Source organism: Cynocephalus volans, chromosome X, assembly GCF_027409185.1.
Source record: "Cynocephalus volans isolate mCynVol1 chromosome X, mCynVol1.pri, whole genome shotgun sequence".
NCBI classification, from domain to species: domain Eukaryota; kingdom Metazoa; phylum Chordata; class Mammalia; order Dermoptera; family Cynocephalidae; genus Cynocephalus; species Cynocephalus volans.
Window position 1 is genome coordinate 96,790,832 of NC_084478.1, and position 72,089 is coordinate 96,862,920.

Here is a 72,089-nt window from a genome sequence, read left to right on the forward strand (position 1 = left end):
CTTTTGTGCAGGAGAACCAGATATTCTCTCTGTAAAATATTTTATACAACTTTGAGTTTTAGAGGTATTATATTTGGTATGATGATAGGACATTTTTTGAGCCAAACTGTGACCTAAGAACACGGTTAATATGTTCTATTGACTCAAATGCACATGTCCACCTCTGAAAACATCTAATTGTCAGCAGGGGATTATTTGATGGTTGCACACAACACACACACACATTTATGTATATATGTGTGTGCGTGTGTGTGTGTGTGTGTGTGTGTATACACACACACACGTACATATACATATACATATACACACACAAGAGAAATTAGAAACTTGTGACTTTGAGCAAAAAGTGTAAAATGTTCTTGTCAATTTCTTTTAAATGTTTAGAATTGGCATCATAAAACACTATTAAATAAATGCAGTACATCATTTCATTTCCATATATTATAATGGCTTAAGAGAGCCAACATAAGAACACAAAAGAGAAGTAAAGAGAAATTATCAGCACGGTCTTTTTTTCTTTTTATCAGGGTTCAAATATTGTCAGCACATTGTAGATAAGAAATGCCTAACCCAGGCTGCTCCAGCTACAGGACAATGTTTAGTGTTGTTAACTGGACAGTGCTATAACAGCCTTTTCTTTTGTACTCCTGTTTAACCATAATATGCAAGTTATTCTTCCTTAAAAGAAGAGGTGGGGTATGTAAGCAGCTTCTGATTAAGTAGCTACTCAGACCACAGGAACAGCAGTTGGAGAGTCAGGAAATATAACTTTGTATCAAATACAGAAAGAATTCATTCTTGGGTAATAGAGAACAGGATACTCAAGATACTAGAGGAAAATAGCACTCTTTTGATACAGTTGCTGAGACCTGTGTGAACTTGGAGCTATTGCTACTAGATACAGTATTTTCTTCAATTGTGCATAAGGACCCAGCAAAATTATGTGGCATAAATGCAACTTGAAAGTCTTAATAAGGAGTCTACAGAATTTAGACGACTAAAATGGAATTTGCACCAGACTGGAGATGATTACCTCAGCTAGATCAGTATTTACATTCTACCAATTTATAGAGAGGACAAATTAGCAACTTAAAGTTAGAACATTGGTATATGTTAACAATTTATTGCCTAATATTACTTACGTAATTTTTAACTATTTTACTTTCTATCTTTTCTCTCTCACCACATATGTGTGTGTACAAGAGTACTTCAAAAAGTTCGTGGAAAGATTTGTATTATCTTTTAATTCTATCTTTCCACAAACTTTTTGAAGTACCCTTGTATTTCTATATTTATTTTCAGAGAACAAAGAGTCTCTCTCTCTCTGTCTCTTTCTCTGTTGCACACATGCACACACAGCAGTCTAGCACAGCAATTAAACGAGAAAATTCTGGCAAAAGACTTCCTGAAGAGTTAATCTTGTCTTTATCACTTATTGCTGGTAACCATGGGCAATGTATTAAAGTTCCTTTTCCCTAATTTTTCTCCTGTTTTTATTTATGAAACAGGAATAGTTAAGTAACCACTTCATAAGGTTGTTCTGAAGATTTAATGGAATAATTCCAATAAACCCTGAAATAAAGGCCTGCCTCACAGTCAGCAATTAAAAATGATGTATGGTACTATTGTTACATAGCTTTTATCCTTTTCTTAATTCATCTGTTTTATTGTATATATAAAGTACTAAATTAAATAAGAACCATTTTATGTATTGAAAGAAGAAAGGGAGAGAGAGAGAGAGAGACAGAGGGTGAGAGAGTGAGAGAGAGGGAGAGAGACAAGCAGTGTAGTCACACAGGTCCCCATGGTCAGAAAGTTCCCAGAACTCAGAGTTTATTGCTTTGCAATGACTCTCTTCAACGTCTTAATAATTCGGCCTTTGAATTTGTGTTTTGTAAGTAAAGTTTGATGGGACAGTTCAGCATACCAAGGAGTTTGGAGCTTGAGCTTACACAGGGTGCCATCTTTGGCCTCCTCCCCACCTCTAAGAGATGGGTCCTTATCTGCCCACTCCCCATCTCCTGGAGTTCCATCCAGAGTCTCCCTCCCTGTCCCGACCCCTTGAATGCTGCTGCCTCATCACCTTAATGTTGAAAGTCCATAGCGAAGAGGCCTCGTGGGGAGTGTGGCACGGAGAGTGGAAGTTTGAGGTCAGACAGATATTATATGTGTAGTTAGTGAGGTAAGGGGGTGGCCATCCCCAACCCAGACTGGCAGCAGTGTAGCACTTTCTACAGGAAACTTAGCAGGGATCGCTTTCCCACCCTTGATCCAAGTACTGAGAACATTCCAATTCAGAGGTGCAATCCCTTGGGAGTCACCTGTTGGCCACGGGTTGGGGTCAGGGAGGTCCATGGGGAGGGAAGATTCCCAGTTCCCAGCATTTCCTTTTGCACTGGGCTCTGCATATTATATAGCTGGAACTACCCTCAGAGTTCTGCACTCTGCTAGATAAAGAAATATGTTAATTAAATTAGTTAGATTACATAGAAATCAGTGAGTGCACTTTATTCATGGTGTAGTGGAAATAGAACTGATCGGGACTCAGGAGAAGTTAGTTTGAGAGCTAGCTCTGCAAAAAAGAATTCTCAACTTATTTTTTCTCAGTTTTCTAATTTTTTTATATTATGGGAGGTGTGCTAAATGACTTTTAATGTCATTCAGTTCACATATTCTGTTTCTGATATGTACCTCCTTTTATATAACAGATGTTTTGATATAGCAAATTCTTACGCCTCAAGAAACACACCAAGAAACAAATTTTATGATGGAATAATGGTAAATTAAAGTCATGTTGGCAAGCCAGCCCTACTGAAATACAAGACGAATGCATAAATATTAATAATATAATTTCATAATATCATACATCTACAATTTTGATACCATTGCTTTTTTTTTTTTTTTTTTTCTGTGACCAGTAAGGGGATCGTAACCCTTGGCTTGGTGACACCATTGCTATTAATAAAAGACATTATATAAAAGTAAAAGAATACTATACATAAACTATTCATATTGATCGAAGTTGCCTCTCATTGTAAAAAAAATTAAATATGAAAAAATAGGACCTTAGAATCAAGAAAAGATGGTAATTATTGGTTAGAACAAATGAGCTATTATAAATACCCCATACGCCATGATGACAGGAAGTCTAGGACATAGTAATGAATAATGAAAACTGATAGTGAGAAATTGGGTTCTAAGGTGTACCCTGAGATGAAGTGATTGTACGGTTTTAAGCAGAAGACTATATAAAAAATAGGTGATAAAGAGAATTTAGAACAATGACACTTGTCTACTTGTATACTTATTTTTTATTTTAACCCAATTTTTATTTTCAGAAATGTAAATGTTTTTATTGCTATTTAAACAAAACTATCTCAGAAATCAGCTCATACACCTACAGCCATCTGATCTTTGACAAATGTACCAAGTCTACTTACTGGGGAAGAGACTGCCTCTTCAACAAATGGTGCTGGGAAAACTGGATATTCATATGTAGAAAGAATGAAACTAGACCCGTACCTCTCATCATATACCAAAATCAACTCAAAATGGATTAAAGAGTTAAATATACATCCTGAAACAATAAAACTCCTTAAAGAAAACATAGGGAAACACTCCAGGAAGTAGGAGTGGGTACAGACTTCATGAGTATGACCCCAAAAGCATAGGCAAGGAAAAATAAACAAATGGAATTATATCAAACTAAAAAGTTTCTGCACAGCAAAAGAAACAATCAACAGAGTGAAAAAACAACAAGCAGAGTGGGAGAAACTATTTGCAAAATATACATCTGACAAAGGATTAATATCCAGAATATTCAAGGAACTCAAACAACTTCACAGCAAAAAAACAAATAACCCAATTAAAAAATGGGCAAAGGAGCTGAATAGGCATTTCTCAAAAGTTGATTTTATTAGGAAACAAATCTCTGTGAATTCCATGCTATGACATTTTTGGACCTAAGTTAATAGGGGACATGTAGGGATGATCTGAGACATATAATATAAAATTGCTACTATTGTTTTTAATTTCACAATAGTTATTTGCTTTGGCATAATTTGAGATAATATTTTTGTAAGTTCTCTTAATAATAATTTTGGATATGGTTTTGGGGTTGTGAGTGGAGCCCCATAGTTGGAAGTTTGGAACTCCATTTATTAGTACAGTGGTACTCAAATGGAGTTGAGGAAAGAGGTTTTACAGAATGTGAAAATATTTAAAGGCACTTTACAAAATCATTAAAAAAGTCTTTAGAAATAAAAATGAGAAGTGGTGTAGTTTGAATTGGGTTCCTAAAATGCATGTGATGAAATAATAACACCCAGTACCTCGGAATGTGACTTGATTTGGAAATAAAGTCATCAAAAATGTAATCAGTTAACATTAGCTAATACTGGAGTAGGGTGGTCACTTATCCAATATGACTGGTGTCCTATAAGAGAGGAAAATGCTATGAAAAGACAATGAAACAGGGTGAACACTATGTGATAGTGTTCATGTGTGATAGAAGCAGACATTGAAGTTGACACAAACCAAGGAACGTCAGGGGCTAACAGGAGCTAAAAGAGGTAAGAAAGGATCCTCTTTTAGAGGCTTCCGAGGGATCATATCCCTGACAATGCTTGATTTCAGACTTTTAGCCTCCAGAACTGTAAGAAAATATTACTGTATTGTTTTAAGCCACCCAGTTTGTGATGCTTTATTATGGCAGCCCTATAAAGTTAATACAAAAACCAATATTTGATATCTTATGCACCTTTTGTCAGGAAGTCACTGGAGAAAATGCTTTATTGGAAGAATTAGCAATGTGAAAATGTCCATGCTACCCAAAGTGATCTACAGATTCAGTGCAATCCCCATCAAAATACCAATGGCATTCTTCACAGAAATAGAAAAAAAAAAAAAAAAAAAAAACAATCCTAGCATTCATATGGAACAAGAAAAGACCACAAATAGCCAAAGCAATCCTGAGCAAATAAATAAGTAAATAAATAAATAAATGAATAAAATAAAGCCAGAGGCATAACACTACCTGACTTCAAATTATACTGCAAAGCTATAGTAATCAAAGCAGCATGGTAGAGATATAAAAACAGTTACCAATGGAACAGAATAGAGAATCTGGAAATCAGCTCACATACTTACAACCAACTGACCTTTGACAAACACAATAAGAACATGAATTGGTGAAAAGACTGCCTCTTCAGTAAACCATGCTGGAAAAATTGGACATCCATATGGAGAAGAGTGAAACTAGACCTGTACTTATTGCCATATACCAAAATCAACTCAAAATGGGTTAAAGACTTAAGTATAAGATGAGAAATCATAAAACTACTAAAAGAAAACATAGGGTAAATACTTAAGGAAGTGGAACTGGGCAAAGACTTTATGAATAAGACCCCCAAAGTGCAAGCAACAAAAGAAGAGAAAATTAAATCAAACTAGAAAGATTCTGCACAGCAAAGGAAACAATAGATTGGAAAAATAACCTACAGAATGGGAGAAGATATTTGCAAACTATGCATCCAACAAGGGATTAATGTTGAGAATATACAAGGAACTCAAACACTTTAACAGTAAAAAACAAAACAAAACAAATAATCTAATTAAAAAATTGGCAAAGAGCTGAATAGACATTTTTCAAAAGAAGACATACAAATGGTCAACAGGTACATGAAAAAATGCTCAGCATCACTAATCATCAGGGAAATGCAAATCAAAACCATATTGAGATATCATCTCACCCTGGTTAGACTGGCCATTATTAAAAAGACAGAGAATAACAAATGCTGGTGAAGATGTAGAGAAAGGAGAATTCTTCTACACTGTCAGTGGAGCTGTGAAATAGTACAGCTATTATGGAAAACAGTATGGAGGTTTCTGAAACAACTACAGATAGAACTACCATATAATTAAGCAATCCCACTTCTGTGTATATACCCAAAGGAATGGAAATCATCATGTTGCAGGGATACCTGCACTCTTGTGTTCATCATAGCTTTAGTTACAATAGCTAAGATATGAAACCCACCTAAATGTCCATCGACAGATGACTAGATAAGGAAAGTGTGGTATATATATACCATGAAATACTATGCTGCCATAAAAAATGTAATTCTGCCTTTTGCAGCAACATGTGTGAACTTAGAGAAAATTATGTTAAGTGAAATGAGCCAGGTACAGAAAGAGAAATACCACATGTCCTCACTCATAAGTGGGAGCTAAAAAAGAAAGGAAGGAAGGAAGGAAGAAAGAAAAGAAAGAAAAGAAAGACCATGATAATACATTGAACTTTCAGAAGGAGAGATCAAATCTATGGTTACTAGAAGTAGAAAAGGGGGGAGGAGAGGGGGTTATGGAGAAACTGGGTAAGGAGCACAAAGAATAATTATGATTTGTAGTAATGAATGTGCTAATAATATTTGGACATTACATATTGTACACAAATAATGGTAGTCAACACCATACCCCCAAATAATTATGATTCAATTAAAAACCAAGTAAAAGGAAGACAAAAGTGTCAACACAGCAGAGATGCAAAGGAAATCTGTAAGTTATGGTGAATGGAAATCCCAGTGTGACCACTGTGAAGCAATAAAAAAGACAACCAGTCCAAAACAAAAAGAGCCAAATAAGAGAAAAGAAGCAAGATCCAGGAAAGTGTCTTTGATTTGAGAGAAAGGCTGAAAGCAAAAATCAGTTCTTAGTAAGATGTACTTGCCCTGAGAGCACCAAGCACCATGCATGTTCCTGGGAGGGACTTCTCTGAAATAGATATTGAAACTGATAGATACTTAATGTAGTTTACTTTATGAAAAATTACACTGAGAAGATAATGTAAAGTGTGCTAAAACTTATCAGCAGATACAAAGAAAACTAAGCAAATTAAAAATAAGGTAATGCTCTAGTGTTCACTCCCTGTACCAGCCAGGCAAAAAACCAAAACAAGACAAAAAACAAGGTAATAGTAAACTCAGAAAAAAAATAGAAAGGTGAAGATCAGAATGTGCCATCCCCAAATAATGCCACTTTGGCATATAGATTATTTTGAGTTGAAGGCAATTGAGAAAACTTATACACAGGATGAGCTCTTGCCCCCTGCATATCTGCCTAAAGGCAGGGCATAAATTCCCCTTGTGAAAGTGTTCCCCACTCTCCTGTATCAGGAAGAAGAAAGCAACACTTATTAGTAGAGATGGAAACAACACTGAGATGAGTCTGCATAAACAAACCTTGTTAAATACCCTGATCTACCATTAGTCTCCCCTATATGTTTATCTCCAATCAATTACCTACCCTTAGAACCCCCAATCCCCCTTTCCATTGACTAGTCATTTCTCTACAATGTGTCACTCTTTGCTAAGATAGTATATAAGTCCCTGAGTCTAACTGATTCTTTGGGTTTCCACTTCTTTTTTGTGAAGTTCCTGTGCTTATGAAAATATTAACATCAAATAAAATTTGTATGCTGTCTTTTGTCAGTTTGATTTGCAGACCCGAGTTACTAAACCTAACAGTGCAGAAGAAAAATATTTCCTACAAAGGAAATATAACCATGATGTACTACAATGCTCAAATGGGAGTATTATTTGAATAGGCAATAAAAACATTGCGTCATGACAAGTCAAAAATAATAACTATGTAATGAAACTGGTAGATGGAAGATAGAGGGGCTACCAGTGTAAGAATGTTAAATACTTATTTACTGTAATAAAAATCTAGTAGCTAATACTCAAAATTGATAAACCATAGACATTTGTAAATGCCAGATGAAAGAAATAAAGTCTGGATAGTGGTTGGTTCTGGAAACTGGATGGAGGTAAGGAGAGATGGTGCAGGGGACCTCTTACATTGTCTAGAAACCAGGTCTCCTAATCACAGTTTTCTAACTGAGCTTCATTTAAGAACACTATGTTTCTTCAGCAACAAGTAGTTGGGAGTAGGGAAGAATCTTTAAAATGGGTTTTATGAATGTATTTTTCTTTCTCTTTCTGGCTTGTCTCAACCTGTGTCAAAAATGTGAGATATGTCTCCTCACCTTCTCATTTTCACAAGTTGGTCATTTGTTTAGAGTATTGATTTTAGATTTTGGAGCCACCCTGTTTAATTTCAAGTACTGGTTCTACCACTATCTGGCTATTTGACCTTGGACAAGGTACTTAACTTCTTTGTACCCCTATTTTTGTGGGGCTTTTTTTATGTGCAAAATAATAATTAAAAAATTACAGCTTATAGGGTTGTTAAGAGACTAAAATAAATAAATATATGTAAAATTCTTAAAACTATGCCTGGCATATAATAAACACACCATAAATATTAGCTACAATTCATGTAGCTAATATTTAACTTGCTCAATTGGTTAGTGGCATATAATGTAATTATATAGTCTTTTATTTCTTATTTTTGCTACCGAGCTTTTTTGGAACCACAGTCTTATAGATTAATTTTCTCCTTAATAAGGTAATTGCTGATGTCAATCTAAGGTTAAAGCAAGCTAAAGACATAACAGACAGTGGAAATGAGAAACATGAAAGAGCAGGACAAGGAATGTAAGTTTAAAATGCAGAAATTATTGGAGGTAGTGATGAGTTTGAAGTTTTCTCAGACCATCTAGTCTTTTCACTATCATGATAAGCCTGTAATTAATACAGTTGGGTAGGTTTAGACAGAACAAAAAAAAGTCTCTTATGTCAAACATTCACTAAGAAATGATTTTCTGGGGAGCCATGTACATATTTTCAAAATAGGGGTAATTCAATAGAAAAGATTTAATAACTGAATAGGCATCTGCATCTTTTAATCATTCAAATAGTTATCTGAAAATATTTTTACACATTTTTCACATTAAAGACAGGTGTGCCTGGAATAGTGAGCAAAATGTATGATAGAACAAAATAGGAAAACACATGAATCATTTGAGAGAAAAACAACAGAAGCTCTAGCTTTTGATTCATTCAGATTAATTCTATGCATCTAAATTTTCTATGTAATGGCTTTTTTGCATTGGATATTCTACTGCTTTAAAACGGTATAATTAAAAAATATACCTAAAATATAGTCAAAAAAATAACAAAACCTAAGATCAAAATATAACCTACAAGAAGGAAAAACATTCTTCATAAAATCTTTCAAATTGCTGTTAAAATTGTATCTTTTCTTCTGTGCAGATAAACCAAGAAAGCTTTAGCGGTTACTTAATTGCACTCCTAGGCTATTTCTTATAAAGCCATTAATAATATTTTATGTAGTTTTTCCTGGATAAATTTATAGACTGTTGTTCTTAGTCCTATGAATGTCTAAAAGCACTAAACAGTACATAGGTATTAAATATTCATAGTTTGTGAATAGCCTATAGCCACTTTAATATATGTCTTTTAAATATCCTAGTTGGCCCAACTGACCTTTATGTAGAAAGCAGATAGTTTTCTTTATTAGATCTATTCTAAGTGCCTAGAATATCTTTGTATAGGTATCATTAGTGAGTACTTTATAAATTGGGTAAGGTTAAATTAAAGGTAAAAATAAATGCAAGGCCGTTAAAATAATCAAGCTCTCTAAATTGCCTAAGAGTCTTTAAATGGCCTCATTAGAAATTGCATGAAGTTTCAGCTTTCCCCTATTAGGAAACATAAATGGACCACCAACTTGTCAAACTTATTCTCATAGAAATAGAGGCTATTTTTGTATGCACTTGCTGACTTTCATCAAAAACACATGGCATATCCCTGAAATATTAGCCTGGGCATTCTGTAAAACTCCATTTTCCTGGTGAAATTTTAATACAAAGCGGAAGATGTATTCTTTCAGGAAAAAAAAAATGGTTTTGGAAATTATTCAAATTATACTGAAGTATAGAACAAACCTTTTTGACAACACATGCTTTAAAGAAAAAAAAATGATGCTCTTATGAAAAAATATTAACACTCAAATTAAGGCACAATATAAAAATATAGCCACTAAAAATCCTGGAAATTGTGACAAAGCTACCTGAATGATGGTATAATGATATATGGAGATGATATATTTAAATACCTTCAAAAATTTGCTAAATTTTCATACACTTCAAATCACCCTAACACTTTTGTTTTTACCTATAAGTAAATTGTTCTATGTTCTATTTAATGATTTCCAGGCAATTATAGACCCAGCAGTATGTCTTCTGAGAAGAGACCAGAAGTAAAATGAAAAGCCTTTACTTAGCCTATTGTCTTCAAAAACCTCTATATTCTGTATACTTTTTCCAATTTTTATTCTGTTCATTTTAGCCCTAACAACAGGCCCTTTGAGAAGAGACCAGAAGTAAACTGAAGAGACTTTAATAAGCCTGTTGTCTGCAAATACCACTGTAAGTGCTTCACTTATTCTGTTAACTTGTTTCCATATTATTCTAATAAATAAATACATGGGTAGTCTTTTATGAATAAGGATGGCATTATTGAACCACAATGTGTGAAATATTAGACTCTTCCCTAGTAGGGATACTTAAAATATTCAGCCATATTCTTATATGTTGTCCTTGTTAACTGAGAATAGGAGTGCTGATGGTTATTGCTATGGAATTGTTAAAATCACACTACCCTTCATGAAATATAATCTGTTTCCAGAAAAATATTGTCAACATATTTCAGATGTGTTAAACCTGGTTACTTTCGTACAGCTTACATTATTCAGTATATAACTTTTAACTTAATATGAAGTTTGTGAAAGTATATTCCTATTATGTATCTATTTGGGACCAAGCCTTGTGATAGAATGTGGATACTCAAGAACGAACAAGACAGACAGAGTCTTTGTCCTAATGGAACTTACATTACAGTGGGAAACATAGATCTACATCAAATAATTATACAAATATTTGCTTAGTGATATCTGTGATAAGTGCCTCAAATAAAAGGTAAAGTGAGCAATGTGAGTATATAATTGCAGGACATAACCTATATAGAACAGACTTTTCATTGATTGTTAAGATGTTCCTGTGAGATCCTTTAATTACATTTTTCCTTATTTATTACATATGGTTCTAGGAGGTATAAAAGCATTATTAAAATAATAATTATTATTAGCATAATAATTAATGATTCGATGAGATTACACCAAAGCTCTTTTTTCCTCTCCAGTTTATGCCAATTCTATCAAACAAACAAACAAAAAAGAGTATTCTACTTTGGTTCTCCCACTACAATAGTCCCTGCTTATCTGTTTTTTCACTTTCTGAAAACATTAAATGAAAAATTCTAGAGATAAACCATTCATGAGTTTTAAATTGCACGTCGATCTGAGTATTGTGATAAAATCTTGTGCCCTGCTGCTTTGTCCCGCCCAGGATGTGAATTTTCCCTTTGCCCATTGGATCTATGCTGTATACACTACCCACCTTTAGCCGCTTAGTAACCACTGTGGTTATCGGATCTATAGATCCCAAGAAGAAGGGTGAGTACAATATAATGAGATATTCTGAGAAAGGGAGAACACATTCACGTAACTTTTATTACAGTGTATTGTTATAATTGTTCTATTTTATTATTAGTTACTGTTGTTAATCTCTTTTTGAGCCTAATTTATAAATTAAACTTTATCATAGGTATGCATATTTAGGGAAAAAATAATATATACAGGATTTAGTACTATCCATGATTTCAGGCATACACCGGGGGTCTTGGAATGTATCCCCTGAAGATAAAAGGAACTACTCTAGTGAAGACATTTTATGGATGCCATAGAGTAGCTATTACCTACTTATTACTCTGATCCTTGATGTTCTGCTTAATGTACATCCACTCTGATAAAAGATGGAATGCTTATGTAAAAATAGTGAAAAACTGGCAACTTTTTGTCATTTCTTATAGTAGAATAGATAGATTGATTTACTGTAAAGAGAAATATTTAGGTCAGAAAGTTGAAATAAGGCTTCAAGCATAATGAACACATAACGAACACATTACTCTTATGGTGATTTGGGACACTGAGCTGGTTAGCAGGAATGGTACTGAGGACCAGCTAAGTGACAAGGGTAATACCGAATGAATTTTTAAATTTGTATTTGATAAACATAAAACAGTTGAAATAAGTGTTAATCTATGTGAGCACTTAAAATCATATTTCCCCATTTGTAGGACCAGAACATTGGAGCAGAAATATATATAGACAGCATGAGTAACTGAAATTTTAAACAAGAATTATCAAATGGCAATGATTTTGGATAAGGAAATATACCTCTACACCACATCCAGACAAGGAAAATTGATAGATCGTGATTGCTTTGGTTCTCTGTATCCATTTCAAGTGCACGGTAATTATTTTTATTCTTTTGGGTACTAGAGAGAGAAAAGGCCCTCTCAAGCTGTAACTTGCATTTCCACATCAATGGTGAGTGGAATGATGGTTGAGAAGATTGAAGAGGAGTCTTAGACCAGTAATCTCTGTAGAAAGGGGTGACTTTAACTAGTGAGGTCTGAGGAGGGAATCAGGCTTCTTCCCTCCCTGAAGTAGGGAGGTGTCTTCCTGAAGTAGGAAGTTATAGACATCATTTTGAAAATAGGCTACGTGGTTCTTTAACATTTCTTCTTCTTTTTTTATCTTCTTATTTTATTGGTTTTATTTCATGGTTGTATAGTTCAGGGGATCGAGTTAATATGCATGGTGCATTGCATATTTCATCTACCCCAAAATATAAAACATGAATTCATTGCTTCAATTTTATGGCAAAGGGTTGTCTGCTCATGGCTCACTAAATGGTAGTCCTGTTCTGCCTCCCTGTCTTTCAAGTGCTTGTCTTCTAAAAAGAGAACCAGCTTCTCTGCATCATTCTCATAGGGGATATACTAAAAGATTCACAAACACTTTTGCTTAATTCTTAGGGTTTGGTCTTCTATTTACTTTAGCAATTTTTTTTTTCTTTTTGTAATATATAATACTTTAATTTCAGGGTTTGTTTGTTTTTTTATTTTTACATATAATCCAACAGACTTGGATTAAAATCTTGGCTCTGCCACTTTACTAGCTATGTGTCCTTGAGAAAGCGCTTAACTTCCCTGAGCCTTATTTTTTTTAATCTGAAAAGTGATGATCAAAATGCACAATTTTTTGAAGGGTCTCTTTTAAGCATTAAATTAGATAATGTGTGTAAAATGCTTTGCACAATGTTTAGCAAATCCTAAGCACTCAGAAAATGTTGCCATTATAAAGCTATTACAGAATTTTGTCTACTTTTCCATATTTTAAGAGCTAAACAGGAAGTACCAGTTTAGGTAAGGCAAGCAGGTAAATGGCCTTTCCCACAACCAGAGCTATCTAAGTGCCTGTTACCACATTGAGGCTCTTAAAACACCTTACTATTCCTTGCCTTTAGTAGTCATTCAAAAGGAATTGGTAAATCTGCATATATAAGATTGATTTTTGCATATCAGAAGAGTCAATGTCTGTGGTTTTTCTGAATTATTCCTCTTTGTTTTGTTCAGGAGGTACATAAGGATAGACTAAAGATAGATCAATAGAGTAAACGAAATAGTATCACCAAATGTTTAGTCCTTCTATAGGTATATTTATAAATTAAAATCCATAGTTAACAATTTCTTTAATTTTTTTCATGTAAATCATTTCTTCCAATCAGCCCAAAGCTCTGTGATATTATAAGGAGGACATTCTAGATCTGAAGTTGGAAGATCACAGTTTAAATTCCACTTTTGCTGCTTAGCAGCTGGGTAACCTTGAGAAATGAGACTAGTCCTCTAACTTGTCTCCACTATAGCAGAGTTATTTAATCAACATCTATTCTCATTTTGCCCAGTTTAGATTTTTCATTATCTTCTATTATCACCAAGATAAAATTCATGCTCTTTAATGTGACATAATACCCACTTCAGAGTCTTACTTAGCTCTTTAATTGTCCAATTTCACTTTCTACCACATCTCCTAATGTGCCTTTTGTGAAAATCATACTAAAATAGTGCATTGCCCCAAATGTGTCATTCTTTTATTTCTCTTTATTTGTCAACATTTTCTTTTTCCTGGAATATCTTCCAATTCTTGAGTCACACTTCATCCAGATGTTTCCCCCTACGTGTTCTTCAAGACTAAATTGCCCAAGAAACTTTTCCCACCTTGGCCCAATATGGCTTTGTGTTCCTCCTCATTGCTCTTGCAACTCTCTATCATGCTTCTATCATGCTATTTATCACACTTGATTAAAGTGGTTACTTTGTATGCCTTTTCCACTAGGACATGAGCTCCTTTGGGTCAAGAACTTTGACTGATTCATCTTCGTATTCACAGAACCTCATATTTGAAACATAGTAGGGCTTGAACAATATATTCTAAATGAATAAGCTTCAAATCAGAATAATGATTCATAGCATAAGTTAAGCATATATGTAACAATGTTTTGCAAAATGTCATATAATAGGTGCTCTGTGTGTGTTTTTAAAGTATAAAATGAGTTTCATACTTAGCAAAGAGCCCTCAATGCAATCCTCACAATACATTGATTGTTGGACACATAAACATTTTACATACCATTTTTCTGAATAAATTTTTGTAAGTTAGCACTGTTGAGAATCTTCAGTTTAACCGTTAGAAATCTTTTTTGTTACTTTGTTTTCACAACAGTCATAAACAAATATACCTCCTACTGAGGTAAAATTTACATGAAGTTTTCCAAGTATAGTAATTTTCAATATGTATATTTTAATAAAACATTTATTTAAAGATAACTTCTTTCAAAACTGCATTTTAACTGCAAAGTACTAAATGAATTATTTCCATTTGATAACCTCATTTTTATTATAAAAGTAATATTTCATAAAAAGTGGATACAGAAGAAAATGGAGAAAATTTAAAATAATGAAAAAGTGATTATTACTATAGAATTCATGTTCACTTCACATGGAAAAAATAGTTGATTTTGAAACATGATGCATGTGAAATACTTGAGGGCATGAGGGCAGAGCCTGTGTCTTATTCATCTGTGTCTTCCATGAATATTGCACAGTGATTGCCACATAGTAGATGCTCAGTTAATGGTTATTTGTTGAATGAATATGTTCATGAATAAATCAGCTTTTCCACCTGGCCACCTAAGATATTCTCTTTGACTTGGCTTAGCAACTTCATGTGCAAACTGCCTCCAATCAATAAGCTGAGTTATAATCCTTCATCAGTCCTTACAACATTCCCGGATTTAACTCTGCCATAAGTATAGATAATATTGATTACTGCCTTGATTTCTGTGGTATCAACAGAACCTTCTCTGACTTTCTCTCTATATATTTTATTTATTTTTTGTATAATTCCTCTGTCTTTATGACACTAACTACTCCTATGAGATTAGCAATTGATATTCAGCACTGTTTGGCTTTCTATGACAAAATAGAAAACTCTCAAAAGCACACTGAGAGATCCTAAAACTCAAAGAGACAAAGAAAAAGTCATGGATTCTACTAGAAATAGTGTACAACCAGAAGAGATAGGAAATGTGATATATTTAAGGTAGTATCAGAAATATGTAAAGCTCTTGAATATTTATACCCCCATTAAGTTTTCTCATTTTAATAAACTGATTATATAAGAACAATAAGGTAATGCAGTCCCATTTCCAAATACTTGTGATGTAAGTAAACTACTACTGATGAACTAGAGCCACAAAGAATAGCACCAAGACTATTCTGAAAGGGCTTTTAGCTTATGGGTTAGGCTCAGAAGTTGTTAGAGCAGAACACCAGAAGAAGCCCTAGTCTTTAGATTGGTTGGTTTCTTTTTTAGACAGCTGTATTTAGATAAAATTTACATAGCATATATTCACACATTTGAAGTGTATTAATTCAGTGGATTTTTAGTACATATACATGTGTGCAAGCATAACCACAGTCAATTTTAAAATATTTTCATTACCACTAGAAGAAACCCAATGCCTATTAGTGGTTACTCCCCATTTATTCTCTGTGCCACCCTGCTCCTAGCCATAAGCAGCCATTAGCTTGCTTTGTGTATTCAGGGATTTGCCCATTCTGGACATTTTGTAAAATAGGAATTATATAATATGTGGTCCTTTGTGCCTGACTTCTTTCACTTAGCTTAATATTTTGAAGCTTCATCCATGTTGGAGCATGTGTCAGTACTATATTACTTTGTACTGACAAATAATATTTTATTGTATGGATATTTCATATGTTTATCCATTCATCTGTTCATGGGCGCTTGGGTGGATTTCACTTTTGGGCTCTTATGAATAAATTTTCTTGGCACTTTGGTTGAAAATCAAGTGACTGTAAATGTCATCATTTATTTCTGGACTTTTAATTCTATTCCTTTGATTTATGCATCTATCCTTGTGCCTGTACCATACTGTGAATACCATTGCTTTGTAGTAAGTTTTAAATTAAGGAAGTGCAAATCTTACAACTTTGTTATTTTTCAAGATTTTTGAGATTTTTGGGGGGTCGCTTGAATTTCCATGTAAATTTTAGCATCAGCTTGCTTGTCACTTTATATAAAGAAGACAGCTAGGGCTTTGACAGGTATTATATTGAATCTGTAGATCAATTTGGGTAGACTGCCATCTAAACAAAATTAAATCTTCTGATCTATGAAACAGAATGTCTTTCCATTTATTTAGGTCATTAATTTCAACAAAGTTTTGTAGTATTCAGAGTATAATTTTTCCAATTTTTTTTGTTAAATCTATTTGTAGGAATCTTTCTTGTGATTTCTTTTTGATCCATTGGTTATTTGGTAGTGTGCTTACTTCCCACGTATTTGTGAAGACAAATTTATTTTTCTCATTAATTTCAAATTCCACTCCATTGTGGTAAGAAAACATGCTTTGTATAATTTCAATCCTTTCTAATTTATTGAAGTTTGTCTTATATCTTAGCTTATGGTCTATTTTAGAAAATGATTTATATGCATTAGAGAAGAATGTGTATTCTATTGTTGTTTGGTGGAATATTCTATAGATATCTGTTAGGTCTAGTTGGTTTATAACATTAAAGGGTGAACAAAACCAATGTTATTTTGTGTACCACTTACCATGCCAAATTTTGCTTAATTTCATTCCTTTGTTTCACTGACCAGTTACACCTTAACTTTAGGGAAAACATAAAGGGAGCATAGGTTCCACAGTGAGTGATATATCACAGAAGGTGGCATCAGTGGTCTGAGCACAAGCATCACAAGACCCCTCTGCCTCATGGATCAAAAGACACCTGGTGGATGATGGTATTACCTTATTTTTCTTAAAATGTTTCCTTGAAGTTATTCTTAGTAACAGGGGCTTTTGCTATATACACATTGTCTAACCCACAGAGAGAGACAGAGCTCTCGACTGTTGATGTCTGATTCTTCACTGTGTTCAGCTTTCCTATCTGTAAGTTACCACAATTAATATATCTCTCTGATTACTGAATGGACCTGACTGCTTCCTTCTTTGATGTGAAACTACCATCTCCATTTGGAGGGCATTACACTTTAACTCCTTCCTCGTACAATAAAATTCGGTTTCCTCATTGATCTTTTGCCTTGTTCTATTTCCTCATGGATCTTTTGCCTAGTTTTTCTATAATTTGTCAAAAAGGGGGCATTGAAATCTTTGACTATTATTGTTGAATTGTCTGTTTCTTCTCTCAGTTCTGTCAATCTTTGCACATCACATATATTGGGGTTCTGATATATATGTTTATATATACATATTAACTATATAAAAAAGTGTGTGTGTGTGTATAAACTTCCTGGTGGATGACCCTTTTTAAGTTTACAATTTTCCTTTATATCTAGTAACTTTTTTAGTTTTGAAGTCTATCTCATCTAACAGTATAGCCACTTCGGCTTTCCTATGGTCTCAGTTTGCATGGTATATCTTTTTCTATCTTTTTACTTTTAATCTTTTGTATATTTGAAAGTAAAGTGAATCACTGGTATACAGCATATAATTGGACAATTTCAAAAATCAGTCAGAATATCTCTTCCCTAGATTTAACTAGTTAATTTATTACATTTAATGTCCTTATTGGTATAATTGGAATGATATCTGCTATTTTACTTTTTGTTTTCTATATGACTCATTTTTTTTCCCCTGTATTCCTCTTTTACTGGTCTTTTTGCATTAAGTGAATAATTTTAGCGTAAGATTTTAATTCTTTTAATAATTTTATTAAGTTACCCAAGTAAAGAAAGATCAAGTATATATTTATTTATGATTTCAGTATCTATTCATTTGACACTGTAGTTTGAATTACCATCTGTTCTCATTTCTTTACTATAACACAACTCTGCTTTTATCTATCTTCTTTGCACTGTTGTTGTCAAATATATTAAATTTCTATGCATTATAAACACAATACAATTATATACATAGTGTTTTATGCTATTACTTTTTAAGCCATTTCGAAGAAGAAAGCAAAAAAAAAAAATTCATTCATGTTATACTGTGTTTTATAGTTATATAAATAGCCATGACAGTTATTTTAGGTGTCAACTCAACTGGGTTAAGGCATACTCAGATAGTTACTAAAGCATTATTTCTGGGTATTTCTGTGAGAATGTTTCTAGAAGAGACTGGACTGGCATTTCAATCAGTGAACTGAGTAAAGAAGATCTGCCTTCACCCAATGTGGGCAGGCACCATCCAATTGGTTGAGGGCTTAGATAACACAAAAAGGAAGAGAAAGGCTAAATCACATTTTCTCCCTCTTCAGAAGCTAGGACACCAATCTTCTGCCCTTGGACATTGAAATTTATGGTTATCCAGTCTTCAAACTTCAGGATTTCACCAGTGGCCCTCTAGGTTCTCAGACTGTCAGCCTTAGACTGAGAGTTATACCATTGGTTCCCTTGGTTCTCAGGCCTTTGGACTTGGACTGAATAATACCACTGGCTTCCCTGGTTCTCCACCTTGCAGATGGCATATCATGGGACTTCTCAGCCTTCATAATCATGTGAATCAATTCCCATAATAAATTCCCTTTTATTTATCTATGTATTATCTATCTATCATTAATTATCTATTTATTATTCTATCACATATCCATCTACCTATCATTTATTATTTATTTATCTCTCCATCTTGTTGCTTTGCCCCCCCACAGATTTGTCACCCCTCTTCCCCTGGGAGATGGAACCTCAAAGGATTACTCAAAGCCCATCTCTTCTGAGCAGTGAGAAGTCCTGAAGTGGTTAATCTCCCAGAACCCTCAAGTGAGAAGCATCCCTTCCTTGGGAAATTAACCCTGAATTGGGGTTCTCTTCCTGCATTTATTCTACAGACCAAGAACTTACAGGAAGAGACATAGGTGGGTTTTTTGCTAAGTACCATCTAACAATTTTAACAATAGAAGCTGGTAACATTCAGCAAAAACAAGTCAGATGACATTCCCTTAGAAAATTAAGTGGTCCATCAACAAAAGCTTGATCTAGCAAACATTCCTTCTCCCTCCAGCAGATTCCCAGCAACTTAGATATCAATCAGTAACCAGCCTGTCTTTGAGCCAGCAACCTTGCTGTGTTACAAATCTTTATCTCACCCCAGAGACTTTATAACCTGAGGAAAATTTCTTGGCCTTTGCAAGGTCAATATTTGAAACTGCAAGGCTTTGGAAACCAGGCCCTGTGAAGTATATTTGCTTTGTGAATCCTCTGCACCATCTTATGGGTTCTGTTTCTCTGGAGAACCCTAATACAATACTTTACCAGGTCTCTTTGATTTTTTACATGGAGTTAAATTTTCATCTGGGTTTCCTTGCTTGCAGCCTAATAAACTCATTTAGTATTTATTTTAAGGTGAGTCTACTAGCAATTAATTTGTTTTTTGAGTTTTTATATATCTGGAAATGTCTATTTCACCTTTATTTTCAAAGATAGTTTTTCTGAGTATAAGATCCTTGGTTGACCTTTTATTTCCTTTCTTTCAGGCATATGAATATGTCATCCTAATACTTTCTAGCCTCCATTGTTTGCAATGAGAAGTTGGCTGTTTATCTTATTGAGGTTTCATTGAATGTTACAAGACATTTTTCTTTTGCTGATCTCAAAAGATTTTTTTGTTTTGGTTTTCATCATTTTTCGAATGATGTGTTCTGGCATGGATCTCTTTGCATTTACTTTGTATATAGTTTGTTGAGTGTCCTGTGTAGGTTAAAACTTTCCCACAGATTTGAAACAGTTTCATCCATCATTTCTTCAATATTTTTTTCTGGGTTTTTTTCTCTTTTCCCTATCATATTCTTTCTCTCTCTCTCTTCTCTCTCTCTCTCTCTTTCTCTCTCTCTCATGCTTAAAAGTGCCTTATATTTTTTGAAGATTTTTTTTCAATTAGTAGACATTACTTTTTGAGTGGTTTTAGATTCACAGCAAATTGAGTAGAAGGTACAGAGTTTCTATATATCCCCTTACTCCTCACCCCAGTTTCCCCTATTGTAAATGTCTTACATTAATGTAGCACATTGGTTTCAATTTATGAGCCAATATGCACAGATTATTATTAACTCAAGTACATAGTTTAAAGTAGGGTTCATGGATGGCATCAAGATAGCAGAATAGAAGGTCACCAGCACTCTCTTCCCCTTAATCAACACATTTACAACTATTATAAAGCAAAGACTGCAAGCCTAGGACTGCTGGAGCTTGGGGCAAGTGGAGTACAGACCTGTGGAGTTTGTTAAGGCAGGAGAAGCCATGGAAAGAGGAAGAAAACCTGCTCTGACCATTTCAAAGCCTGGCTGCTTCAGGTTCAGCCCTGTGAGAGGTAGGAAGAAGCAATAGCACATGGAACAGAAGCCAGCAAAAGCTGCAGCTGAGCCCTTTGTTGTGAAGTTTCCTGGAGTCTTCAGGGGAGAAGAGAGTCCAAAAGCATACTGTACCAGCCCCCAGGTCAGTGAGAACACTGGTAGGCCCGTATAGGAGTGAAAAGTTGCAGCCAAAGAAAGGAACTACTCAGAGGCTGGTGAGTAAATGTGAGGGACCAGTGCATGGCCCACCCCATGGGGAGTGCAGAGGAAGGCTGGCCCACTGGGAGAAGATTGAGATGCAGAGTGGGCAGCTAATCTGCTTTCCCATCAGCACAGGCCCAATCAACAGAGACTTTTCAGGGCGATAGAACAGCAGGGGGCACAATTAGCTGGAAAGACTCCATCCCTGGCCAGAATTTCCACACAGCCCAGGTGTCTCTGACCTCACAAGATCTGGAAGGGATTAGATGGTCCACACTTAAAATCCAGCCTTCAGAAAAAGTCTTCCCCAAAGAATCAGAAGCAAAGCAGCAATTTAGCACAACCACAGAGCTCAAGTGCTGGTCCCCACAGTAAGTTCCCCCAATTTTGGAATTAATCAAAACCACAAACCAGAGACAAAGTTCTGATATTAACCAGTAAATGCCTAACACCACCAAAGAACACCTACTTCAAGTGAGATAATCTCCGCATAATGGGCATACCCTAAGGAGAGAGCAAAGAAAGAGAAGTAGAAGGCATATTCAAGAAAATGATTGCTGAAAATTTCCCAAGTAGGGAGAAATATGACAGGAAGCTCAAAGGTCATGTACAGGAAGCACAAAGGTCACCAGTCAAATTCAATCCAAAGATAAACACCTCAAGTCACATCATAATCAAATTATGAAAAACCAAAGACAATGAAAGGATACTGAAAGCAGCAAGATTAAATAAACATAATATCCAAGGGACCCCCAATACATCTCTCAGTGGATTTCTCAGTAGAAACCCTATAAGCCAGAATAAAATGGGGTGATATATTTGGGATGCTGAAGGAAAAAGACTGTCAGACAATAATTTTTTATCCACCCAAGCCAACCTTCAAATATGAAGAAGAAATACAGTCTTTTCCAGACAATCAAAAGTTAAGGAAATTCATCAACACTAGTTCCATATTACAGGAAATGCTAAAGGGAGTTCTTTAATCTGAAAGAAGATGATGTTAAGGAGCAGCAAGAAAACATTTGAAGGTACATAACTCATTAGTATAGTAAATTCACAGACAACCTCAGAATACTCCAATGTTGTAAGGGTGGTCAATAAAACATTTACATCCTTAGAATGAAGACAAAAGGACAAACCTAACAAGACACCTAGATAAAAAAAAAAAATTAAGAGAAAGGCAATACTAAAAGATGTATCTTGAAACAACTAACTGTGAAAAAGTTTGTTGGGGGAATGATGCCATAGCATAGAGTTGGCTTTGTGTTTTTGTTTTTCTTTCTTTCTTTCTTAGTTATCAAAGTTAAGTTGTTATTAGCCTAAAATAATGTTATAAGTATAATATTTTTTGTAAGCCTCATGGTAACCATGACACAAAAACTTAAAAGAGACATGCTAAAAATAAATAGTGAGAAATCAAAATACACTGCTAAAAAAAACTACTCAGGGGCCGAGCCCGTGGCGCACTCGGTAGCGTGCTGCGCTGGCAGCGCGGCGACGCTCCCGCCGCGGGTTCGGATCCTATATAGGAATGGCCGGTGCACTCACTGGCTGAGTGCCGGTCACGAAAAAGACAAAAAAAAAAAAAAAAAAAAAAAAAAAAAGAAAAAAACTACTCAGTCACAAGAGAAGACAGGAAGATTGGGAAAAAGAAAAGAGGTTGAACAAAACAACCAGAAAAACATAGCCAAATGACAATAACAATTCTCTGTATATCAGTAATAACTCTAAATGTAAAGGGTCAAATTCCTCAATTAAAAGACATAGAGTAGCTCAATGAATTATAAAACATGAACCAACAATATGATCTCTACAGGAAACTCACTTCACCTGTAAAGACACACACCATCTGAAAGTGAAGGGATGGAAAAAGATATGTCATGCAAATGGAAACCAAAAAAGAGAAAGAGTAGCTATACTTATAGCATATAAAATGGAGTTCAAGTGAAGGAAAGTTAAAAAAAAAAAAAGAAAAAAGACAGAAAAGATAAGGAAAGCCATTATGTAATGATAAAGGGAGCAATTCAAGAAGAGGATATAACAATTCTAAATATATATGCACCCAACTCCAGAGTACCAACTTATATGGAGTAATTGCTATTCAACCTAATGGGAGAAATAGACTCCAACACAATATTAGTTGGGGCCTTTCACAGCCCACTTTCATCAAAGTACAAATCTTCTAGACAGAAAATTAACCAGGATACATCAGAATTAATCTCTACCTTAGGCCAATTGGACCCAGCAAACTTATATAGAACAATTCATCCAATAGCTGGAGAATCCACTAACAGAGATTTTGGAGAGGCAGTGGAGGAGTGAGGAAGGGAATATCTAAAAAATGAACAGGTTAGTAGTAAGAGAAAAGATATGAACATTAACTGTCACTCTCACTTGTTTTCTCACTCCTGTTAACAATGCCACTAAAGTCAACTTGGTATATTGTTAAAATTGGACAGTTTTAGGTAATGGTGACTTTCTTTGTAAGTAGAAGTTTTTTTCACTTTGATGCCATGCATTTCTAAAACCTATTGTCTGCATAGATTTCTCTTTTTTTTAAACAGCTTTGTTGAGATGTAATTTATATACAAGAAAAACCCTTGCATATATTTAATATATACAATTTGATGGGTTTGAACATATGCATATACCTGTGAGACCGTCACCGTAATCATAATAATAAATATATCCATCACCTCCAAAAGTTTCCTCCTGCCTTTCCAATTTGGGTGGTAAAAACACTTGAGATCTGTATGTTTAATAATTTTTTTATGTGCACAATACATTATTGTTATCTATGTTGTGCAGCAGATCTCTAGAACTTGATCATCTTGCATAAATGAAAATTTGTACCCTTTATACCCATTGAAACAACTTTCCATGTCCCCCTCTTCAACACACCCTAGAAATCACTGTCCTACTTTCTGTTTCTATGAGTTTGACTATTTTTGCTACCTCATGTAAGTAGAATCATTCAGTATTTGAACTTCTGTGATCGGCTTATTTCACTTAACATAATGTCCTCCAGGTTTGTTCATGTTGTCACACATGGCAGGATTTCCTTCTTTTTTAAGGATGAATAATATTCCATTGTGTATATATGCCACATTTTATCTATTCATCTGCTGATGGACACTTAGGTTATTTCCATATCTTGGCTATTGTGAATAATGCAATGAACATGAGAGTGCAGATATCACTTCTAGATGCATCTCTTTGCGATTCTGATTTTCAGTCTTTTGGGCATAGATTTATGTGAAGATTTCTAAGACCCTGAACTTTTACATTGTGTGTGTGTGTGTGTGTGTGTGTGTGTGTGTGTGTGTGTGTGTGTGTGTGTGTATGTGTTTTAATTTTTAAAACCCCATAATATTTAGGACTTACCTCCTGCTGTGTGTGATCAGCAATGATTGTGACTCTGTGTTGTATGAAAAATCTGTTCCACAGTATATCTTAATTGCAAGCATCCTTGACTCTGGAGTACTGATCAGCACTGGTTGCGATTCTGTGTTGTACAAAAAGTCCTTTCCACAGCGTATCTTAATTGCAAGCATCCTTGACTGTGGAGTCCTGAATACAACCATTTGAATGCCTGAGTATTGAACAATTCTCTGCCTTTATGGAATGTCTTCCAGTGAACATCATTTTCCTTAGGAGGTTACTGATCTCTATCCAATTAGAACCCACAGGCTTTTATGTGATAGAATGGGAAGATGAAAATAAAAATGCATCTCCACTGTAAAAAGATAAAATTAGAGTTCACTACCAGTACTGCACAATTCTATGGGTTTTGACAAATGTGTAATGACACCTATCTACCATTAGAGTATCACAATGGATAGTTTCATTGCCCTAAAAATACCCTGTGCTCCACCTATGTATTTCCTCTCCCCCCCCCAAACACCTTTTCCAGAATGTCATGTAGTTGGAATTATAAAGTATGTAACCTTTTGGTTGTCTTCTTTCATTTAGAAATATGCATTTGAGGTTCCTCCATATTTTTTCATGGCTCAATAGCTCATTCTTCATCACTAAATAATATTCTATTTTATGGATGTACACCAGTTTGTTAATTTGTTCACTTAGTGAAGGATATTTTAGTTTCTTCCAAGTTTAGCAATTGTAAAAAAGCTGCTATAAACATTTGTGTACAGGCTTTTCTGGGGACATAATGTTTTCTATTCATTTGGGTAGACACTAAAGATTGTAATTACAGGTTCGTATGATAAAAGCACACTATTTTTGTAAGAAAATTGCAAGTGTCTTCCAAGGTAACTGTACCATTTTGTATTTTCATCATCAATGAAAAAGTGTTGCTTTTGATCCACACCATTGCCAGTTCCTGGTGCTGTCAGTATTTTGGATTTTGGCCATACTAGTAGGTATGTTTTGTTATTTTATTGTTATTTTAATTTGCAATTCCCTAAGGAAATATGATGTTGAGCATTTTAAGTGTGATTATTTGCCATTTGTATATCTTCCTTAATGAAGTTTATGTTCAGATCTTTTGTACATTTTTAAAATCAGGTTGTTTGTATTCTTATTGTGTTTTAAGTGTTCTTTGTTTATTTTGGATAACAATTCTGTATAAGATATGTGTTTATTTTTAAAAAATAGGTACTCCCAGTCTGTGGCATGCCTTTTATTTTCGTAATAGTGTCTTTAACAAAGCAGAATTTAACAAATTTTAATGAAGTCTAACTTCTCGATTCTTTTGATTATTTTATGGATCATGCTTTTGACATTGTATCTGAAAAGCTCTCATCAAACCCAAGGTCACCTAGATTTTTCTACTTTGGTATCTTCTAGGAGTTTGTAATTTTACATTTTAAATTATGTCTCATCCATTTTGAGTTAACTTTTGTGAAAGGCATATGGTCTGTATCTAGATTTATTTATTTATTTATTGAAAATGGATGTGAAGTTGTTCCAGCACCATATGTTAAAAAGTAAAAATAAAAACAACAACAAAACAGTTTTTCTCCTTTGAATTGCCCTTGCTCCTTTGTCAAAGATCAGTTAACTATATTTATGTGGGTCTATTGCTGGAATTTTGATTGGTATCTTGTTGAAATTGTACATCAAGTAGGAAAGAATTGGCATCCTGACAATATTGATTCGTTCTATCTTTTTAAATTGCATATCTCCGTTTATTTATATCTTCTTTGATTTCTGTCATTTGTCTTTTGTAGTTTTCCTCATACAGACCTTGCACATATTGTCTTCGATTTATTCCTAGGTGTTTAACTTTATTTGGTGCTATGTAAATGCTATTCTGCTTTTAATTTCAAACTCCAATTTATAATTGCTATTATATAAGAAAGCTATTGACTTTTCTATATGAATCTTACAATTAACCTGAATATAACTATTATCTATATTAACCTTTTTTCCTGAAACCTTGCTATAATTGCTTTTCAGTTCCAGGAGTTTATTGTTTGTTTGTTTCTTGATCCTTTGGTATTTTCTATATAGACAATTATTTCATCTGCCAGCAGAAAAGATTTTATTTCTTCCTTCCCAATATGAAAGCTTTGTATTTCTTTTCTTGTCTTTATTGAATTAGTGAAGACTTCCAATACAAGACGGAATAGGAGTGGACATCTTGGTCTTGTTATTGATCTAGCATGAAAACATTTATTTTCTTACTGCTAAGTATGACTTCAGTTGTAGATTTTTTTTTATTATTATTTATTGTTTTGGTTTGGTTTTGGTATTGTATTCCAGCTATTTTTTTTTCTTTTAAAAATTAATTGTAAAAATACACACAATGTAAAATTTATTATTATAACCACTTTTAAGTGTAAAGTTCAGTAGTGTTAACTACATTCATATTGTGCAAGCAATCTCTAGGACTTTTTCATCTTGAAAAACTAAAATTCTATACACATTTATAAACAACTACCCATTTCCACTTACTCCAAGCCCTGGGAACCAGTCTACTTTTTAGATCCATAAATTTGACTATGCTATATACCTTCTATAAGTGGAATCATTCAGAATTTTTTTGTGCGAATGGCTTATTTTACATAGTATAACTTACACATAGTTCATCCATGTTGTAGCGAGTGTCAAATTTTCCTTCCATTTTAAATAACGCTGCTATGAACATGTGTAAAAATAGTTCTTTGAAACCCTTCATTTAAACCTTTTGGAAAAGTATCCAGAAGTAGAAAAGTTGGATCATATGGTAATTCAATTTTTAATATTTTTTAAAATCAAAATACCATTTTCCATGGCAGCTGCAACATTTTACCTTTCAACTCTCAGTGCACAGGAATTCCAATTTCTCCTCACCAACACTAGCACTAGCTATTTTCTGTTTTCTTAAAAGAAAAAAAAAGTAGTAGTCATCCTAATAGAGGTGAAGTGGTATCTCATTGTAGTTTTGGTTTGTGTTTTCCTGATGATTAGTAAAGTTAAGCAGCTTTGCATATGCTTGATAGCTATTTGTATATATACTTTAGAGAAATGTCTATTCAAGTTCTTTGCTTGTTTTTAAATTGGAGTTGTTGTTGTTTTTAAGTTGTAGGAATTCTTTATGTATTTTAGATATTAATCCCTTACCAGATATATGATTTTCAATCATTTTCTCCCAATTGTTGAGTTGACTTTTCATTCTGTTTTTTTGTTGTTGTGTTGTTGTTGTTTTTGATGCAAAGATTTTAATTTTTATGTAATCCAATTTATGTGCATTTTCTTTTGTTGAATATGCTTTTGGTATCACATCCAGAAAATTATTGCCAAATTCCCTGTCATAAATATTTTCTTCTAGGTTTTATTCTAAAAGTTTTATAATTTTACCTCTTATATTTAGGTGTTTGATCCATTTCGAGTTAATTTTTGTATATGATATAATGTAAAAGTCCAACTTTTTTTTCTTTTCTGTATGAAGCTATCCAGTTTTCCCAGCATCCTTTGTTAAGAAGACTGTCCTTTCACCATTGAGTGGTCTTGGCAGCCTTGTCAAAATTTTATTATTTATGTAATGGCATATTTCTAGGCTCACTATTCTGTTTCATTTGTCTATGTGTCTGTCTTTATGCCAATACCACACTGTTATGATTACGGTAGCTTTGTAGTAAATTTTGAAATAAAATAGTGCAAGACTTCCAACATTGTTCATTTTCAAAATTGTTTAGGTTATTCTGGGTACCTTGAAATTCTATATCAATTTTATGATTAATTTTTCTAGATATGCAAAAAAATGCCATTGAGATTTTCATATAGATTACAGAGAGTTTATAGATTACTTTGGGTAGTATTGACATCTTAACAATATTAAGTCTTCCAATCCATGTACATACTCTGTCTTTTCATTTATTTGTGTTTTCCTAATGTTTTTCAACAATATGTTACAATTTTTAGTTTATAAGTCTTTTGCCTCCTTGATTAGTTTTTTCCTAAGTATTTTACTCTTTTTGATGCTGTATTAAATAGATTTTCCTTTTTCAATTGTTCATTGTTGGTGTATCAATAGACAACTGATTTTCATTTGTTGATTTTGTATTCTGTAACTTTGGTGAATTGATTTATTAATCCTAACAGCTTTTTAAAAATTTATTTTGGTGTGAAGTCTTTAAGGTTTTCTCTATGTAAAATCATTTTGTCCATAAACAGGTAATTTTATTTTTTTCTTTCCAATTGTGATGTCATTTACGTCTTTTTTATGCCTAATTTCTCTGACTAGGACATCCAGTGCTATGTTAAGTAGAAGTGGCAAAAGTGAGCATCCTTGTTTTCTTCCTGTTTTGTCAAATGTTTTTATCATCAAAGGGTGTTAAATTTTGTCAAATGATTTTTCTGCATATATTGAGATGTGTTTTTTTCATTCTTTTAATGTGTATTATATTGATGGATGTTTATGTTGAGTTTTCTCAGTCTGTTCATGCTGCTATAACAAAATACCACATACTGGGTAATTCATAAATGACATAAATTCATTTCTCACAGTTCTAGAGGCTGATAAGTCCAAGATCATGGTGCCAACAAATTAGTGTCTGGTGAGGGCCTGTTTTGTAGATGATGTTTTCTCACAACATTTTCACATGACAGAGGGAACAAATGCTTGGTCCTCACATGGCAGAAGAGGAGAAGAGCAAAAAGAAAATAGAGTGCTCACTTTCATTTCCTTATGATCACTAATTCCATTCATGAGGGTGAAGCACTCATGACTTAATCCCATCCCAAAAGGCCCCACCATTGAATACTACCACAGTGAGTGTTATGTTTCAACATATGAATTTTGGAAGGACACATACATTGAAACTGTAGCATGAGTCATCATTGTGTTCCAGAGATAAATCTCACCTGGTCATGGTGTATAATCTTTTTTAATGTGCTGTTGAATTTAGTTTGTTAGTATTTGTTGAAAATTTTTTAAAATTTTGGTTATTTCATGTTTAGATAGAAAATTATTTTCTCAACATACAAATGAAAGAAAACATTACAAACTGAATTTAAAGTCAATTGATAAGGAACAAATTTAACAAGCAAAGATTAACATCCTTAACACATAAAGAACTCTTAAAAATTAATTAGAAAAATCTTAACAGAAATTTGGTGAAGAACATGAGCAGACAAGTCACACGTTGAAAAGAAACACAAGTGGCTAATAAATACATTTTAAGATGTTCATAGGTATGGAAATTAAATCAGAAAAATGACTTTTAATTTCTGAAACCTTATAATACTGGTGCTCTGAGAGAAACAATGTCAAAATGTCTAGTATAAGAATAAATTGCTAAAACTTTTTTGAGGAACAGATTGGATTTATAAATAGAAGTCTTTAAAATGTTCATACACTTTCAACCTATTATCCTACTTCTTGAAACCATAAGCAAATAATCAAAGAAAATATATGTATATATATATTTTTTAATGTGGAAGGCAGTTATATAAAGGCAAAAAATGGGAATAAACTGAATGTCTAACGATATGAGAATGGCTAAATAAATTATGGACCTATATAAAATGTAATATAATACAATTCTTACAACCATAATTTTGAAGAGTATTTAAGACAAATTTTCAAGATGTAATATTAAGTGAAAAAGCAGGATGAAAAACTGCATTTAAAATAGCTAGATATGTTTAAACTCCAGATATTCCTCCAAAAAATGACTGAAAAAAATTTTATAATATTTTATTTTATTTTTGTGCTAAAAGGGGAACTTATTTAATGTAAATGCATACATTAATAAAAAAGGAAGATCTCAGATCAACAATCATCTTTGCACCTTAGGAAACTAGGAAATGAAGAGCAAATTAAGCCCAGACCTAGAAAAAAAGAATAAATAATAAAAATTAGAGCACAGATAAAAGAAATAAAAAATAGAAAAAAAAAATAGAAAAAATCAATAAAACCAAAAGTTGGTATTTTGATAAGATCAACAAATTGGCAAAACTTTACCAAGATGGACTAAGAAAAAAGAGAGAAGACTCAAATAACTAAAATCAGAATTGAAATTGGTGTCATTACAACCAAATTTACAGAAATCAAAGGGTTATAAGAAAATAATGTGAATAATTGTTGGTTAACAAATTAGATTATCTAGATGAAATGAATAAATTGCTAGAAACATGCCACCTATCAAGACTGAATTATGAAAAAAACAAAGTTTGAGCAAAACTATAGCTGGTAAGATGAGTGATTATCATTTTTTGGTTTCCTGAAGCAGGACTCCCTTGATGATTTTTTACAGGGCTGGTTGTGTGGTGGTAAACCCCCACAGTTTTTGCTTGTCTGGAAAATACACTATTTTCCCCTCATTTCTGAAAGATAGGCTTACTGGGTACAGTATTATTGGCTGGCAGGTTTTTTTTCCTTTTAGAATTTTGAATATATCATCCCATCTTCTTCTGGCCTGTAGATTCTCTGTTCAGAAAGCTGCTGTTAGTGTGATAGGGACCCCCTTATAGGTGATTTGACACTTTACTTTTGCTTCTTTTAAGATCCTCTCTTTGTCTTTTAAGTTTGCTAGTTTGACTATCATGTGTCTTGGAAAGGATCTTTTTGGGTTGAATCTGTTTGGGGAATCCTCGAGCCTCCTGGATCTGAAGGTTCATGTCTCTCCCTATCACTGGGAGGTTTTTGGTTGTTATTTCACTGCATAGTTTTCCATACCTTTACCTTTCTCTTCTGGAACACCCATGATATGAACATTTGTGTACTTAAGATAGTTTGCTAGCTCTCCTAGATTTTATTTAATTTTTTTTTTCCTTTTTTTATCTCTGCCTGGGTTATTTCAAGAAGATTATCTTTCAGATCAGAAATGCTTTCTTCTGCTTGGTCTAACCTGCAGCCTAAGCTCTCAGTTGTGTTTTTTATTTTGTTAAATGAATCTTTCAGTACCATGAGTTCTCCTATGTTCTTTTTCAAGGTATTAATATCTTTGTAAATTTCATCCTTTATATTCTGGATTTTTTTCTCATTTCATTATATTGTCTAACTGAGTCTTCTCATATCTTAATGAGTTTCCTTAAGATTGATATTCGGAATTCCTTTTAAGTCATTTCAAGGGTTTCATGCTTTATAGGGTCTAATAGTTGAGAATTACTGTATTTTTGTGGTGGTATTATATTTTGGGGGTTTTTCACATTTCTATTTTCTCTATTTTGATGTCTGGTCATCTGGTAGAGCAGTTGCTTCTTCTGTTACTCTAGAGAGGAGTTTGAGGAGAGAGATGTTCCTTTCTTTTTCCAGTCTCCACTGGTGACACTGGTGACTTGACTGCATTGACAAGTGTCAATGGACATTTGTCTAGTGGGCTGCCTGCACAGTGACTGTGGCTACTTCTGTGGCACCAAGTCACTTTTATAGTATCCATGGCTGTGGTACTGGCTGTGGTGGGTCATCCACGTGGAAGGGGAATTTTTGTTGTGCTACTTGCCTGCCTCTGGGCAGGTGATGCTGCCCTCAGTTCCTGCTAGGCCACCTGGGTGTGCTTTGCTGCTTGCCTCCTTCCAAGTGGAGGAGGTGGCTTCCCTCAACTCCTTCCTAGGCTCACTGGGAATGTTCTGTTACTTGCCTGCTTCTGGGCAGAAGGGGCTGCTGCCCTTGGCTCGTGCCTAGGCCCCCCAGGTGTGCTCTGCTGCTAGCTTCTGTGGAGAATTGTTTAATCAATATTCATAAGGGATATTGGTTTGGTAGTGGTTTTATTTTTCTTATAGTATCTTTGTCTGGCTTTGGTATCAGAGTGTTGCTGCTCTCATAAAATGAGCCAGGAGGTGTTCTCTCCTGTTCGTTTTTTTGAAGGAGTTGTGAAGGATTGGTGTTGATTCTTCTATAAATGTATGGTAAAATTTTTCAGGAACGGTACCTTGTCCTGGATATTTATTTGTTAGGCTTTTATTGATCAGTGACTCAATATCCTTTCTAGTTTCAGGCCTTCCTTAATTTTTGGTTTCTTCATAATTGATTCTTGTTACATTGTATATTTCTATGAATGTATCCTTTTTATAGATGTTATCTTATTTGTTGGCATATTATTGTTCATGGTATTCCCTTATAATCTTTTTTGTTTCTGTAAAATAAGCTGTAAGTTTCCATTTTTATTTCTGATTATAGTTATTGAATATTATTTTATATTTTTCTTAGTCAATCTTGCTTATAGATTGTCAATTCTGTAGAACTTTTCACAAACAATTCTTGGTCTTATTAATTTTTTCTTTTGTTTTCCGATTCTGTATTTTGCTTATCTCCCTCTAATCTTTATTATTTCTTTATTCTTCTAGCTTTGATTTAGTTTCTTCTTTTCTTAGTTCCTTTAGGTTCACAATTAAATTGTTTCGGTTGTTAATTTTAGCACTTTCTTCTTTATTAATGTAAATATTTGCAGTTATAAATTCCCTCTAAGCACTGTCTTTACTGCATTTCATAAGTTTTGGTGTATTGTATTTTTATTTTCATGTTTCCCAAGATATTTTCTACATTCTCTTGCAATTTTTTTTTTTTTTTTTGATCCATTGGTTGTTTAAGAGTTTGTTGTTTAATTTTCACATATTTGTGGATTTTCCAGTTTTCCTTTGCTTGATTTCTGGTTTCATTATACTGTGATAATAAGGGTCACATGAAATGTTTTTAATAATTTTATATTTATTAAGACTTGTTTTATGGCCTAAAATATTGTCTATCTTGGATAAGATTTTATGTCCACTTGGGAAAAATATATATTCTGCTGCTGTTGAGTGGAGTGTACTATATATCCTGGTTAGATAAAATTGGTCTGTAATGTTTATCAATTCCTCTTTTTATATGTTAATCTTCTGTCTTTTTTTTCCCATTATGGTAGAGCTATCCACTTCTTCAAATCCACCAATGTTTGATGTACGTATTTATAAACTCTGATTGTTGGTGCATATATGCTTATAGTTGTTATATCTTCTTGGTGATTTGAACCTTTTATCATTATATAATGTCCTTTTTTGTCACTTGTAACAGTTTTTGACTTGAGGACAGTTTTGTGTAATATTAATATCAGCACTGCTACTCTCTTTTCTTTACTATTTGCATGGAATATCTTTTTCTGTTCTTTTACTTTCAATCTATGTTTATTCTTAGATTTAAAGTGACTCTCTTGTAGTCAATATGTAGTTGGATCCTGTATTTTAATATATTCTGCCAATCTATGTCTTTTGGTTGGGCAGTTTAATCCATCTACATTTAAAGTAATTATTAACAGAGAAGGAATTTTTTTTAGTTCAAGAAGTTTATAACTTATAAATAAGCATTAATAATTTTAAAAAGCATGGAGATAATCTAAGTAGACCTCTATTCACTGCTAAGTATATGTTTACATTTTTACATCATGCTTAACTGCCAAGAAAATGATTTAAAAATTGCTTTTAAGCTATATACACCTGTAATTAAGAAAATATAGCATTGGCAAAATAAACAGAATATCCCTTTTTATGAGCAACAGCATATGTTTTCTTCATTGCTTACAATCTTTTCAATTTTATTTTTATTGTAACATAGTTGATTGTACATATCTGTGGTGTACAGAGATAAAGATCAATACCTGTGTGCAATATGTGGTAGATCAGGATAATTAGGATATTCAATATTATGCAATGTGATTGTTTTTGTGTTCCTTTACCAATTCCTCCCTTAACCCTGTCACCCTTTTCCACCTCTCCTTTTGAAAGTTCAAGATATTATTTTGATTGTTAAATCTTTCTTTTAAAAAAAATGTTTATTGTTTAGCTTCCACTTACAATTGAGGACCTGTAGTATTTCTTTTTCTGTGCCTGACTTATTTCAATTAATATATTTTCCTAAGTTCATCTGTGTTGCTGAAAATGGAAGTATTTATTTTTTATATCAGAGTAGTGTTCCATGGTGTAAATATCCCTCATTTTGCATATCCACTTGTTCACCAGTGGACATTTAGGTGGATTCAAACTCTTGGCTATTGTAAATAGAGCTGCAATAAACATGGGGGTGCAAGTATCTTTTCAACATGATGAATTTCATTCCTTTGGGTATCTACCCAGCAATGGGACTGCTGGATAATATGGCAATTATATCTGTAGTTGTTTGAGGAGGCTTCATACCATTTTTCATAATGGGTAAATTAATTTACAGTCCCACCAACAGTGTAGGAGGGTTCCCCTTTTTCCACATGCTAGCTACCATTTGTCATTCTCTGTCTTTTTGATAATAGCCAGTGTAACTGGGGTGAAATGATATCTGAATGTGGTTTAGATTTGCATTTCCTGATACTGAATGATGTTGAGCATTTTTTCACGCGTCTGTTGGCCATTTGTATATCTTTGAGAATGATATTTTTTAAAAAATGTTTCAAGAATTTCTGGGGCCTGTGGGTTTTTTTAGAGTTGGTTACTGGAGATTTTTTCCCCCTTTGAATGAATCGTGTTTTCTTGTTTCTTTATATGTCTTCTAATATTTGGAAAAAAATGGGTATTTGAAAAGACACCCACCATTGAAGGGAAATACGCTTCATGGAGCCAATCCACCAACTCTTCACTGGTGTGAAAAAAATCTTCAATGGTGTGAAAGCTTATGGTTCTCTTAAGCCTCTTTTTAGGATGCATCTTCCCTGGGCCTGTGTGTGTGCTTTTCACCCAATTTCTTTCAAATTTCATAATTTCCCTAGAAGTCTCACCAATGCTTCTTCTTAGAGCCTTAATGTCCTATGGTAGTCATCTCCTAATAATCTTTTGCTCCATGGAATCTGAGAATCTAAGTGTCCCTGTAGCTCTCTGACATTGTGAAACACACTATTGCTTTCAGCAGCCTCCAACCTGATATCAAAACCATGCCATATTTCTGTCAGCACTCCACATCAGCTGAGAGAGAAACCATTCCCTTGGGTAGTCCTAAGATGAGTTCAAATGTCACAATCAATTTCTCCTCTTTTGGAACTTCCACCCAAGATGGCAGAATATAAGGTCCCCAGCATCACTGTCTCCCACAAATCAACCAATTTACAACTAAAAAAAAAAAACAACAACAGCCAAGCTGCGGCTGCTAGAGCTCAGGGGAAAGGAAAGAGAGACTTACAGAGTAAACGAAGAGAGGAGAAGCCAAGATGAGAGAAAGAAAAAAAAAATGCTCTGACCATTTTGAATCCCGGCCACTTCCAGGCTGGAGCTGCTGAGTGCATGGAGCAGGAGCTGGCAAAAGCCACTGCTGTGTACTTCAGATGGAGTTGCTTGGAGGTGACAGGGCAGAAGAGAGCCTCGGTGGCCCCAAGGCCAGCAAGATGACTAATAGTGTTCCTGTGGACCCACACGGAGGTGAGGAGCCACAAAAACTGAAAAAAGTAGCCACTCAGAAGCTGGTGAGTCATTGCAAGGGACTGGAGTATGGCCAATGCCATGGGAAGTGTTTAGAGCATGGGCAGGGTGGGGGGACAGGCCCACCCAAGGGAATACTGTAGCATAGAAAGGACAGCTGATTTGCCCCCCAATCAGCATAGGACCACTCAGAGGAGACTGGTCAAGAATATAGAATTGCATGGGGTGCAGTTTGATGAAAACACTCAGGCCCAGACCAGAGTTTCTATACAACCCAGGTGCACCAGATCTCACTAGACCCAGAAATACCTATAAAGTCAACCATTAAAACCTGAGCTGCACAAAAAGCCTTCCTTAGGTAATAAGCAACAAAGAAGCAATTTAACTCAACCACAGAACCCAAGTACTGATCCCCACAGGAATATCCCCCATTTTAGAAGCAAAGGGCATCAAATTAGTTCCAGTGCAGAGCTTAAGTGGTGGGAACAGCAAATAATCCAACACAGAACTGAAAGAAAAAACAAAGAACCCACAACCAGAGACAAAGTTTGATATTAACTAGTAATGGTTTCATTTCACAAAGAACACCTATAATACCTAGAAGGAGCTGAAGTCACCTGGGCTAACAAGTCAGAAATGGGAGAGGGATGGGTCTTCAGCTACACCCTCCAACACTCACAACCAGCCCAGCAATGACCACTTAGCCACTGTAGGAAGTGCCCCAGGCTCTCCCAAGCTGGGGTAGTGGGGGCCTTGGGCATTGGCCGTGCCCCCCTGATACCTGCAACCAGCCCAGTGATGACGATGAGCTGCCACAGGAAGTGCCCTGGGATCCTCTGTCCAGGGCAGTAGAGGACCAAGGACATCCAGCCCAGTGACAACCACCAAGCCACAGCAAGAAGGGCCCTGGGTTCCCAAGGTGGGCTGGTGGGGGGTAAGGGCTTTTGCCACACACCCCTGACATCTGCACTCAGCCTGGCAATGACCTAGTCACCACTGGAAGCCCCCTGTTCTCCCCTCTGTGAATGAGGGGATTACCACAGGCCTCTATCCTGACCCCCCTTCCTCTTTCTTCTATCCCATTTCCTTCCCCTTTTCCCTCCCTACCAACTGCTTGACAACAAGATCATAGAATGTAAAAAGTATAATATTGATAAAAATAAATAAACAATTTCTCCTTTCTTCCTTCCATTCTGAGGGATGAACCAAGAACCGGCTAGCTTTTTCCCAATTGTGCAGCACCGTGCCAGAGAGGTGATAGGGCAAGGACAAGCAAAAGTGCCATGAATTTTTCTAACATTTTGATTGTGGCTTTTTCTTGGTTAAGTGTTGATGCGGTTGGTGCATCTTCTCAATTAATTTCTAAAGTTCCCACAAAGCTACTCTGGTATGGGAGAGGCATGCCCACCAACAAAGTGGGAGTGCTGAAGAGCACCATTCCTGAGTGCTGCCTCTGCTGCCACTGCAAGCCCACACCCAAGCCCCAGAGAAGCCCAACGACTGATCAAGTGGGAGTCCAGGTAAGCGCTGGTCCCACACACTGCCACGTCACCCACCTGAGGTGGTCCACACCTGGGCCCTGGAGAGGTCCACCCACAAATCAGGTCCTGTGTGCACTCACTGCCAGTGCAAGCCTGTGTCTAAACAGTGGAGAGGCCTCCCCACTAACCAAGCAGTTGCAGAGACAGCCAAGTGCACACGCAACTGCACTGATACAAAAAGAGTCACCAGCACAACCTACAAAGACAGGATGAATTCTTTCTCCTCATAGCCCACTCAAGAAACAAATGTCCTACCACATGACCAAACATCATTGAAAAAATACTAGAACTACAAATAAATAAGAAGGTATGACACCACTTAAGGAATATGGAATTTCTCAAGTACCAGACCCCATAGAACAGACAACCTTTGAAATGTCCAAAAAGGAATTCTGAATACCAATCTTAACAAAATTCAAAGAGATAAGAGAAGAATCAATTAGAGAACACAATGAAACAAGAAAAAAATATCCAGAATATGAAGGAGGAAATTTACAAGAGATTAATACCTTAAAAAACAATATAGCAGAACTTAGAACTGAAGGATTCACTCAGTGAAATAAAAAAACAAAACAGAAAGCTTGAGCCACAGGCTAGAGGAAGCAGAAGAAAGAATTTCAGACCTCGAAGATGTTCTTTTCGACATAACTGAGGCAGACAAAACAAAAATGAAAAAAAACAAATTAAAAAAAATGAAGAAAATCTGCAAGAGCTAGCAGACAACTCAAGTGCACAAACTTCGGAATCATGGGTTTTCCAGAAGGGCAGAAGAAAGGAAAAGGCATTGAAATCCTATCCAAGGAAATAATAACCGAAATCTTCCCAGGTATAGGGAGAGATGCAGACCTTCAGATCCAGGAAGCCCAAAGGTCCCCAAAAAGATTCAATCCAAAGAGAGCCTCTCCAAGACACATTATAGTCAAACTGGCAAAACTCAAACGTGAAGAGAGAATTCTAAAAGCAGCAAGAAAAAATCATCAAGTCATGTACAAGGAAGCCTCTATCAGATTAAGAGCAGACTTCTCAACTGAAACCTTACAGGCCAGAAGAAAGTGGGTTGATATACTCAAAGTGGCAAAAGAAAATGATTCTCAGACAAGAATTTTCTTCCTAGCAAGGTTATCCTTCAAAAATGAGGAGGAAGTAGTGTATTTCCCATATAAACAATAATTATGGGAGTTTACTACCACAAAACCAGCCCTGCAAAAATTTCTCAAAGCAGTCCTGCATCTGGAACCTGAAAAAGATAATCACTATCACAGATTCACAAGAAAGAGCAAAACACACCATTAAAACCAAAATGCAAATAAGAAATAAAAAGATGCTGAATTATGTTACCTCAAAAATCCAACTATCATTGAAGATGAAAATAAGAGGGGGAGGAAATGAATAAATGATATTTAAAACATCTAAACAAAAAGCAATGTAATGAAAGAAGTAAAGCAATACCTGTCAATAACAATTCTAAATATAAATGGATTAAACTGCCCACTCAAAAGACACAGATGGACTGATTAGATTAAAAAGCTAGACCCAATTATAAGCTGTCTTCAAGAGACCAACTACACTTATAAAGACATACACCAAATAAAAGTGAAGGGATGGAAAAAGATACACCATGCAAATGGAAACCAAAAATGAGCAGAAGTAACTAATCTTATATCAGATAAAATAGACTTCAATTCAAAAACCATAAAAAGAGACAAGGCCAGTATAAAACAAAGGGACCCATGCAGCAAGAATGTATAACAGCCATAAATATGTATGTGCCCAACACTGGAGCACCCAGACATGTGAAGCAAACACTCTAGACCTAAAAAAAGAGATAGACCCTAATATGATAATAGTGGGTGACCTGAACACATTTCTCTCAGAATTGGACATAACTTCCAGGCAACAAATCAATAAGGAAACACAGAATCTAAAGTACACCTTAGACCAGTTGGACCTGGCAGACATCTACAGAACATTTTATCCAACTGCAAAATACATATTATTCAAATCACCACATGGAACATTCTCCAAGATAGACCACTTTTTAGGTCACAAATCAAGACTTAGCAAATTTAAAATAAGTTGAAATCCTTCCAAGTATCTTTTCAGACCAGAATGGATTAAAACTGGAAATCAACAACAAGCAAATCTCTGGAAACTGTACAAGAGCATGGAAACTAAACAGCAGGCTCCTGAATGATGTATGGGTCCAAGAAAAAATTAAATAGGAAACCAAAAAATTTCTTGAAACTAACAAAAATAAAGATACATCATACCAATAAACACTTTCATCAAAGGAATGGAAAACTTCCAGTAAATGACCTAACACTAGACCTCAAGGAACTAGAAAACAACAACAATCCAATCCTAAAGGAAGTAGAAGGAAAGAAAGAATTAAGATCAGAGCAGAACTAAATGAAATAGAGACCCCACAAATGATTCAAAAGTTCAAAAAAACAAAAATATTTTTTGAGGAGATAAATAAAACAGATAAACCATTAGCTAGTTCAACAACAACAACAACAACAACAACAAAATAGAAGGAGAAGACCCAAATAACAAGAATCAGAAATGAAAAGGGAGACATTACAACTGAAAGCAAAGAAATAAGAAGAATCATGTGAGATTATTTTAATCAACTGTAACTCCAAAACATGAAAACCTGGAGGAAATGGAAAAAATTCTGGACACATACATACCACCAAGACTGAACCAAACAGAAATAGAAAAGCTTAACAAACCAATAACAAGCAATGAGATTGAAGTAGTATCTGTAATCTTCCATAAAAGAAAAGCTCAGGACCAGGTGGTTTTACTGCTGAATTCTATCAAACCTTTAAAGATGAATTAATACTACATCCCTTCAAAATAGTCCAAAAAATTGAAACAGAGCCATTCTCCCAAACTAATTGTATGAGGCCAGCATCATTCCAATACCAAAAACAGATAAAGATACAACAACAACAACAACAACAAAAATAAAGTGAAATTACAGGTCAATACTGTTGAAGAACATAGATGCAAAAATCTTAAAAAATTTAGTAATAGGAATACAGCAAACACATAAAAAAAAATTATACACCATGATCAAGTGGGATTCTTCCCACAGATGCCGGGATGGTTCAACATATGAAAGTCAATAAATGTGATACACCACATCAACAAAATCAAGGGCAAAAACCATATGATTATCTCAACATATGCAGAAAAAACATTCAACAAATTGCAACAACTCTTCATGATAAAAACTCTCTGCAAATTACATATAGAAGGAAATTATTTCAATATAATAGGGCAAACAAATCACCAATACCACCCTTAATAGGGAAAAGCTGAAAGTTTTTCCTTTAAGAACAGGAATAAGACAAAGATGCCTACTTTCACCACTCCTCTTTAACATAGTAATGGAAGTATTAGCCAGAACAATCAGGGAAAAGAAAGAAATAAAGGTCACCCAGATTGGAAAGGACAAAGTCAAACTGTTAATATTGAAAAGCCTAAAGACTCTAGCAAAAAACTCTTAGAGCTGATTAACAATTTCAGTAATGTTGCAGGATACAAAATCAATACCCAAAATCAGCAGCATTTTTTTACTCCAGTAACAAAGTAGCAGAAATAGAAATCAAGGAAGTAAACCCACTTACAATTGTTGCCCAAGACATAAAATACCTAATAATTAGTTTAAACAAGGAGGTGATAGATCTCTACAATGATAACTACAAAACACTATTGAAAGAAATTAAAGAGAACACAAAAAGGTGGAAAGACATACCATGCTCTTGGATGGGAAATATATCATGAATATATACATTCTTCCAAAAGCAGTCTATAGATTCAATGAAATCCCCATCAAAATACCAATGACATTCTTTATAGAAATAGAAAGAAAAAAAAAAAAAAACAATCCTAATATTCATATGATGGAACAACAAAAGACCACGAAGAGCCAAAGCAATCCTGAGGGGAAAAACTTAATGCCACAGGCATAACACTACCCAACTTCAAATTATATTACAAAGCTATTGTAACCAAAACAACATGGTACTGGCATAAAAAGAGACACCCAGATCAATGGAACAGAGAAGAAAACCCAGGATTCAACCTACATACTTATAGCCAACTGATCTTTAACAAAGGCTACAAGAACATAAATTGGGAAAAGACTGCCTCTTCAATAAATTGTGGTGGGAAATTTGGACATCTATATGCAAAAGAATTAAATTGGACCTGTATCTCTCACAATATACCAAAGTCAACTCAAAATGGATTAAAGACAAATATAAGACTGGAAACCATAAAATTACCAAAGGCAAACATAGGGAAAACACTCCAGGAAGTAAGACTTTGCAAAGATTTTATGAATAAGGCCCCCAAATCAAAAGCAACAAAAGAAAATAAACAAATGTGATTATGTCAAACTAAAAAGCTTCTGTACAGCAAAGGAAACAATCAACAGAGTGGAAAGACAAACTACAGAATTGTAGAAAACATTTCTAAACTATATATCCAACAAGGGATTAATATCCAGAATATATAAAGAACACAAGCAACTATACAATAAAAAAATAAATAATCCAATTTAAAAATTGATATAGGGGATGAATACACATTTTTCAAATGAAGACATACAAATGGTGAATAAGTACATGAAAACATGCTCAGCATCACTAATCATCAGAGAAATGCAAATCAAAGCCACATTGAAATATCATCTCACCCCAGTTAGACTGGCCATTATTAAAAAGACTGAGAATAACAAATGTTGTTGAGGGTGTGGGGAAAGTGGTTCTCTTCTCCACTGTTGGTGTGACTGTAAATTAGCACAGCCATTATGGAAAATAGTATGGAGGTTCCTCAAACAACTGAGATAGAACTACCATATGATCCAGCCATGCCACTACTGGGTATATATCCAATGGAACAGAAATGATCATGTCAAAGGGACACCTGCACTTCCATGCTCATCACAGCTGTATTTACAATAGCCAAAATATGAAACCAACCTAAGTAACTATTGATGGACAACTGGATAAGTAAAATGTGGTATACATACTCAATGGAATTCTACTCATCTGTAAACAAGAGTGAAATTCTGCCATTTGTAGCAACATGGATGAGTCTGGAGAAAATTATCTTAAGTAAAATAAGTGAGACAAGGAAGGAGAAATACTGCATGTTCTCACTTATAACTGGGTGCTCAGAAAGAAAGAACAAAAGATGAAAGGAAGGAAGGAAGAAGAGAGAGAGGGAGGGAGGGAAGGAGGGAGGGAGAGGGAAGGAAGGAAGGAAGAAAGAAAGGGTCACAATAATACATTGAACTTTCAGAAGGAGAGAACAAACCTAAGGATACCAGAGATGGGGGGGGAGGGAGGGAAGGGGTTTCTCGAATTATAGGTTGGGTAAAGGGCATAAAGAAAAATGATGATTTGTAACAATGAATATGCTTATAAAAATAAAAAATGAAATTTCAAATATAGTAAAATTAAAATGAAAAACAAAAAAATTGCTAGTCTGATCAGTATGTTGCTGTTTATTTTGTTCTTTATAGATGAATGCAGCTCCAGAGCTCCCTAATCTGCCATCTTGCTGACTAATATGGGTTGAATATTTTTCCCCTCCAAATCTCATGTGGAGATTCTTGATCTCAAGTGTGGCAGTATTAAAAGGTAGGTCTTTTAAGAGGTGACTGAATCATGAGGACTACACCCTTGTGAATACATTAATAAATTCGTGGAGTAATGGGCTAATGGTTTAATGGATTATCATGGATGTGAACTGGTGGCCTTATAAGGAGAGCAAGTGATCACATTAACAAGCTTTCTTGCCCAGCCATGCTTGTGTGATACCCTGTGTTGCCTCAGGCCTCTGTACAGAATCCCACTAAGAAGAAGGTACTCACACATATGTCACCTGGACCTTGGACTTCCTGGCTTCCAAAGCTGAAGAAATACATTTCATTTTTTTTATAAATTTCCCAGTTTCAGGTATTCTGTTATGAGCAACAGAAAATAGACTAATACGCTGATGCCACTCTCTGTGTTTTTATTAACTTATTTATTTATATTTTAACATTTATTTGTACTTATTTGTGGAGTACAGTACGTTGTTTTAGTACATGCCCAATAAACTTTTTACAATAGATAGCATAGTTTTGTACCCATTAGTCCATCACTTTTCTTCCTCCCCTCTCACCTCTAGTAGCCATTATTCTGAACCCTAAATTTGAGAACTCCTTTTTTTTATTACATATATGAGTGATATCATGGGGTATTTGTCTTTTTGTGCCTGACTTCACTTAACATGATGGTTTCCAGTTCCATCCATGTTGCTGCAAATGATAGGATGTCATTTTTTTTTTTCAATAGCTAAGTGATGGAATCAACCTAAATATCCATAAGTGGATAAATGAATAAAAAGACTGTGGTATGTATGCACAATGGAATACTACTAAGCTATTTTTTAAAAATGATACTCTATCTGTGTGTTTTTTATGATTGTTCCTTATCAAGTTACACCTTACACCACTGTCATTTAAAGTCATTATTGATATAGTTGGAATAATATCTACCATATTAGTTACTGTTTTCTATTCATTTTCCTTATTCTTTTTTTCTGTCTTCTACTCTGTCTATTGCAGTTTTAATTTTAATTGAGCATTTTCTATGATTCCATTTTAACTCCTCTCTTAGCTTATCAACTGATCTTTTATCCTCCCCTTAGTTGCTGCCTTGGAGTTTGAAGTATACATTACAGTTAATCCATGTTGGATAAATGCTGTACATAACCCTATTTACCCCTCCCCGTACATCTCCGTTTCCCTTCCTCCCTGAGAGAATACCCCTGGCCAAGGAAAGGCACGTCCCCTTTAAGAACATACAGAAGTCTGGAGGGAACAGGGACCCTATGTAAATGAACTAGTACTCTGGTGCCAGGATAGTAGTGAGTAGATGAACTTATCTGCTCAGCCAGATTGCCCGCACACTCTGAGTTATATGAGCTGGTTGAGGATCCACATAAGCCTGAAAATGATTTACACCCCTGATCTAATCTGTTCACTATATAACTCTTGTATGTGTTCCCTGGAGGCTCAGATTTTCTGACCAAGGGCCACCTCGGTGCATGTCATAAGTCTAATAAACAAATGTCTCTACCCATTGGACCTCAAGGTGAGTTCTTTGTAATAGGCAAACACTACATGAGTGCCCTCATAGATTTGGAGCTCCCGCATTACCTGTATCCACTTACAAATAATACTAGACTGCTTTGCAGGCAGTGCAATTACCTTAGAATCAAATATCTCTAATTCCTCCCTTCCATCCCTTATAATATTGTTGTCATTCATTTTATTTATTCATAAGCTATACTCACTAAATACATTGTTGTTACTATCATTTTAAACAAACTATCATCTGGTAGATCAATTAAGAATAAGAAAAATAAGATATTCATTTTATATTCAGTTGTTCCCTTTCTGGCTCTCTTTCTTTTTTGTGTAGATCCAAGTTTCTGACATATGATTTTTCTTCTTTCTGGAAAACATCATTTAACATGTGTTGTAAGGCACGTCTACTAGCATAAAATTTCCTCAAGTTTTGTTTGTCTAAAAGCCTCTATATTTCTCTTTCACTTCTTGCTTTTATTTTTTTCATTCTTTTTTTCTCCCTGTTTGTCAGGTTGCATAATCTTTATCAATCTGTCTTTAAGTTTGCTGCTTCTTTTCTGTCAATTCAAGGCTTTTTATCTTCTCTAAAACATTTTTTGGGGTTATTGTACTTTTTAAGTCCAGAATTTCCATTTGGTTTTTATTTACAGCTCTTTTTCTATCGATATCTTCTACATGTTGAGACATTGTCTTCATACCTTCCTTTGCTTCTTTTAGCATGATTTCTGTTAGTTCTTTGAACATGTTTATAATGGCTACTTCAAGTCTTTGTTGTTTATATCTGAAATTTGATTCTTTCCACACACTGTTTCTATAGCATACTTTTTGTTCCTATTGTATATGGTTTACCCATTCCTGTTTCTATGCATATCACAATTTTTTTTTTATTGAAAATTGGATACTATAGGTAATATAGCAATTCTGGATACCAATTTTCTTCTCCCCTCTTCAGGCTTTGTTTTTGTTATTGTTTGCTTTATTATTTGCTTCTTTGTTTGTTTGTTTTCTTTTTTACTTGTCTAGGCTGTTAGTGAATTTGATTGCCCCTGCAGTGTGAAGCCTTTTATGTTCCTCCTTGGAAGACACAGACTTACGTGTGCATATCCTGGGATTGCACTGACGTTGGCAGAGTTCCCTTTGACTGTCTCTTTCCATATTTTTTTCTGTCACCTTCTCTGCTTCTTTGGTATTATACCCCTACAGTTAGGCTCCAATAATTGCTGGTTAGCTGGTTTCTCTGTTGTATTCAGCAATACCCTGAGGCAAAAATTGCTCAGCAGTCTGATCCAATTATGTTGGCTGGGGGAGTGGAGGTGGTGGGGGATGCTGATAGCATTTGAGGCCGGTCTTTGTACTTTGTTCTGACCCCAGGAATGCTATTCTTAACTGTATTTTTTCCTGTTTTCTCTGGTGATGTATCTGGCCTATGATTTATACTGTGGATCTTAGTTAACAAAAGCCATTGCTATTGAGAATGTCCTTAACCTTGAAATTTCCCACATTCTGTTTCAAATGAAAGGAGTTCTTTTGAGGAGAGATCTAGAGCTCTTTTTCATATAGATTGCCTCTCCTCCAGGCAAACTCTCTGAGCCACTACTCTGGGCATTGGGCAGGGTGGTTGACCCTTTCCTTTTAGGCTTGCCTCTCCTGGCATGGCACCTGTACTCTACAATGACCTTGGGCAAGGGCATTTGGAGCCCCAGCATTCTTGGATTCCCACACGTAGGGTAGAGCCCCCATCCCATGTGCAGAACCTGAGTGTAGGTACAAAGCCCCACTTCTTGGTCACACTCACCAGGAATTTAACTCCTTCAACTTGGAGTTGGAGGGGATATGAAATACTAGGTAACCTACCCCTCCAGGTGAGATTTAGAAAGGCTTGATTTGGATCTAACAGTAAAGGGAATGTATCTGCTTGGTGACATCCACCTAGGATGAAACTTCTGTCATGCTGAGCTAGGGATAGATGGGGAAAGAGAGGGTATCAAATAACACAGCCTTTCTCTTTTTTTATTGATTTTCTTGAATAAATATTTCTTCTTAATTAGGACAATTTCCAGATAAATTGTTGTGGTTGTTTTTTTAACAGTTTTTGCTAACTAGGCATGTTTTGCAATGGAGTGGGTCTGTGAAGTTTCCCATGCTGTCATTCTGGGAGTGCAACACTGTATTTGTTAGGGTGAGCACATATGCAAGGGAGGCACATTTCTCAGATGAAACATTATAAGTAGTTGTAATTGCATTGATGCAAGAGGGGGTTTTGCATTTCCACCTTATATAACTGATGGGAATGATTATTTTAGTTATCAGTAAGCAAACAAAAATATCCAACCACATATGGTCAGAGGAGCTCTCTTTTTGAACAACTTCTAGGTTAAAGAGTAAATCAAAATTAGCACTTAATAGTGTCCAGAAAATGATCATAGAGCAGCAAAGCCTATGGAATAAACAGAGCAGATAAGTAAGAGCTTTTAAAACAGTTCCTCACTAAACAAAATGAAAGGAGAAATTGTATTTTTCTGCTCAAGATAAAAAAAAATAAACAACCAAACACAAGTAAATCAAATTAAAGAAATATGCATAACATATTAATGTATTAGAAAAAGTAAATAGACTTAGTAAATTATTCTAAGACCACTTATGAAATAATAAAATTTATAAAGAGAAAAGCCCACAGTTACAATGAACTACAAAAGGTAACAGAAAAACACTTGGAGAAACAGAGGAAATAAAACTAAAAATAATTCAGCAATATTATTTTGTGTAAATTTGAATGAAATGATTAATTTCTAGGAAAGTAATAATTTCCAAAAAATTGACTCTAGTGGCAATGAAAAAGCTATGCAAATGACTGTTAAGTACAAAATTGAGCAAGTATTCAAAGGATTATACCATGAAAATTATCTGGCCCAGAGAATTTTGAAGGCAGCTTTTGTATATTTAAGAATAGGGCATGGACCCAGGCCACCACCAGGTGAGTACCCACCCCTGAGTGAGTGCCAGCTGCCAACCCCTGGGCCCAGAAGCAGTGGTGCTGAGACCTGGCACCCTCTGTGTGGGACCCAGGACACCACCAGGTGAGTCCCCACCCCTAAGAGAGGCCCCAGCCACAAAACCCTGGGCCCTGAGGCAGCAACAGGCAGCTGAGCATCAACAAAACCCCAGGGTATTGCTCCAGACACCAGTGTGGAACAAGAGGACTGTGATAGCCTTTGCCACAATGACTAAACACCAGTGGAGAGATATGAGAAATGTGAAAAGCCAAGAAACTATGACACCACCAAAGGAATATAATAACTCTCAAGTTCTAGATTCTATAGAACAGGAAGTCCTTGAAATGACTGACAAGGAATATTGAGCAACAATTTTAAGGAAACTCAATGAGATATAAGAAGATTCAGCTAAACAACACAATAAAATTGAAAAAAATTATACAGGACCTGAAAGAGGAAATGTACAAGAAAATCAATGCCCTGAAAAAGAAAGTAGCAGAGCTTGTGGAGCTGAAGGATTCATTCACAAAATAAAAACACAACAGAAAGTTTAACCAGCATGCTAGAACAAGCAGAAGAGAGAATTTCTGACCTTGAAGATGGCTTGTTCAAAATAACACAGGTGAACAAAAAAAGAAAAAAAATATTAAAAACTAGAAGAAAATCTAAGAGAGATAAAAGACAACCTTAAGGGCTCAAATATCTGAATCATGGGTATTCCAGAGGCAGAGGAAAAAGGAAATGCCATTGAAAACATAATCAGTGAAATAATGGCAGAAAAATTCACAGGTATAGGGAAAGATACAGATCTTCAAATTCAGGAAGCTCAGAGATCCCACAACAAATTCAACCCCAAAAGTTCCTCTACAAGACATGTTATAGTACAATTGGCAAACCTCAGACAAAGAGAGAATCTGAAAAGCTGTAAGAGAGAAGCATCAAGTCACATGTGAGGGAACCCCTATCAGACTAACATTATACTTTTCATCAGAATTCCTAAACGCTGGAAGAGAATGGGATGAAAATACTAAAAGACAAAAATTGCCAACCAAGAACACTTTACCCATCAAGGCTATCCTTCTGAAACAAAGGACAAATAGTATATTTCCCAGAAAAGCAAAAACTGTGGGACCTCACTACCACACAACCAGACTTACAAGAAATTCTCAAGGGAATACTGGGTCTGGTACCTGAGAAACAACCATCACTACCATGAGTACTAAAGAAAGAACAAAACCTACTAGTAAAATAAAATGTAAATAATAAAGAGAAAAAAAAGTTGATGTACTATTCCAAGAAACCAACAAACACAGAATACAAACAGTAAATCAGAGAAAAGGAACAAAAAATATTTAAAACATCCAAGCAAAAAATCAATATAATATCAGTAGTAAATCAATCTTTCAACAATAACTCTTGATGTAAAAGGTTTGAATTCCCCACTCAAAAGACACTAAGTGACTGACTGGATTTAAAAAATGGACCCAACAATATGCTGCCTACAAGAGATTCACACCACCTGTAAAGACACACACAGAATAAGAGTGAAAGGATGGAAAAAGATATACCATGCAAGTAAGAATTTAAAAAAAGCTGGAGCAGCTGTTCTCACATCAGATAAAATAGACTTTATACCAAAAACCATAAAAAAAGATAAAGAAGGCCACTATATAATGATAAAAGGATCTATCCAACAAGAAAACATAACAATCATACATATATATGCACCCAACATCAGAGCAGCCAGATTTATAAAGCAGACACTATTAGACCTAAAGAAAGGGATAGTCGAGAATATCATAATAGCAGGGGATCTGAACACCCCAGTCTCAACATTGGACTTATCATCTAGGCAAAAAATCAATAGAGAAACACAAGATCTAAACAGCACTTTAGAGCAATAGGACTTGGCAGATATATACAGAACATTTCATCCAACAACCTCAGAATATTCATTCTTCTCATCAGCACATGGAACATTCTCCAGGATAGACCACATGTTAGGTCACAAATCAAGTCTCAACAAATTCAAAAATATTGGAATTATTCCCTGTATTTTTTCAGACCACATTGGATTAAAACTAGAAATCAATAATAAGCAAAGCTCTGGAAACTATACAACATTCTACTTAATGACATATGGATCCAAGAAGAAATTAAGCAGGAAATGAAAAAAATTCTTGAGACTAGTAGAAATAACAATGCATCATAACAAAACCTGTGAGATACTGCAAAAGCAGTACTATGGCGGAAATTTATCACTTTAAATGCTTACTTCAGAAGAATGTTAAGATGTCAAGTAAACAACCTAACATTTCATCTTAAAGAATTAGAAAAACAAGAATGATCCAAACCTGAACTTAGTAGATGGAAAGAAATAATTAATATCAGAGCAGAATTAAATGAAATAGAAACTGAAAAAAATGATACAATGGATCAATGAAACAAAAAGTTGGTTTGTTAAAAAGATAAATAAAATTGACAAAGTAATGGCAAGGCTAACTAAAAACAGAAGAGAGATGACACAAATAACAAAACTTAGAAGTGAAAATGGTGATGTTACAACAGATACCTCAGAAATACAAGGAACCATTAAAGATTACTATAAACAACTATATGCCAAAGAATTTGAAAATATAGAGGAAATGTGTTACAGTTCCCACTGTGTAACAGAGAAAAAAAAAGGATTACTCAAAGCACCATGAATGCCACGAGAGTCCCGAAGGGACTGCACTTCAGCAACTCCTCTGATAGAAGGAGAAAGCTGAGTGTAGCAGCCCTGACTCAAAGTTAGTTTCTCTTTTTTATTGTAAAGACAAGGAAGTTTCACAAGAAAATTCAGCTGATTCAATCATTACAAAAGGACATAAGAACATAGGCAGTGTTACAAAAGTTATGATACTGGTAACATCAGTAAAATTAACAATGTGATATTCCAAAATTCAATTAGTGAAAAGCTAAGTTAGTCAAACTGGTTTATTATCTAAAGAATAACCTGTCCTTAAGCAAGAGTTACATTCTAATGAAAACATCTAAGTACAGTTATTTCTAAAGTTTCCCGCAATAGATAGCTTGCTGCTACAAAATATTTTTTTCACATTTTTCCCTTCAGCAATTCTTAAAATCTTTTAACAGTATCAGTATGACAACCACCTGTTAGCTCTAAAATTATTAAAGTATGCAATCCCATACCTAAACAGTGATTAGAGTTGATTAGATGGGCTGTGGCCCAGTTATCTGTGGGCTGTGGCCCCCTGCACAAGGGCTTTTGCACCTATATGTATTAACCTAAAAACCGTATTCTAAAATCAAATGAGAATCAACATTATTTAATTAGAATTGATTAAATGGGCTTTTAACCTCTATCTGTAGACTTTGATCTCCTATCCAAGGATTTTGCCCTACATATACATTTACCTAAAAGCCCTATTCTAAAATCAAATGAGAATCAAGATTTCAAACCCTCCACAGAAATGGACAAATTTTTGGATAAACATAAACTACTGAGACTGAGCCAAGAAGACATAGAAAATATGAACTGACCAATAACAATCAGAGATTGACCCTGTTATCAGAGTCTCCCAACAAAGAAAAGCCCAGGACTGGATGGCTTCACTGCAGAATTCTACCAAATCTTTAAAGAAAAATTAATATCAATACTCTATAAACTGCTCCAAACAATTGATACAGAGGCCATTCTTGCAAACTCATTCTATGAGGCAAACATCACCCTGATACCAAAACCAGACAAAGATATAGTAAAAAAAGAAAACTACACACCAATATCTCTGATGACTTATAAATGCAAAAATCCTCAATAAAATACTAGCCAATAGAATATAGCAACACATACATAAAATTATACACCATGATCAAGTGTGAGTCATCCCAGGGATGCAGGGTGATGGAGTTTGGATGTGTTGTCCCCTCCAAAACTCATGTGGAAATTTGATCTCAAATGTGGCAGTGTGGGAAACTGATTGAGTCATGGGGGCGGATCCCTCATGAATGGATTAATGCTCTCCCTGGGGGAGGGAGGATTAATGAGTGAGTTCTCGCTCTATTGTTTAAAGAACCCTGGCACCTCCTCTTTCTCTCTCTTGCTTCCTCTAGCCATGTGATCTGCTTGTACCCGCCAGCTGTCTGCTGCTTTTCCATGAGTAGAAGCAGTCTGAGGCCCATGCCAGATTCAGCTGTCCCGGAATTGTAAGCCAAATAAACCTCTTTCCTTTATAAATTACCCAGTCTCGGGTATTCTGTTACAGCAACACAAAACAGACTAAAACAGAAAATTTGTACCAAGGAGTGGGGTGATGCTATACAGATACCTGAAAGAGTGGAAGCATCTTTGGAGCTGGGTAATGGGTAAAGTTTGGAGGAGTTTGGTGGACTTAGAAGAAGACAGAAAGACGAGGGAAAGTTTGGAATGTCTTAGAGACTTATGTGGTGGTGAGCAGAATGCTGATAGAAATATGGACCATAAAGGCCATGCGGATGATGAGGTCTCAGACAGAAATGAGGAACTTATTGGGAATTGCACAAAAGATAACCCTTGCTACACCATAGCAAGGAACCTGGCTGCATTGTGTCCATGCTCTTGGACTTTGTGGAAGTTGGAACTTAAGAGCTGTGAACTAGAGCATTTGGCCAAAGAAATTTCTAAGCAGCAAAGCATTAAGAATGCTGCATGGCTACTTCTAACAGCCTATTCTGAGTTATGGCAGCAAAGGCATGATATAAAGCCAGAATTTAAAATGGAAGAAGAGTGTAAAGATTTGGAAAATTTGCAGCCTGGCCATGAGAAGAAGAAATGGAGAGCAGGAGAAAAATGCAAGGGTGAAGCAGATAAACTGTTTGCTAAAGACATAATCTTGGTACAGAGGCAGACAGATGCTAAGAACCAGGACAATGGAAAAAATGCCCTAAAGGCATTTGAGAAGTCTGGAAGGGTGCCCCACCCAGCACAGGCCCTGAGGCCTAGAAGGACTGAGTTGTCCCAGAGGACAGACCTGGGGCTTGGCTGCCCTCAGGATCCTGCTCCCTGCGTCCCAGCTGCTCTTGCTGGAGCAGCCCCAAGTGTGGTTCATGCAGCAGCCCTGGAGAGTAGAGGCCTGAATCCTTGGTGGTGTCTGCCTGGTGTTGTCTGCAGGCTGGCAGGACAGGAGAGCAATGAAGGTGTGGCAGCCTCCACCCAGATTCCAAAAGATGTTTGGAAAAGCCTGGGGACCAAGGAAGAGACCTGCCACAGGGGCGGAGCCACCACAGAGGCCATCTACTAGAGCAATGCTGAGTAGTAATGTGGAGTCAGATCCCCCACAGAGAGCCCCCACCATGGAAATGTCTAGTAGAGCCAAAGCAGCAGAGCTGCCACCAGGACCCCAGAACTGCAGGGCCACTGGTAATGTGTAACACAGGCCTGGAAAAGCAGGCAAATCTAACCCTGGCAGAGCTGTGGGAGCAAGAGTGCCCAAGATTTTGGGGGCCCAGATGCCCCATTGTGCCCAGGATGCAGGACTTGGAGTCAAAGAACATTATTTTGGAGTTTTAAGATATAACGTCTGCCCTGCTGGGTTATAGACTTGTTTGGGGCCTGTTTCTCCTTTCTTCTGGCCTATTCCTCCCTTTGGAATTGGAATGTATACCCAATGTCTGTTCCACCATTGTATCTTGGCAGTAGATACATTTGGTTTTGTTTTGCAGGTCCACAGCTGGAAGGACTTTTGCTTTTGGTCTCAGATGAGACTTTGGACTTTGGACTTTTAAGTTGATGCTGGAGCAAGCTAAGACTTTGGGACTCTTGGGATAGGATGATTGTATTTTGTATATGACAAGAAAATGAGTTTTGGGGGGCCAGGGGCAGAATGGTGAAGTTTGGATGTGTTGTCCCCTCCAAAACTCATGTGGAAATTTGATCTCCAATGTGGCAGTGTTGGAAACTGATTGTGTCATGGGGGCAGATCCCTCATGAGTGGATTAATGCTCTCCCTGGGGGAGGGAGGATTAATGAGTGAGTTCTTACTCTATTAGTTCCCATGAGAGCTCATTGCTTAAAAAGACTCTGGCACCTTCTCTCTCTCTCTTGCTTCCTCTCTTACCATGTGATCTGCTTATACCCGCCAGCTGCCTGCCGCTTTTCCACCATGAATAGAAGCAGCCTGAGGCCCATGCGAGATGCAGCTGTCCCAGAATCATAAGCCAAATAAACCTCTTTCCTTTATAAATTACCCAGTCTCAGGTATTCTGTTATAGCAACACAAAATGGACTAAAACACAGGGTTGATTCAACACATGCAAATCAATAAATGTAATACACCACATCAGTAAAACCAAACACAAAAAAACATGTAATCATATCCATAGATACTGAAAAAAGCACTTGAGAAAATTAAAAATTCATTCATCATAAAGACTTTCTATAAATTAAGTATAGAAAGAAAGTATCTCAACACGATTAAAGCCATATATGACAAACCCACTGCGAATATCATACTGACCTGGGAAAACTTGAAAGATTTTCCCTTAAGAACAGAAACAAGACAAGGATGCCCACTCTCACTACTCCTACTCAACATAGTGTTGGAAGCACTAACCAGAGCAATCAGGGGAGAGAAGGAAATAAAGGGCATCCTTCCCTTTATTGGATTGGAAAAGATGAAGTCAAACTGTCTCTGTTGGCAGATGATATGATGGTATATATAGAACTCTTAGAGTTAATAAATGACTTCAGCCAAGTTGCAGGATACAAAATCAAAATCAGCATGCAAAAATCAGTAACATTTCTATACATCAATAATGAACTGGCAGAAAAAGAAATAAAAAAATCTAGTCCATTTATAACATCCACCAAAAAAATAAAATACCTATGAATAAATTTAACTAAGGATGTGAAAAATCTCTATGATGAGAACTACAAACCACTGTTGAGAGAAAGAAGAGACACAGGAAGATTGAAAGATATCCCATGCTCTTCGATTGGAAGAATTAACACTGTGAAAATGTCCATACTATACAAAGTGATCTACAGATTCAATGTAATCCCCATCAAAATTCCAATGACATTTTTTCTCAGAATTGAAAAAAAAGAAAAGAATCCTAACATTCATGTGGAAGAACAAAAGGCCATGAATAGCCAGAGAAATCCTGAGCAAAAAAATAAAATAAAAATAAACCTGGAGGCATAACACTAACCAACTTTAAACTATACTACATATCTGTAGTAACCAAAACAGCATGATACTGGCATAAAAACAGACACATGGGCCATTGAACAGAATGGAGAATACAGAAATGAATGCATGCACTTACAGCCATCTGATCTTTGACAAAGGCACCAAGACTACACACTGGGGAAGAGACTGCCTCTTCAGTAAATGGTGCTGGGAAAGGTGGGCATTCATATGTAGGATAATGAAAGCAGACCCATACCTCTCACCATACACCAAAATCAACTCAAAATGGATTAAAGAATTAAATATAAGTTCTGAAACAATAAAACTCCTTAAAGAAAACATAGGGGAAACACTCCAGGAAGTAGGACTGGATACAGACTTAATGAATATGATACCAAAAGCACAAGTAATGAAAGGAAAAATAAACAAATAGTATTATATCAAGCTAAAAAGCTTCTGCACAGCAAAAGAAACAAATAGCAGAATGAAAAGACAACAAACAGAATGGGAGAAAATATTTGCAAAATATACATCGGACAAAGGATTAATAACCAGAATATACAAGGAACTCAAACAACTTTACAGCAAAAAAAACAAGTAACCAAATTAAATGAGCAAAGGAGTTGAACAGTCATTTCTCAAAGGAAGATATACGAATGGCCAACAGACACATGAAAAAATGCTCAACATCACTCAGCATTCAGGAAATGCAAATCAAAACCACTTTGAGATACCATCTCACTCACGTTAGGATAGCTAATATCCAGAAGACTGAGAATTACAAATGCTGGCAAGGAGCAGAGAGAAAGGAACCCTCCTACACTGTTGGTGGGACTGCAAAATGGTGCAGCCTTTATGGAAATTGGTATGGAGGTTCCTCAAGCAATTGCAGATAGATCTATCATATGACCCTGGTATTCCACTGCTGGGTATATACCCAGAGGAATGGAAATCATCATGTCAGAAGGATACCTGTACTCCCATGTTTATTGCAGTACTATTTACAATAGCTAGGAGTTGGAACCAGCCTAAATGGCTATCATTGGATGAGTGGATATGGAAAATGTGGTATATCTACACAATGGAATACTACTCTCGTAAAAAAAAAAAAATGAGATACTATCATTCACAGCAACATGGGTGGACTTCAAGAAAATTATACTAAGTGAAATAAGCCAGGCACAGAAAGAGAAATACCACATGTTCTCACTTCTTTGTAGGAGCTAAAAAATATAAATAAGTAAATGTACAAATGAGTGGGGCAGGGGGCAGAATAAGACACAACAATCACAACAATTCCTTAAACTTGTTAAGACAAGTAAACAGACTTGATGTTGATGAGATGATGAGAAGAGGGGGAGAGAGTTGGAGGCAAAGGAGGAATTATTAAGGGTACATCAAAATCAACTATATTGTATATTGATAAATTAAAATTAAAAAAGCAACATCCATCTTTGCTTTGGCAAATACTACCAAATGAAAGAATATTTTATAGCAAACCTTTCATACTTAAAAACAACCCCATTGCATTAGACTTTGCTTCAGACAAAATAAACAGCCTTTTCCCGAATGTGGTGGTATAAATGGAGTAATCTGAAAGAGAATCAAATTAAAGACCCTTTGTGCAAAAAAAAAAAAAAAAAAAAAAAAAAAAGATAATTCTGGAGCTGTTTATTTCTAACTATAAAGAAAAATGGAAAATTAAATAATTATTTTTATGAACGAAGATTAAATGACATAATGAGCATAACGTGCTTAGTGTAACAGCCTGAACAGGAGTGACTCCATTTTGTTAAACCTTTGACTTTAAAAACTTGTTCTCTCCTGTAACCCAAATCACATAGCTTGCAGCCAATAGCCAGAATACAAAGACTTTTGCCCTCACATTATATAAAAATAATTAGAGGGTAAATTATTAACCCAGATGGGTTAATAATTCTTCCTAGCTTACTAACCTGATCTTATTTGAGAATAATGAATTGTACCCGTGGAGAATGAACTGGTACAACTCCCACCTGGGAAGTTCTTTGGTGATTATCTGAAACAGTTAAACATGTCTACACATCCCCACTTGGTCACCATAAATCAACTTTTTACCATAGACCCCTATGAAACCCTTTGGTAAGCCTGGGAGAGGTGGAGGTGGTCTTTGAGACACATGTCCACCATTTCCCCAGGCTGCCAGCTTCCTGATTAAAGGCTACCTTTCCTAACAACAAACACTTGTCTCTCAATTATTGGCTATTGAGCAATGAGCAAAGTAACCTTTGTGGTATAAGTAACAAATCTCATGGGCCAGCCAGAAGATTACACAATCTAAGTTGCCTAGCCCCCTCAGCTGCTGCCAAGTGAAAGGCTTTCACAGCTCAAATGTGCTGGTTACTTGTAGTTAGCTGACCCTCTTAGCTGTGACCTTAGGGACTTTCCCAGTGGCTGCTGGAGGTTTCTTCCCTTTGGGGACACTCACTGTCCTCCTAGATGAAGCACCAGCTACCATGCTTGCTTTCAGTTGATAAAGGAACTGGAGCCATTTGGTCAAACTAAGGAGGCTTTTCACAACATCAAGGTGTGTTGTGAAGTTGTCACCCAACAAAGGAACCAAACACTTAATTAAGAATTTTAACAGAGTCTTTATTAGCTGGCCAGCAACTGCCTCCCCTAGGTATTTTGGGAGAGCAGCAGCTAGCCTTGGTCTGGTGGAATTTATAAAGGCAAAATCCACATCCTGTTGGCACACGGGTTTATCCAAGTGTACAAAGCAAGCTATGTAGCTAGTTTACAGAAGCCCAAAGTGAGCAATTAAAGCAATCAAGCATAAAAATTTTCATTGTGTATGGTTCCTGTTTCTATGCAATGGTTTTTGTTTCTATGAGAAGGTCAGTGGTTTCTCACCAGAGGGGGGTAGTCTGACAATGAGAATGGAGTAGTGCTTACCTAAGATGGCGTTGGTCATGTCAGGGAATTCTGTTACAGGTGCTCGCCAAAAGCACCCTGTCCCACCATTTGAATGCTTTTTGGGTTGTTTGGGCCAGGTCAGGTCTTCTGTGGTACCAAATTGGCTGGGGAGGAAGGGACTCAAGGACTGTGATCTGTGTTCCCAGAATGGGGAATTTGTTTGCTAAATGCCCATTTGTTTCTGATTGTCACTCTGACTACTCATTCTAACTTTGTCTTGAACTTTTGGTAGAAGAAAGCTCAGGGTTTTTCTACCTGGTCTTTAACTGCTATATGTCATCTGGCCTGCTAGACTAACACTGGTACAGCTTGTCCTCCTGAGGTAGCAGGTACGTCTTGTGAGAGATTTGATGTTTTATCAAGTGCCAGTAGAATGCTAGTCAGAGTCCAGTTCTTTTCCATTGGAAAGTAGGGGAAATAGGGTAATAGGGATCTCAGTCACCGGCAGAGTCATTAAAGCTTTTCTTTTTCTTTTAGACAAAGCAATAGAATGACCCTCGTGTGGATGTGGGTCCTGATCACAATATCAGACTTAGATTTTAACTCCTCAGGGCACTCAGTGAGCTCTTGAATCTTAAATTACAATAATTACAACAGTATGGGCCAGCCCCGAGTGCTTCACCCTTTCTTTCAGGAGCTCTGTTTATTGAAGGAAGTGAAATTCCAGAGTACAAGGACACAGCACAGTGCTGGTGGGATTCAGGTTATAAAAAATAGAAAAATAATTGGCATTTGGGAAACTTCAAACCCAAGAAACATTATACAGTGTTTATACACTCAATGTCTGGCTATTGCTGATCCCTTAGGGAAAGGACCCCTAAACCCCCATGCTTTATTTGTGATATTTTAGACCACCAGATAGATAATTACATCCAGTTAAAATCTTGTAAAGGATGTGTATCCCCACTAATCATTGCAACTCTCCAATGGGAAGTTGGAGACAAATTCTGGATTCTTATTCTCAGGTTTGGTGCCACTGCTACCTCAGAAGACATGGATGGGGCACTTTCAATCCCAGCTAAAAATAAAATAATTTTAGCTGAATGATTCAGTTATAGTTATAATCCCATGACAAAAGGAATTTTTTTTTTTTTTTTTTTTTTTGCAATACTCCTTGGTCCATGTATATTTTGTACTTGGAAGAATGCTGGCCTCTAAATAGTTCCCTTAATGACCATACTATCTTCCAATTAGAGTTGTTAGAAGTCAAGGAAATGGGATGAAATTCCTTTTGTACAGGATTTTATGTTGTTACCTAATAAAGACTCCTCACAGGGAGGCTCACAACTTTATGGTCCAGAAAAAGAAAAAGAAAGAGATATTGAGCTCCTTTTGGGTAACAACTGTCCAAAAGAGAAGGAAGATGAGGAGTGCAACTTGCTAGCAACATTAAACATCCAAACCCACGTGGTAATCAGAATACTGCACAAGCCTCAGGGCTTATTCCCACAACAACTTTGCCTTCACTACCTCCTCCCCAAAACTTTCCAGTTGATTTGGAATCTGCTGGGGCTTCTACCTCACCCCAATATGACTCAGACAATTGCCTGATAAATGGCAACCCAGATAACTTTCCAGGGACCACAGTGAATGTTGATGGCTATGGAGGACAGTGTATTAAAATCAAGCTGTATCTTTGCCACTGGGTATTGGATGATTACCTCTCTTAGTACATAATGCGTATGTATCCCCAGTAGCTGAATACATCTTGGGTATAGATGTACTGTATGGATAACACCTGTAAATGACAGTTGGAGAATTCCAGTTGCAGATATGGACAGTGAAGCCTGTGCCACAGGGACATGCTGAACATGACCCACAGGCATTACCCAAGCCAAGATGTTTAGTCAATTTGAAACAGGATCTCCTGCTGGGAGGACATGCAGAAATCAGTGCCAATATATTGGAGTTAGAAAAAGTCAGTATCATTCATCTCACACATAGCCCCTTTAATACCCCAGTATGGCCAGTGAAAAAGCCAGATGGTACCTGGAGGATAACTGTGGATTATCAAGAACTGAACAAAGTAGTGCCTCCTTTACATGAAGCTGTGCCTTCAGTTCATGACTTAATGGATCAGCTAATGACTCAGCTAGGAAATTATCATTATGTTCTGGACCTTGCAAATGCTTTTTTCTCTATCCTGATTTTGGCTGATAGCCAAGATCAATTTGCTTTCACCTGGGAAGGAAGGCAATGGATTTCTCAAGTGTTGCCCCAAGGCTATCTGCATACCCCAACCATCTGTCATGGTTTAGCAGTTGGGGACCTAGCCAAGTGGACTAGGCCCAGCATGGTTACAATGTTTCATTATATAGATGATGTCTTACTAACATCTGATTCTCTTGCAGATTTGATCAAGGTGGCTCCAGCACTGCTAGGTCATTTGGAGCAATGTGAGTGGGCTGTATATAAGGGTCTTACCCTTTGGATATCTGTTTGGAAATATCAGTGGTGGATGGTAGGCCACCAACCCCTGTGGGGACAAGCCATGTGGCAAGAGTTATGGGAATTAGGACATGAAAAGGAAGTAACTCTTCCATGTCATGAGACACTTCCCCTTAGCCAGTCTGGGCAATGATGAAGCCAGTGAATTGACTAAGGTAAGATGGATGGAGACAGCACTAGCCACTGATGTAGCCCAGTGGTTACATCAATGAATGCAGCATGCTAGCTGCAAGACCATGTGTAGTGAACATGTGTCATGTTTGTCCAGTGTGCACTCAAGAGATTCTGCACCCCCAGCAGGTGCCACATACCAATGGGCAAATAACCCATGAAAGGGTCACCTGACTCAGTGGCAAGTGGATTTTGTGGGACCACCTCCCAGGTCAGAGGATTTTAGGTATATCCTTATAGCCTTTGATACAGCTATATGTCTTCTGTTTGTATGGCCCTGTAAGGCCCCAGACAAGGTAAGCAGTATTATGGCATTGAATAGCCTTATGGCCATGTATGGTTAGCCTCTGGTCATAGAGAGTGATAATGGAACCCACTTTATTGGACATGAAGTACAGAAATGGGCTTCGCAGTTGTCCATTCAGTGGAAGTTACATGTACCGTATCATCCCTAGGCAGCAGGAATGATTGAATGGTACAATGGTCTTCTGAAAAAGGGACTAAGGTTATCTTCCTGAACCCCATCCCTGAAGGGGTGGACATTGCAGTTATGGCCAACAGTCAGAATCCTAAATGAGAGACCCTGCAAGGATGGGCCCTCTCTACTGGAGACTCTGTTGCATAGAGCCATAGCACCTGTTCCTGCAGCCATTCTTTCCAGGATGGTAAGCTGGCATGTATTCTGCCAGAGGGATGAGAACTCCCTCTTTTGGTGCCAATAAATTTTTGTCTTTTTGCCCATCGTCTGTGGCTGTCAACACCATAGTCACCTGGGCACAAACATATGCACCGAGTTTCCTACCAGTGTGGCCACAGGATTGCCATGTGAGATCATCCCAATGATGACTGCTAACTGGACCTGACCTGAACAGAATGTTATGTGTATATCCCTGACTGTCATCATAATGTTACTCAGGCTTTGCAGCAATTAACCAGTGAAATTCATGCTGTCCCAAAATGACTGGAGATCCCCTCCAGGATGGTGGGCCAATATGCCATCCTCCTGGAGGTGGGTGTTAGCTGTACTGGGAGAAAGCACCTTTGTTTTGGTAGCATGTTGCTTCAGCCTATATTGCTGTTGTGGCCTGTGTATGCAAGGGTCAGCCATCCTTGCTAAGGGAACATCGTGGAAGATCTCAGATGTGTAGATTGTATGGCAAGGGACCCTGAAGGGGTGGAGTGTGAGGAAAATGGAGTCAGTATAGTCAGGCCACCTCACCTCATATCCAGCTGGGTATGATGCAGCACATCCATTGTAAACAAGTCATATAAGAGTGGTGTGACTGTGTGTGTGTGCCCATATACTCCTAGGCTCATTGCCATTGTTGTGTACTTTGGGTATAAAAAGAAGTGGCTCTGAACTGCTGGCCAGAAGAGCTCACATTGGAATAAAACATGTCTATCCTGTCATCAGCCACTAGAATCTTTTTCCAACTACCTGGCTCACGACCTGCATAGGGCAGGGCAGAGGGGTCTGTGATACAGCCCAACACCAAGTAACATTTTCTCCTGAAAAACAGCAACTCCATGTCCAGGTACCTCCAGAGCAAGCCCTATAATTGCAGATGCTACTCATCCACCTGAAAGAACAAAAGGAAGAACTCACATCACCAGAGATCTACAAAAGATTGAGTAAACTTGTTTGGGCAGATGGGATACCTGGTTGTGCCAAAAATGTGGAAGCCATTGAATTGAAGGAGGGGCACATGTTCCACATAAGAGACAGTGACTTCTAAAAGGGAGGCCTTTAAAGACATCTCACCAGTTTTATTAATCTCCAACAAGGACATACAACATCCAGCAGAAATCTTGGCATTGTTAAAAGCAGTTCTGCTGCCAGTTAAGATTGTCCAGGCAATCAGAGATATGATTCCCCAATAACTAAGGGAAACCAAACAGCCAACAGAATCATAAAATACGTTACTAAAGAAATGCATTTACTAGGTGCTTTAATATCTCATGTGGACTTGTCTGACTTTAAGCCCCATTACACAGATTAAGATGAGGAATGCACTCATTAATGGGGCTTTACAAATACATACTCAAACTCTTTATGGAAAATGAACACCCATGGAATGATATTACTCCCTGTATGGGCCAAGCCCGTGGCGCACTCGGGAGAGTGCGGCGCTGGGAGCGCGGCGACGCTCCCGCCGCGGGTTCGGATCCTATATGGGACTGGCCGCTGCACTCACTGGCTGAGTGCCGGTCACGAAAAAGACAAAAAAAAAAAAAAAAAGAAAGAAAGAAATAAGGGCTATTTCCTCTTTCCAGCATGCTAGGCCTACCTTGATGGTTATCTAACTCCCACCATTGGGCACTTAAGTTGTACTGCCCCTTTCTGCTGGAAACAAAGAAGCCATACTCATGACCATTGGCCCAATAATACCCCCACATTAGGGGAGATTAAGCCAACACGCTGTAAACACACTATACATAAAATAGCTTTACTTAACTCAAAAAGGGCCTGATGAGAAAAGCTGTTCTAGAAAGTAAATGGCTTTGGATATGCTAACTGCAGATCAATGTGGAACTTAGCTATATTTAAAGCTGAATACTGTATATAAATCCCAGATAATTTGGGTAACATTTCATGTGCTTTAGAAGATATACAATATATTGCTTCTATGACTGATCCCACTTTATCTCTAAGTGATTGGCGCTCCTCCTGATTTGGAAGAAAAGCACCAACTTAATAAAAAGGTACAAATCATTTTGATAATTATAGTGTTTTTAGGAGTTGTACTCTGCTGTACCATATACTGTTGCTACAATCTTTGTATGAGAATCCAGGGATGACTGACTCAAAGAATGCTCACTCCCTGATCTAAAATTATGATATAGGATTCTATCTTCCAAAAAGGAGGAAAAAAAAAAAAGGTCAAAACGTTTCATTCCAAATCCTCTCATTGTCCCCATTCAGCTAGAAGCAGTCAGAACAAACCTGGCACCACTTATTCCATAGAAATGCAATGAACATCTGATAGTGGGGAATTTGTAACAGATTGAACAGCCGTGACTCCATTTTATTAACCTTTGACTTTAAAAACTTGTTCTCTCCTGTAACCCAAACCACATATCCTGCAGCCAATTGCCAAAATAAAAGGACTCTTGCTCTCACATTATATACAAATAATTAGAGGGGAAATTAGTAACCCAGATGGCCATTCTTTACTAGCTTACTAACCTGATCTTATTTGAGAATAACAGGATAAAACCCATGGGGAATGAAGTAACACTGGTCAACTCCCACTTGGGAAGTTCCTTGACAGTTATCTGAAACACTCAAGCATGTCTGCATTTCCCTGCTTGGTCACCATGAATCAACTTTCCACCACAGACCCCTGAAAAACCCTGGCAAACCTGAGAGAGGTGGAGGTGGTCTTTGAGACATAAGTACACCATTCCCCCAGGTTTCTAGCTTTCTGATTAAAGGCTATCTTTCCTTACACCAACACTTGTCTCTAAATTATTGACAATTGAGTGGTGAGCAAATGGATCTTTGGGGTTTTGGTAACATTAATACACTGCTAATGCCTAATAATTGTTTATTACTTTTGTTATTTTTATTATTATTAAATCATCATAACATTGAAACTGATATCCAACAAAGACAGAACTAGGGAAAAAAACAAAGCCAACCCCCTTCCCTGATGGGCATTGATACATACATTTTGTATAATATGCAACTGAATGCAATCACTAATGTATATAAAAATTATGACATTGATAATTGGAATTAACCTGGAAATACAGAGATGATTCAATAACAGGTTATCTATGTGCATATTTCACCATTTTTATAAAGGAGATAAGAACTTAATAAATAATCAAAATAAATTTGTTATAATTCACAACTAGATTCTTAACTATAACTCTTAATAAAACCAAAAAACTAACCACGCTGTGAAAATTTCAAGGGGAATCTAAATTTAGAAAATCAGCATTTGATTATATTTAGGGAGTATTGTCCTGTCAACCCAATGCACTTACTACTTGGAGAAAGCATGGCTTTGTGCTTCAGAAATACCTGTCTCCTAATTCTGAGATTACTTTATTATGTTAACTGACTCTACACTTGTATTGTGCTCTCTGTTCTTGCTGAGGCAGTGGAACAAAAATTTTTATATAACACAACATTTGGTGGGTGTGCTGGTAATTGTCCATTTTGTCTTTTCCTCCCATCTTTTCTCCACCTTTCTAAATAACTGATTACCTTTGTTATCCTATGTATTTTATTTTATGCATTTAAAATTAGTATTCTGAGAGGATTCCAGTCAAGATGGCACAATACACAGTCCCCAGCATCACTCTCTCACAGAAATCAACCAATTTACACCTATAAAAAAGCAACAACAGCCAAGCTGGGGCCACTAGAACTCAGGGGAAGAGGAGGAGAGACCTACAGAGTACATGAAGGTGGGAGAAGCCATGATGAGAGAAAGAAAAAAACACTCCAAACATTTTGTGCCATGGCTGCTTTAAGGCTGGAGCTTCTGAGTGCGTGGAGCAGGAGCCAGCAAAAGCTGCAGCTGTGCCCTTCGGACAGAGTTGCTTGGAAGTGGCAGGGGAAGAGAGGTCATTGGTGGCCCGCAGGTCAGCAAGACCACTAACAGAATTTCTCTGTACCCACATTGGAGTGAGGAGCCACAACAACTGAAAAAAAAAAGTCACTCAGAGGATGGTGAGTCATTGCAAGGGACCGGCGCATGGCCCATCCCATGGGAAGTGTTTGCAGCATGGGTGTTGGAAGAGATGGGTCCACTGGGGGAACAGTGGACACAGCAAGGACAGTTGATTTACCCCCCAATCAGCATAGGACCACTCAGAGGAGACTGGTCAGGAATATACAATTACATGGGATGCAGTTTGATCAAAAGATTCAGGCCTAGATCAGAGTTTCTACACAATCCAGGTGCACTGGGTCTCTCAAGAGCCATAAGTACCTAAAAAGTCAACCATTACAACCTGAGCTGCACAAAAATCCTTCTCTTCGGATGCAGCAGCAAAGCAGCAATTTAAGTAAAACACACAGCTCAAGTACTGGTCCTCACAAGAAGTTCCCCCATTTTAGAAGTAAGCAAAGGACAAAAAATTAGTTCTGGCCTAGGCACATGGCCAGAACCTTAGGGCTGACCCAGGGAACTGAGGCATGAAACCAGAGACAGACACCCCTCCCACAGCCAGGCACACTGCCAGTGCCTCAGGGCCCACCCGGGGTCCTGAGGTATAGAGTCAGGGACTGGACCCCTCCACACAACCAGGCACACCACCAGCACCAAGGAGCATGCCAAAAACATCCCCTACATGTGGGTGGCCCACCACAGCCACCACAATAACCATGGCTGGCACAAAAGCAGTTAGATGCCACAACCACCATGCAGAGGGTCTGCCAGACACTGGAGTGCACTGACTTAAAGAGAGTCACCAGCAGAGACTAAAGAAAAGAAGATGTATCTCTCCACAAAGCCAATTCCAGAGTAACAGAAGAAGCATCTGCTCTACGATAATACTGGGGGACCTAAACACACCTCTCAGCATTGGACAGATCATCTAGGCAACAAATCAACAGAGAAACCATAACTCTTTCAGAAGGAGAGAAGAAATCTAGAGCAGTTGGGGGGGAGGGGGAGGGAGATGGGGAGAGATTGGACAAGGGGCATAAAGAATAAGTATGATCCGTAACAATATATATGCTAGTAATATTGATTTGATCAACATATCTCAACATTGAATCCCCAAAATATGTATAATCAATTATGATTCAATAAAAATTTAAAAATAAAGTAAATAAATAAAATAAAATTAGTATTCTGAGGAGTGATCCATATATTTTTACTGACAAAAGGGTCCCTGTCTTTCTTAGTAGTCCCTGTTCCATGACTCCAGTTCTAACAATGTCTCAAGACCACCATTACTTCCTTTTTGTCCCTTCAGAACTAATAGTGCCAATTGCTTCCTCCTGTTGCTAATTGCCAGACACCTCAATCTGCCTCATTGGTTCTCTTAATCCTGCCATAATACTGGGAATAGTTTCTTCATTAAAATCTCTTCAAATTTCCAGCCGAATGGGTCTTCTGTTTCCTTTGAAGATTAGTAGCAAGTATGTTATCCTGCCTTAAGGAACAGGTTTTATACATAGGCAGAGCAGGCAGAGAAGGTAGCCTTACATGGTTGGATGAGAATTTTGTCAATACAGAGCTCCTTTACTAAATATATTTTACTTGTATAATGAAATACTGAAATTACCTAGTGACTTATTTTAGATAAGCTAGTACCCTTTACAAATGTCCCTCGTTTTAAAAGATATGTGTTCCCTAGAGGCCTAACATATTCAGCTCCTTAACGAGCAATATAATTTTTCTTTTATTAACCAGAAGCATTGCTTCTTTGTCAGTGAAATCCTGAGTACTGAAAGAGGATCAAATGGTGCAGAAAGATGTTATTCCAAAAGGCAAACATTCTCTTCACTTTACTTTTTTCATTTTGTCATGGGCCATCTATGCCATTATTTATAAAGGAAATATAGAAAGTTATATTTCTACACATTCGAGTTCTAGTGAGTAAATTAAAAATCTTTTGCAGTACAGTATACAAGCATTTGTCAGAGTGATGCCCCTATATTCTTGTTTGTGCTTGTACCTGGGTACAGGAGGAATTTCAAGACATCAGGGGAGTGATGACTTATTCATGTACTGTCCAATGGGACATCACCATCCTCTGCTAATGTCTCTTATCACACTAGGCCTGTGGATCTGTCCTCTGTCCCTGACTTATCTGCTTTGAAGCAACTGAGCCTGCCTGAGATTTGGACATGTATTAACATTGACTTCTGACATCTCTGGACCCAGCCATGGTGTTTTAGGCCGTTTTGTGTTGCTATAACAGAATACCTGAGACTGGGTAATTTATAAAAAACATAAGTTTATTTGGCTTACGATTCTGGGACAGCTGCATCTGGTGCAGGCCTCAGGCTGCTTCTACTCATGGCAGAAAGCAGCAGGCAGCCTGTGACTACAAGCACATCATATGGTGAGAGGAAGAAAGAGAGAGGGGTGGTGCCAGGGTCTTTTAAACAACCAGCTCTTGTTGGAACTAATAGAGCAAGAACTCACTCATTAATCCCCCCACCTAGAGAAAACATTAATCCATTCATAAGGGATACGTCCCCATGACTCAAACAGCTTCCAACACTGTCACATTGATGATCAGATTTCTGCATGAGTTTTGGGGGCACAACACATCCAAACTCTATCATTCCACCCCTGGACACCCCAAACTCATGTCACTCTCACATACAAAATATAATCATTTCATCCCAACATTCCCAAAAGTCTTAGCTTGTTGCAGCACCAACTTAAAAGCCCAAAGTCCAAAGTCTCATCTGAGACCAAAAGCAAAAGTTCTTCCAGCTGTGAACCTGTAAGAATCAAAACCTAATTTATCTACTGCCAAGATACAATGGTGGAACAGACATTGGGTACACATTCCCATTCCCAAAGGGAGAAATAGGCCAAAAGAAAGGTGCAACAGGTCCTAAATAAGTCCAAAACCCATCAGGGCAGACATTATGTCTTTTTTTTTTTTTTTTTTTTTGATCTTTTTCGTGACCGGCACTCAGCCAGTGAGCGCACCGGCCATTCCTATATATGATCCGAACCCGCGGCGGGAGCGTCGCCGCGCTCCCAGCACCGCACTCTCCCGAGTGCACCATGGGCTTGGCCCAGACATTATGTCTTAAAACTCCCAAATAATCTTCCTTGACTCCAACTCCTGGATCCTGGGCACAATAGGGCATCTAGGCCCCCAAAGCATCAGGCAGCCTCACTGCCACAGCTCTGCCAGGCACAGCCCAGTGAGTTGTGCTGGTGACCGTGGCTTTTCTAGGCCAGTGTTGCATGTTGCCAGTGGCCTTACAGATTTGGGATCCTGGTGGCAGCCCCATTGCCTTGGCTATACTAGACTTTTCCCTGGTGGGGGCTCTCTGTGGGGACTCCAAGCCCACTTTCCTGCTCAGCATTTCTCTAGTAGATTGCATCTCTGGTGGTTCTGCCTTTGCAGTAGGTCTCTGCCTGGGCTGCAAGGCTTTTCCATACATCCTCTGGAATCTGAGAGGAGGCTGCCATGCCTCCACTGCTCTCATGTTCTGCTGGCCTGCAGACTTAACACAACGTGGATGTGACCAAGTTTCCAGGCTTCTACTCTCTAGAGCTGCTGCATAAACCACACTCCAGCACACTTGAGGCAGGGCTGCTCCAGCCAAAGCAGCTGGGACGCAGGGAGCAGGTTCCCCAGGGCAGCTGTGCCCCAGGTCTTTCCTCCAGGACAACTCAGTCCTTCTAGGCCTCAGGGTCTTTGATGGGAGGGGCACCCTTCCAGACTTCTGGAATGCCTTCATGGTCTTTTTCCCATTGTCTTGGTTATTAGCATCTGGCTGCCAAGATAATGTCTTTAGTAACCAGTTTATCTGCTTCATCCTTGCATTTTTCTCCTACTCTCTGCTTCTCTACCACATGCCCAGGTTGCAAATTTTCCAAATCTTTACACTCTGTTTCCCTTTTAAATTCTGGCTTTACATCATGTCTTTGCTGCCATAACAGAGTAGGCTGTTAAAAGTAACCGTGAAGCTTCCTTAATGCTTTGCTGCTTGAAAATTTCTTCTGCCAAACATTCTGGTTCATAACTCTTATGTCCCACCTTCCACAAAGTTCAAAGGCATGGACGCAATGCAGCCAAATTCCTTGCTATGGTGTAGCAAGGGTTATCTTTTCTCCAATTCCTGATAAGTTCCTCATTTCTATTTGAGACCTCATCATCCACATGGCCTTTACTGTCCACATTTCTATCAGCATTCTGGTCACAACCATGTAACCAATCTCTAAAATGTTTCAAGCATTCTCTTATCTTTTTGTCTTCTTCTAAGTCCTCCAAATTCCTCCAACCTTTACCTAACACCCAGTTCCAAAGCTGCATCCACATTTTCAGGTATTTGTATAGAAACACCCCACTTCTGGTACCAATTTTCTGTTTTAGTCCATTTTGTGTTGCTATAACAGAATAGCTGAGACTGGGTAATTTATAAAGCACGAGGTTTATTTGACTTACTATTCTGGGACAGCTGCATCTGGTATGGACCTCAGGCTGCTTCTACTCATGGCAGAAATTGGCAGAAAGCCAACAAGTACAAACAGATCACATGGTGAGAGAAAGCAAGAGAGAGAGAGAGGTGATGCCAGGTTCTTTTAAACAACCAGCTCTCATGGGAACTAATAGAGTGAGAACTCACTCATTAATCCCCCCACCTATGGAGAGCATTAACCCATTCAAAGAGATCTGCCCCCATGACTCATACAGCTTCCAACACTGTCACACTCGGGATAAGATTTCCATATGAGCTTTGGAGGGACAACAGATCCAAACTCTACCACATGGCCTCTATTCATAAGGACCATAGACATTGAACCTTCTTTGTTTTAAGCCCAGGCCTATTTGGCCAATTAGTTCTCTTTCCACTTTTACATTTTCCATCAGGGCATGCAAAAACTCCTGGTTCTCTCCCATAGCCCACTGGAACAGTATGAAACTGAGAAAGGAATCAACTCAGGTACTCTTTATACCTAAACATGAAATACCTTGTCGGGTCCTCCGCCGGCTGACCCAAACAGCCCTAGCCTCGTTGCTTTTGGTGGGCGAGCGAATGGCCCGGGATTCCTCTTTCCCTCCTGTCCCCTTTGGAAGGAGACGGGGGAAGAGAGCCGTGAAGAGAGGTGAGCACAGCAGCCGGCCCCAACCAGCCCAGTTAAAGGACACTCAGACGCGGTGGGGGTTCTGTCGAGCAGTTCCGTTTATTACCACACAAGCACTTGCTTTTATAGGCACATAGGGAGGAGAGGTTTTAACATAATCCAATCAGCTTAAAGGTCAAGGGCATGCATCCTGTTTCAATGCCTAGCTATTGCAACCACGCAGTGTTCACAAGCGCAGAAGCACGTATTTGGCCAATAAGGGCTAAGGCAAGTTTCCCGAAGACACCCCCACATTACTTCCTCCTGGCGCCGTCTTAGGCTGCCACATTAATACGCCCTTGTGGGCTTATAATGGTGCCGCTTGCAATTTCACTTAAGGTGGCGTTAGTTTTTAAAGCCCAACATATTCCCCCTTTTTGTTTTAATAAGGCACCTGGAAGGGGCTAACCTTCCCAGCCTCGCCTCCATTCCCTTTAGTGGCTGTGCCTGTCTTAGGTTGTTTCCCTCTGGAAATCTTACCCATCATTGACTATCCAGCCAAGCAGGGGTGGGGCGGAGCCTTAGAGATGGGTGTTGATTTCTTGAAGGGCCATATTGACCCAAGGGCTGTCAGGGCTTTCATTATGGGCCACCTCCTCTACCACCTGGGTGAGCATTATGAGAGAAGTGGTGTTGTGCCTTGTAAGGGACACAACCTGGGGAATGGCGTAAGGCCCCAAGATGATTAAGACAAGGAAAATGGCTAGGGGGCCCACCAGGGAGGACAGCAGGGTGGTGAGCCACGGGAAACTTGAAAGCCAGCTTTGGAACCAATTAACATTCTTTTTTTCACTTTTCTAATCCTTCTCTAAGCTTAGCTAGGGAATCTTTGACCACTCCAGAGTGGTTGGCATAGAAGCAGCACTTTTCTTTGAGGGCAGCGCATAATCCTCCTTGCTGTAAGAACAGGTCTAGTCCGCGTTGATTCTGTAAAACAACTTCAAAAAATGATGTTAGCGATTTTTTTTAAATGTGATCCAGACACCTCCAAGTGGCTTGTATGACCTCCCAGGTTTGGTTAGCTGGCTCCTGGGGACCTCCCCCGGTGGCAGAGGCCCTTGTCCTTGTTGACCTGAGGAGGGCGGCCACTTGGAGCATCCACAAAGGGTTCATAATGCAGTCTGAAACATACAAACAATAAACTCCTCAGGGTCCTCAGTACCCTGGGTGTCTGGCAAGAACTTAAGATTTTTGGCTGGGACCCATATAGGGGTTGACTCACTGAGGGGGAAGACACAATCCTAACTTTGACCCATAGTTAGCAATGGGTCAGGGCCTCTCCACTGGCCTGTTAAGGGGTCTTTCCACCACACTTGGATTTCCGGGTGCAGTGATTGAGCTGACCAGTGTTTCTGGAAGGCAGACAGGGGTTCATTTTTTGAAAAATTTAGGATGTTTAAAGTTAGGAGTGCCTGTCCCAACTGCTGATGAGGGCTGGTGACTCCCCCTTTTTGTTTTAATAATTTATTTTTTAGGCATTGGTGATGCCATTCAACAATGGCTTGTCCTTGGGGGTTATAGGGAATTCCTGTAGTATGTTTAATGTTCCATTGTATTAATAATTCTTGTAAGGCTTTGCTAGAAAAACAAGACCTGTTATCTGTTTTAATTTGTGCTGGCAGCCCTAAGGTGGCAAGACACTGCAGCAGGTGATTTTTTGCATGCTTGGCAGCTTCACCTGCGTGTGCTGTGGCCCAACACGCGTGTGAATAGGTGTCAACGGACACAAAAACATATTTGAGTTTCTCAAAAGGCGGGAAGTGAGTTACATCAGTTTGCCACAGCACATTAGGCTTGAGTCCCCTAGGATTGACCCCTGGCGGTTGTAAGGGGGGGTACTTGCAGATAAGGAAGGCATGACTTGCATGTGTGTACAATCCCTTTTAGCTGTGAAATAGGTATATTTGGAAACCTGGCATGTAGACCTCGCCAGTCTACATGAGTTAAAGTGTGCAGTTGGCTGGCATTATCTATTGTATATATTTTAGGGCCCTGACAGGCAAGAGTGTCTGCCTGGGCATTTCCAGTGGCTAGAAATCCTGGCATCCCTTGATGACCCCGAAGGTGTTGAACAAAAATAGGGTTATTGCAGCCTTGTAAGGTGCTCCTTACTTGTATCATAAGGGAGGAGATGGGATTACAATCTAAGCGAATGTGGGCTCCCGGAAGCTCAGGGAGAAGATTGGC